The sequence below is a fragment of the Dreissena polymorpha genome, chromosome 16, assembly GCF_020536995.1.
Source record: "Dreissena polymorpha isolate Duluth1 chromosome 16, UMN_Dpol_1.0, whole genome shotgun sequence".
In the NCBI taxonomy this organism is placed as follows: Eukaryota; Metazoa; Mollusca; class Bivalvia; order Myida; family Dreissenidae; genus Dreissena; species Dreissena polymorpha.
In genome coordinates this window covers 29,640,205-29,712,293 of record NC_068370.1, presented here as the reverse complement: position 1 = coordinate 29,712,293, position 72,089 = coordinate 29,640,205, and the positions used below count along the sequence as shown (strand labels likewise).

The 72,089-nt window shown below is 35.3% G+C and overlaps 1 protein-coding gene across 1 annotated transcript; it reads right to left on the bottom strand.

Annotated features, from left to right (window-relative positions):
* Positions 1–28,635: 28,635 nt before the first annotated feature.
* Positions 28,636–49,700, bottom strand: LOC127861741 (putative ferric-chelate reductase 1 homolog). The gene is made up of 11 exons (XM_052400423.1): positions 49,689–49,700; positions 49,271–49,375; positions 48,661–48,820; positions 45,986–46,108; positions 41,986–42,101; positions 36,371–36,457; positions 35,761–35,829; positions 35,280–35,379; positions 34,266–34,412; positions 31,696–31,766; positions 28,636–30,485 (listed from the first exon to the last, which is right to left on the bottom strand). Exons 1-11 carry the CDS (start codon positions 49,698–49,700, stop codon positions 30,393–30,395), a joined length of 1,083 nt encoding a protein of 360 aa, XP_052256383.1. The 3' UTR covers positions 28,636–30,392.
* Positions 49,701–72,089: the final 22,389 nt, after the last annotated feature.

Genomic DNA, 72,089 nt, shown 5'->3' with positions numbered 1-72,089 from the left:
CATGCCAAATTGGAATCAGGTATTTTGTTTTCACAAGTAGCAGCACATATCTCATTAAGTTGGAATTAGCATAGGTAAGTGTGGGCTTGTACAATTGGATGTAGCTCTTCCATTTAATGCATCCAATTAGTCCTGCTATTCAGAATGCTGATGACGGCTTTATGCCTCATGATTGCTATTTGAAAACAGTAGTAAATAAATTATGAAAAAGCTGAGGGTGATGCAGGCACACGCCATGCTAAAGCATTAAAAATGTTACTGTTAAATACGTATCTAAGTGGTAAATGGTTAAATACGTATCTAAGTGATAAACGGCTAACGTATCTAAGTGGTAAAAAGTTAAATATGTATCTAAGTGGTAAAAGGTTAAATACATATCTACGTGGTGAAGGGTTAAATACATATCTAAGTGGTAAAAGGTTAAATACATATCTAAGTGGTAAAAGGTTTAATACGTTCTAAGTGGTAAAAGGTTAATACCTATCTAAGTGGTAAAGGGTTAATATGTATCTAAATGGTTAAAGGTTAAATACGTATCTAAGTGGTAAAAAGGTTGAATATGTATCTAAGTGGTAAAAGGTTAAAAACCTATATAAGTGGTAAAGGGTTAAATACATATCTAAGTGGTAAAAGGTTTAAGTGGTAAAGGTTAAATACCTATCAAAGTGGTAAAAGGTTAAATACCTATCTAAATGGTAAAGGGTTAAATACGTATCTAAGTGGTAAAGGGTTAAATACGTATCTAATCTAAGTGTTAAGGTAAATATCTAAGTGTTAAAAGGTTCCATACATATCTAAGTGGTAAAAGGTTAAATACTTATCTAAGTGGTTAAGGGTTAGATACGTTTTTAAGTGGTTAGGGTTAAAAATTATCATCTAAGTGGTTAAAGGTTAAACACGTATCTAAGTGGTAAAGGGTTAAATATGTATCTAAGTGTTAAAGGTTAAATACGTATCTAAGTTGTATAGGGTTAAATACCTATCTTAGTGGTAAAAGGTTAAATACATATCTAAGTCGTAGTGGATTAAATAAGTATCTAAGTGGTAAAGGGTTAAATCATTATTATTCCTCGGATATTAATTGTTGTTGATTTCATGTGTTGACTGATCCAATTATTGAACAAAACGCATTGGAAAATGACCAATGCAAATTCATGTTTTTTTACAAGGTTGGAATCCACAAAACTTGAGATGGATTTTTTTTCAATATAAGTGGCATGCCTATGAATAAAAACAGGGCTGTTGTTAAACATGCATGCCCCCCTATGGGCTGTCAGTTGTAGTGGCAGCCATTGTGTGAATACGTTTTGTGTCACTGTGACCCTTGACATTTGACCTAGTGACCTGAAAATCAATAGGGGTCATTGAGTTATGATCAATGTCCCTATGAAGTTTCAGATCCTAGGCCTAATTATTATTGAGTTATCATCAAGGAAACCCTTTTACTGTTCGAGTCACTGTGCACTTGACCTTTGACCTAGTTACCTGAAAATGAATAGGGGTCATCTGCCAGTCATGATCAATGAACCTATGAAGTTTCATGATCCTAAGGCGTAAGCATTCTTGAGTTTTCATCCGGAAACCATTTTACTATTTCGAGTCACTGTGACATTGAACTTTGACCAAGTGACCTGAAAATCAATAGGGGTCATCTGCCAGTCATTATCAATGTACCTATCAAGTTTCATGATCCTAGGCATGAGCATTCTTGAATTATCATCCGGAAACCATTTTAACTGTTTCGAGTAACTGTGACCTTGGACCTTTGACTTAGTGACCCTGACAATCAATAGGGGTCATCTGCCAGTCATGATCACATGTTCCTATGAAGTTTCATGATCCTAGGCTTAAGCATGAGTTATCATCCAGAAACCACTTTACTGTTCAAGTCACTGTGACCTTGACCTTTGACCTAGTGACCTGAAAAATTAAAAGAGGGGGTCATCTGCAAGTCATGATCAATGTACCTATGAAGTTTCATGATCCTATGCCTAAGCGTTCTTGAGCTATCATCCGGAAACCATCTGGTGGACGGACCGACCAACATGTGCAAAACAATATACCACCCCCTCTTCTTCGAAAAGGATATTACAGTATTTTTACCATGTCAGTCTGTTAAATTAACAACAAAGAATTACTTCAAAATAATTTAATTTAGCTTGATTGCATAGACATCTAAGGTTAATTTGAAAACACTCTCAAGTCCATTTCCTGGGACAACAACCAGTCCTTAGTGTCTCCGGGGTAGACCTAAAGAACACTCCCACAGTCGGGTTTAAACCCGTGACATCCTGGTTGCCATGGCGACCTTAAGAATTAAGTGCTCAAGCCTCCGTTTGGTCACTGCCCTTATGTCTGCATCAACAATCCACTTAAATAATCTCATCTGATAAAGATTCGAGTGAATCTGCCTCAATGGGACCAGTTTGTTTGCAGTCTGAAGATTTATATTGAAAAAAGGGTGTTTGTTGAATTTTGGGTGCCAAGAAAACATGTGGTTTTCAATAAATATTCTTTCTTCCATCAAATTTTTATGAAAGTTTTTTATCCAAGGGTTTGTTGCTATGCCTACATTACATACATCCCCTGCGAAATGTTGTTCTGCAGTTCACGAATAAATCGTGAACAGTTCATGAACTGTTCGTGAACTGAGTTCATGAATTGTTCACGAATAGTTCGTGAACAGAAAATGAGCCACGTCTGCGAAAAGTTCTTGAAATTTTAGTTCATAAACTGTTCATGAACACTAATGGCATGAAGTGTTCATGAAATATTCTTGAAACCTAATGGCATGAAGTGTTCATGAACTATTCTTGAACCCTTATGACATGAAGTGTTCATGAACTATTATTGAACCTGTGTGGCATGAAGTGTTCATGAACTATTCTTGAACCATTATAGCATGAAATGTTCATGAACTATTCATGAACATCAATGGCATGAAGTGTTCTTGAACAGTTCATAAACAACACAATTCTTGAAAAATTCTTCAGGGTTTTGCTGTTCACGAACAGTTCATGAACATTTTCCTTCTATTTTTCAATGGCTCATTTTCTGTTCACGAACTGTAAGTGAATAGTTCATGAACCATAGTTCTTCAAGAGTTCATGAACTGAGGTGGCATGAAGTGTTCATGAACTATTCATGAACAAGAATTTGTCAATTTAGGCAAAGGTTATCATAAGTGTTACTAAAGCTCAACAAACAGGTCAGGGTAAGAAGAAACAAGTTTTGTATTAGCACTTAACATATTGATAGCAACATATAACAATAATTTAAATATAACACTAATAACTGAGATACAAGTGGTTTGATAATACTCTTTAAATTTCATAATACAACTTTGCACTATATGTTCATGAATAATTCATGTATTGAAAAGATTATGAATAGTCTCATTTTCAGTTCAAGAATCATTTACGTATCAATGGTTTCCCTGAAATGGTTACACTTACAGTGCCAAAGAACTTGAAATGGAACCAATGGCTGATCAGTTCAGCCGGTAATTTATTAAAGACTTACATTTTCAAATATAACATAAACCATGTGCCTTCCGTTTCAACTTCCTGTGCACACAATATTCTTTCTTTGTAAAAACAGCAATGCAATGTACATTGAGTTCTTGATATCATCTTAAACTGTTCTTGAAATAAGATGTCCTTAAAACGTTCTTAAACTTGTCTTTTAAGTCTTCCAAGAACAATGACAGTTATTGAAGTGTTCCTGAAGGCAGTTCTTGAACAGTTCTTGTACAAATGTTCTTAAAATTCTCTAGAACAGGTCAAGAACTCTAACTTACAGTGGTGAAAGTACTATGCATATTCATACTAACTTCACAGGTTTCACAAATCTACAAGATTTGTATGCTAGACATTTCAATATTACTTTCAAAAATATGTATGAAACATCTAGCACAAAGGAATTCATGAATTATTCATGATGGATCCTTAAAGTCTGTCTCAGAAAAGTCATTAGAAATACTTGTGCATGAAATGTTCATCACTAAGTATTTATGGTTAGATGAAGAACTGTTCATGAACTTTGAAATGTTCAACAATAATTCATAAACTGTTCATGAACATGTCTTAAGAACAGTTCATGTCCAAAAGTTCATGAACCAAGCTCAGGAACTTTTTCAGAACCATTCATGAACAGTTCTTGATTGGCTTGAAGTGTTCATGAAATCATGAACAACATTTCGCCGGGGATTTCACAATCCAGTAAAACAAAATGTTGTGATTATTCAGTGCTCCATGAGACAAAAATATGCTTCATTTTAAGAAACATATTCCCATAAATTTAATTAATTTATGTGTAATTCTATTATTTTACACTTTAAACAATAAAAAACATAATCACCTTATTACAAATTTTTACAGAGAAGGATGTCTTCAAACTCAATACAAAAGCATAAAAATTACGAAAATGTCACTCAGACTAGAAGACCATTAATCCTTTCGAAGGCATTGATAAATATCTTTCCCAATGATCTATGAGGCCATTATATTCAGTTATTATTATATAAGCTTTCCCATGATCCCAAGAAGTGATGGTATCACTGCAGACAGGCTACTGTCTCATCTTCTAGGAGTTCATTATATCTTACAGTCTCATTTGTCACACAATCTTCAGGGGGGGGGGGGACATTGTGCAGACAAAACAAATGTGCTGAAAAACCAGTTTTCATATGTCCAAGCCTTTCAAGCTCATTAGTAAATAATCTCTGAAAAGCTTGTGTTTCCATTTCTAAGCCACTCACATCATACCTCAAGCTTTAGGAGTCTTAAATTCTGGAAAGCACTGACAGTTGAGTAAACAGTGACAACACTTTTCATGGCCATCACACCAGTGTCCGGCATTCTGAGTTCTGCAGCTTATCAGCATCCCCATCATGACCATGTCCATATATGGCATCACAAGATGACTGCCAACACCCCATAGCCATCAACCACAACCCCTCTGCATTTTGAAGTCTTCAGCACAATGGCATTTATACACAACATCACTGCAACCATGCAGTCTATTCTGTGCTAGTTTTAAAGTGATATTATGGGCATTTTTCACTTACTGAAAAGAATTAACAGGTAAAGAGTTAGTTAAAATATGGTTACCGACCAATATCTGCAACTCATCTTGCTTCCAGTTGTTTATAAAAATAAATATTATATTCGATATTTTACGTGATTGGTGAGTCCTCTAAGCCGAAATGATCCATAAAACAAAATAGTGTCGTTGTGTCGTATGAAGGAATCTGCACTAAAACTAAATTTAGGTTCACATCGTACATGCCTGATCAGTTGTCAAACGAAAGAACGGTTGATATTCAAATGCATTTTTTTTCTCTCTTCGGGATATTGTTTTAGTATGTTGGCGCTGCATTAACAAATATAAGTGAATATGAAGTGAAAACACCAAAAATAAACAACGGTTGCCATAGACACCTATAAACTGTTAGATGCCCATAATATCACTTTAACATTGAAATAATACCTGTATTCATCACAATTTTAACTTTGAAGCAATCTATTCAGAATTAAATTTAAATATTTAAATGTACAGCTTAAATATGGATTCTTTTTAAAATGGTAGCATAAAATCAGAAAAGCCATATGACAAGTAGGGCTGTCACGATTCACCGGTATATCGGTATATCACGGTGCATGTCGTGAAAAAAATCGCACCGCGGTACGGCGTTGCCGCACCGGTTTTTAAAATATTATTATATTAGCACAGATATAAATACATTACATAATTATTTTGATATAGATATTGTTTTGAAAATGTAGAAGCGATTTAAAAGGGCTAAATAAATAATCCGTTAATATCCAGGTCAAGCAAGCGCTTCCACTTGTAGATGTTTAACTTTCACGTTTAAAATACGGCGATGTATGGGTCCGTACCATTTTTGGAATTAGGGACAGATTTCCTTTGCAAATAAGTTCATAATTATCCAAAAGATGTTTATTCTATTTCTTATTTTCTTTCTTTAGTATATCGATCGTTCAAAGCATGGCACTTCCGAATCATGTTATCTTAAGATTCTGAATAAGTCGAGGAAGAGTCAGAACGCTACGGATTTTCAATACTGGGCCCGCTGACTCCGCATTTTGAACATGCCCTTGAAGCGTTCGATTTACACAGATCGTAGTCACAGCTATTGTAAACAACATGGCGGACATTTTAGAAAAAGACCCGAACAATAACAATGACTACTTCTATCAAGTTTATTACAGTTTCTTTTACAGTTTCTAGTCATACTATGATACCAGTGTTTTCTGATTATTGAGTTTAATAAAGTTTGTAAAACTTGTTATTCTGCTGTTTTCTTCACAGATACATATTCTGTAAAATATCGCGGTACGTACCGCGATACAGTGTTGCCGTACCACGATATACCGCGGTACGCTCAAGGCGTATCGTGACAGCCCTAATGACAAGTAAAATATGCCAGTTTAGTTTACTTTACACTGGTGGTATTTTACCTGTAGAATATGAATTCTGAACAGAGTTAATAAAACACTAAAATAGTAACTTAAAAGATACATGTAACCAAAGTGATCAGAATGGTGAAGGCAGTATGGTCAACAAACTGGGCCAGCTGCATAGTACATAATTATTTTTGCTGTTCCTAATAATCCGTTGCATCTGAAACCATAGCAACCTCAGTGTAATTCTATGGTGTTCAAACCAAGAAACAGTTATCTGAGCATTTACTCTGAACATGTTCAAAAGTCACAGAAAGCCTAATTGGTGATTTTCTGCATTTTCACCTTGTAAAGTCCATGGTTAGTTTACCTTTCCCTGTGTTTTTTTCTGCAGAAACAATGTTATGACTCCATCCCTGGGTTATGGGTGACTGTTCATTAGGGATACTTCATAGTCTGACCATCTCATTTGTCTCAGAGCTGGAGGGGAGCAGTGGTGCTGCATCATTCCATTCATAGATATATTCAGCATCATGACACCAAGACAAGTGAAAATGTGAATTTTTTCCTCCCTATACAACAATAACAACCATACAGATTCATATAATTCAGGTCTTGTTTTCAGTGGTTGGCCCATCTGACAAATACATATTGCTTGTTATTCCCAGAAAAATCCCATTATTTTCCAATTTTTTCTCTAAGCAGGAAGATCACTTCACACTTTCCTGCTGAGATACCATGTTGATGCATTATTTTTTGTATTGTTTAATTTCTTAGAAAATGAAAAATTAATTAAAGACCTTGCTTACTATAGTCAAAATGTTAAAGGCTTCATTTCTAAACCTAATATAATGATTAAAGTGGCAAAATTATTCGAATATTCGATTGAATGGTCAGTATTCGAATAACAGAATTGATATTTGCATATTCGCATTTTTTTTTCCAAACGTAATTGCCTTAATATGTTATGACCTGCGAGCCGCTTACAAATTGGCTTCCGAAATCACTTGGGATTAACATGTCTGATGTGACGTTCTCCGTGTCAAACCAGGTATGTGTATTAGTACGTTAATACACATACCTGGTCAAACTGATAACGCGGCCCGTATCAGCGTTGATTGCGCAATGCAATATACACACTCTAAGAAAGGCCCCGAACTGTTGTTTGTCAATGGGGTGCCAATTAACGGCTTCATTTGAATTTACTCATTAAAATGAGTGAATTACTCAATTTGCGCATAATTTATATTCATATACAGCTGATCTGTCGATCAGATCTCCGACTTTCATTCATAAAATACCGGATTATTACGCTGGTGGAAAATGTATCTGCATGTTTTGGTTTTGTTTAGTTACAGCGCGTGCTTTCAGTGTATAAGCTCTGCCCATAATTATTCCAGAATAACCCATTGACGATTTTCTTCTCTGTTTATATGAAATTTGGCACGTGCCGTGCTAAATCGAGGCTCGCTTTACGTAACCTACGACGGGCTTCTTGATTTCTAACCGGCATCGGTCGGCTAGGCAACGACATATGACATTATTCTCGTTTGGAAAAATACGACTTTGTGTTAGTATTGTGCTTGTTGATTTTGCAAAGAAAGTGCATCAATGGTTCAGCGCAAAAAGTGTGTCGTTTTGGCATTAAAGTACGTTATAAAGCAAAATAAAATTCTATGACATGATGTTTTCTTTATATTTGCTCTTGAATATTTGGTGTACTTTGCATGCCTTATGATATGTTTCTTTATAAAAATGTACACGCAATCGTTACTTTAAAATTTCAAATAAAAATAAAATGATATAACATGAAATTTTCTCTTCTATTTGTGCCTGATTACAGTATCGGTCATAGTATTAGCCGACAGCGATACAATTATTTGATAGCAACGTTAACAAACAGCCTCGTATTCAGCAAACAGATATAACTTACAAAGCAATGGAAGTTAACACAGAACAAGTTTCACTCTTTTCTGATATATTTCGCTTAAATAGGCTTTACCAAAGTTTGTTTTTACAATTAAGCTACATTTTCTTTCTATTTCTCAACACAACAATTGTATATCCAATTGTATTTCTGTGTCAATTTATATTAAATATCCTAACTGGATACTAAACTGAGTAAAAGATGTTATATCCAACCAGCCGTTTTATGCGAATATTCGATTGAGTGGATTTGCGAATATTCGAATACCGCTATAGGTATTCAATGCCATCCCTAATAATGATGAAAATTCCAACATTTATGTTCTTAATTTTGCCTGGATAAAAAATACCTTCCAAAAATATTATTTCAGTACAAAAATTGTCAAGCATCTTTTTGCTTTAAGACAGCTATGATGCATGGGATGACATCATAGTAAAGCCAATTACTACTATCAATAAATCTATTCCCCATCTGTGTGTCAAATATAGAGTGACAAACCCCAATTTCTTCTCATGCAATGTTTCTTTAAGTGCATAGTATTACACAACTCTAGCATGTGGAAGCTGAACTTGTTATGCTCCCAGTAGGGTGGCATATAGCAGTTGAACTGTCAGTCCGTTTGTTTGTCTGTGTGTCTGTCCGAAAACTTTAACATTGGCCATAACTTTTGCAATATTGAAGATAGCAACTTGATACTTGACATGCATGTGTATCTCATGAAGCTGCACATTTTGAGTGGTGAAAGGTCAAGGTCATCCTTCGAGGTCAAAATTCAAGAAGTACAATCCAAGGGAAGTAATAAGCTTTAAAGGGGAGATAATTTTTAAACCTGCCAAATGATATATTGAAATTTTATTCCAAAGCAGCACTATGATGATAGAGGGCATTGTGTTTCTGACAAATACATCTCCTGTTAGAATTATTTCCAAGAAAATTGTAATGACAATATTCATATACAAAATTCCTAGAAGAATTTAAGGTGTTCATTACATTTGCACAAAGAACAACATATCCTTATTATCTGATTCAAGACATTCACTGGAGAATCCAAAAACAATCAAAATACTGTGCCGTAAATATTAATCGAAAATGCAATAACCAGGCTTTTGACTAGTCTCAAAGTTTAATTTCAGAATTTCATTCAAAAGTCAGTGAATTTTTAAGTATTTTTGAATTACCCTTACTGATAACATCAGAAAATTACATTTTAAGCCAAGAATTGGTTTATTTTTTCTTGACATAACAATCACAAGGCAACAGATCCATAATTTCTTATTGACAGTTTCCTTAAAAAGACATTAACTTATCATCTAATCCACAGGGCAAAATCTGTTTGTTAAGCGCACAATTGTGAATAATGGAAACAAAATATTGTATACAACAAACTCCTTTGATTTTCTTTTATTACCACCTTGAATGGTGAACAATGGGTTATAGTGGCAAAAATCCTCTTCCTCACATAAAATGATTTAAATACTTAACTTACATAAATCTTCTGTGTAAATGTATTTATGACATGTATATTGTCTAAATTTAATGAGTCTCATTTGTGTTTTTTAAAGTAAATACAAATTAAATTAATGTCAACAACAAACAATGTAATACATGTCAACAGTTTTCACAGTTTAAGCAAAAGCAAATGATGTTTTTATTTAACTGTAAACTATTAAGTTAGTAAAACATGCAAGTAATTTAATGTGCAAATTTGTTTAATGCAACTGAAATTTATTCTTTAGTATGCATTTTGTATGAATTTAGTATACTCACTTGAGAGTTATCAAAAACTATTGTTAGCAGAAAAAATACAATTTAATAATACCAAACTGTTATTAAATTACTCACAAGAATGCAGTATTTTCTATGATTTTGGTCAATCAGTGTCTATTAGAAAAAACACACAGTTTTTTCCCCATATTGTACAGTATTTAACTTTTCCAACAAGCATCATATAAAAGGAATGGACAGACAGCATTTTACTTCTTCCCATTCATAACTCTGGAGTGTTTGCATTTCACAAACATCCCAATCCATCCCTAGAAAAGGGCATGCTGGGAGTTAATGACATTGTACAGAGTCTTTGTTTAATATATCACTGTCTGTCAGTGAGTCTCAGCTCCATAAATGTACCATGTTGTCTTTTGAAACACATCTTTTATCATCAGGCAGAACAACCCCACAATAAAGAGAATCAGTTTTGACTCAAGAGGCTGACTGGCTTTGCCTTTCAGGATTCTTAGAACATATTTGGACTTTTATGCCATGTGTCCCTTATGATTTTTATGCCGTACCATTTGGGTCAAAAGTACAAATACGCCAACAGCTTAAATATATTTTTTTCCCTGCTGTAACAATTTTGTCATGCTGTTATATCTTTTTTGTCACTGCGGTAACAATTTTGTCACAGCGGTGACAAATTATAACTGTTGGTATATTTTTATGTCTGCTGTTACATTTATTTATTTGTGTCAGTTTTCAACCAATCATTTCCCCGTAACAGACCGAGATTTTTTCAAGAAAATAATTAAATATTTAACAATTGTTTAAAATGAAATCAATATGATATGTCCACCTACCGATGCTTTAGATTTTAAAAGTTCCATTTCCGTTATTATCAACGTTGTCGAATATAAACTTAGGTGAAGCTTGAAGTGACGCTACCTTTCTTTGTATTATCGGTTTATTTACTCGCCGATTTGCCACTTTGCAAGACATTATTTCATTTGTCAGTTTGATTTATCTCTTTTCTAATAAACTCTTTGGGTCAGACAAAGCATCACCGTAGTTACAAATATATCACCGCAGTGATAACATTTATTACCGCAGTGACAACATTTTGTCACCGCGGTGATATACGTATCTATTTTTAGCTGTTAGCGTATATGTACTTTTGACCTCAAGGGTACGTCATAGTTTTGAGGAAGAAAGGCCTGAGTCATAATTGAAGATGTTTTTCATGCCTAGAATTTCAAAAGGCAACAAGTAATTCATCAAAGGCTATGGAGATACTGCTTGCAGAGTTTCAAATGATCTCAGGTGGTTTTATTATATGTTGCATATAATGAACATTATTGCAGTGAATTGTTCAAAAGAATAAGAATAAGAAGAAACTCTGAAACTAAAGGTGACAATGAAATATATACACCAATGTCACCATTTCATGAGCAGCTCTGTTAAAATTGTGCCTAATGCATATACGTAAAGTGTTGTCCCAGATTAGCCAGTGCAGTTAGCATATGGTTATTCAAGGACCGCACTTTTTGACTTGAATGTAATTTTTGCTGGAAAGGGAAACCTTTAAACAAATCTTTTTTTAAAGCAGAAAGTGTCTTCCCTGATTAGCCCATGCAGACTGTATTAAGCTCCGTTTTACCGTAGTGAGGCTCATTTGGTTTATGTCTTCCTAAACTTAGTAAACACGGGTCAAAACTATCGACAAGGAAAACATACAGTGGCTCTCAGTCATGCCGCAGCAATTTCAGAGCAGAAGATTATAATTTAAGTACTTGTGTCTAGAAGTTCCATTTGATTTGATAGTGAAATTGTGTATGCTTGTTATGTTTGTGTGATTTTTTATGGTTTGTTTTCAAAGTGAGTCAGTCATATTATAGATCATTTAATCAACTCACAGTTTTTGTGGTCAAGATGGTTTACTTGATCCGAAAAACAAGCGCTTCGGCTACATTGATTTTGAAGTCCACACACGGACCGCTGTGCTAAAACCACCTGGGGAAATGCAAGTCATATCTATTTTCGTTTTTGCTGTGTTTAAACTATTTACAGATAATAGATTAACTATAGGTTCAGTCTAGTTTACATTCCAACAGCGGAGTGTGTGCATGAAGACAGCTTTGATGCATGGGATGCCACCAGGGTTGAACCAATTACTGCAAACAATAAATATTTACCCCTATCTGCGTACAAAATACATTGAGAATGTAAAACCCCAAATTCTTCTCATGCAATGTTATCTAAAGTGCATACGCAAATCTTGCATTTGATAGTGAACTTTTAAATTTTAAAATGATTTCCAGAAAATTTTATAAATATATTAAGACAAAAAATTCCTAGAAGAATTCAAGGTATTCATTACATGTGCACAAAAGAATAAAAGATTCTGAATATCTGATTCAAGACATGCACAAGAGAATACAAAATCGATCCAAAAACTTTGCATTATTATATTACTAGAAAAAGCAATATCGAGGCTTTTTCTAGTCTGAGATTTTTTTCAGAATTTCATTCAAAAGACAGCAACTTTAAATAATCTTTTTGAATCATTCTTTCTAATAACATCAGAACATTATATTTTAAGACAAGAATTGGTTGATTTTATCTTGACCTAACCATTACAGTGACAACAATTTCTAATTGAAAGTTTTCTAACAAAATTAAGACATTAAAGGTGCCTTTTCATTTTTGGGCAAATTGACAAAATAAAAAAAAATTATTTCAGATTCTCAAATTTTTGTTTTATATATAATATTTGCGAGGAAACAGTAATACTAAACATTTACCATGCACTAAAATAGCCATTATATGCCTCTTTTGACGATTTTAAAACCTTAAAATTATAAAAGCATTGCAACTCAAAACGATTGAATAATTTGGAGAGTTCTGTTGTTGTCGTTATATTTTGTGAAACTACAAGGATTGCTTATATTAAGTATAAAATACATCCATCATTGTATGAGCACGAATGACCGCGTGGTCTAAAGGGTAGAATTTTACTCCAAGACTCCAGGCGTCAGTGGTTCGAGCCCTGTTTAGGGTTACTTTTTTTTTCTTTTTTAAATTTTATTCTTGATTTTTTACTGGAGCTTTTTAGATGCGATGTTTACATTTATCAATATTAAGATTTAATGAAAAACTTCAAACATGCCAAAATCAGTGAAAAGGCCCCTTTTATGCAAATGAAATATAAAATTTAGTTTACATTTTGTGCCAATTTAGTAAACTTACTTGAGAGCTACTAAGAACAAACTATTGTTTGCAGAAAAAATATAATTTGTAAATACTAAAAAGTTATTAAATAACTCCTAAAAATGCAGTATTTGTATAATTTTTGTCAATCTGTGTCCATAAGAAACAAGATCTGCAAAGTTTTTTTCATTTTTTACAGTATTTGTATTTAACTTTTACAACCAGCATCTTGTAGAGGTAATGGAAACAGCATTTTACATCTTTCTAATACATAACTCATTGTGTTTGCATTCAACAAACATCATTATAAATCCTGCCCTTGGAACGGACAGGCTGGGATTTAATGAAAGTCTAAAGAGTCTTTGTTTAATGAATCACTTTCTGTCAGCAACTTTCAGTTCCATAAATGTACCAGGTTTTCTTTTGGAACACTTCTTTAATCATCCACACAATGAAGATGATCAATTGTGACTGGAGGAGAGATTGCTTTGCTTTTGGTTTCTTTACAAGTTGCCTTTGGTTTCTGAACAAGCATTTTCTGGCTTTTATGCCAAGTGTCTCATATGGTTTAAGGATGAAAGGCCAGTCATAATGGAGTATGTCGTTCATCCATGGAATTTAAAACAAGTACAAGTGATGCATCAAAGGTTATTAAAAACAAGGCTTGGATAGTTTCAAATGATCTCAGGTGGTTTTCTTACATGTTGCATATAATGATTTTTTTACAGATGTAGTGTTCAAAAGAATAAATTAATTGATGATCTCTTGTATTCAGTTATTCTGCAAGTTTCCTGGGTTAAATCTGAACTAAAGAACTTGACTTGCTTTTTTGTTCAGAAGTGACAACCTTTAAACAAAAAGAGTTCTCCAGGTTGGAGACAGATGCACCCCCCAAACAGGGTATCACACAATCCTTTGAATTCATATTGAAACAAAATCGATGAAGCAAATGTTGCAGTGACCTTGACCTTTGACCTAGTGACCCCAATTGAAATTGGGTTCATCTTCTGTCCAAGGCAAAGCAAGTGGGAAGAATTAAATCAATCAGTCAATTTGTTGACGAGTTATTGATCAGAAACATTTTCACACTTATTGTGACAGTGACCTTGACCATTGACCTAGTGACCCCCAATTTGAATAGGGATCATCTACTGTCCAAGGCCAATGCAAATGTGAAGTATCAAGCCAATCAGTCAATTTCTTGACAAGTTGTTGATGGGAAACAATTTTCACACTTATTGTGATAGTGACCATGACCTTTGACCTAGTTTTCCCAATTACAACAAGAGTCATCTACTATCCAAGGCAAATTAACATGTCAAGTATCAAGCCTTTCGGTCAATTAGTTGACGATTTATTGATGCCAGATGGGAAACGATTTTCACACTTAATGTGACAGTGACCTTGACCTTTGACCTAGTGACCTCCAATTCAATATGGGTAATTTACAGTCATGCCAATGTACATTTTAAATATGAAGCTAATTGGTCAATTTGTTGACAAGTTATTGATTGAAAACAATTTTCACACTTAGCATGACACTGACCTTGACCTTTGACCTAGTGACCCCAATTGCAATAGGGGTAATCTTCCATCTATGGCCTATTCATATTGTTAGTATGCAGCCAATTGGTCAATTAGTTGATGAGTTTTTGATCGGAAACTATTTTCACACTCATTGTGACAGTAACCTTGACCTTTGACCTAGTGACCCCAATGTCAATAAGGTTCATCTTCTTCCAAGGCCAATGCACAGGGGAAATAGAAAGCCAATTGATCGGAAACTATTTTCACACTTATTGAGACAGTAACTTTGACCTTTGACCTAGTGATGTCAATTGCAATAGGGGTTATCTATTGTCTGTGGTCAATTCAAATGTGAAGTATTAAGCCTATCGGTCATTTTGTTGGCGAGTTATTGATCAGAAAGGATATTCACACTTATTGTGACAGTGCTCTTGACCTTTGACTTAGTGACCCCAATTTAAATAGGGGTCATCTACTGTCCAAGGCAAATGCACAAGTGCAGTATCAAGCCAAGCAGTCAATTCACTGAAATGTTATGGATCAGAAACAAACTGGTCTACTGACAGACCGACCGATCAACAGACCCACCAACATCCAGCAAAGCACTATATACTTGCATTTACAAGTTTTTTTTCTGGAGGTTTTAATTAGTGCAAGCAAGCTAATAGTTGTTGAGCAAATATAAAATTATTTTAAATGCTGCATTTGAATATGCAGTTATCAACTGTACTCATTTTTGTCCACATAAACTCAAACTGCATAAAATGCACTGCTGCAAGATAATAGTTTATTCCATAAAAAATTATGTTTCATTCTTACTTCAAATGATAGTGTGTTAAAATGGACAATTCATGGTCTTCCTGGAGACAGCAATCGGAGAAAGCCATCAGGAATTCCTGGGGGTCAGTAAAAGATCAAAAGGCACATGGCATTGGGATATTAACTGGCACTCCATCCAGCCTGATCAATTATGTTTGATTCATGACATGCATTCTGATTGAGGCCATATTGTCTTATGTGGAATAATAATTAGATAAAAAGACTGCTATCTCCCCTGAAACTTGAGCCTTTAATGGCAGGAATAGGATTGTTGCAGGAACTATTTTGCCAATGAGTTTCCAGATAGTAATCTTCCTGCATGCGTAAATATATTCATCCGTAAATCTGCATTTATTGTTTTAATAAAAGCATGCACAATTATAAACCTATTTTCTTCCATTTATGGAGACTGTATGGCAATGGAATCAATTGCATTAAGTGTGCTGTAACACTTATCTATATTGAAACACATTTAAAAGGCAAACCTATATCATTATTATCATGCAAAATGCATCATAGTGACTTGTTATTTCATGTTGCATGTAAATTTATACTGAGTGGTTGTCACATATTGTTATGAAAATAAAAGTCTTAAATGTTACAGAAAGTGTTATTTAATATTGTACAGCACAATATAATTGTTTTCAACAACTTTAATCAATCAAATTTGATATTTTAAAAGCAACAAGGTTATAAGAAGTTTTTTGGCTCACATGAGAAATTCGTAGAGTACAATCATACTCACACTTGAGTTTACAGTGGAGTGAGCAATTAAATTGTTCTCATAATTGGATGTTGAAAAGATTTATTTCAGTATAATTATTAATATTTGATGCTATGCCAAATAATAAAAATGTGAATATACATGATGATAACAAGTTGAATCATATATTAGACTATGTGATAATGACGTACATTTTTGAAGTTTGATACCATAAATACTCTTATTATTACTGCACTTTAAAAAATATTTAGATAAACTTACAAATCACAGATGTCTGAACTTAAAGAAACACAATAACAAACAAATTGAGGTGATATGTTCACTGCATAATGTAATTAGGCAGATGAGGTTGATTAATGATAGAGCTAGCTTGTTGTCCCCTAACGGTGAAACCGGAGGGGACTTATGGTTTGCGCTCTGTGAGTCACTCAGTCTGTCAGTCTGTCTTTCACACTTTTCTGGATCCTTCGATAACTTTAAAAGTTATTCATATTTTTTCATGAAACTTGAAACATGCATAGATGGCAATATGGAGATTATGCATGTCATTTCATTTTGTTCATACGTCAAAAATTTATGGTTGCTATGGCAACAAATATATAAACAAGAGATGTGTTTGTCAGAAACACAACGCCCCCTATTGCGCCGGTTTCAAGCAATATATTTGACCTTTGACCTTGAAGGATGACCTTGACCTTTCACCACTCAAAATGTGCAGCTCCATGAGATACAAATGCATAACAAATTATCAAGTTGCAGCTATCTTCAATATTACAAACGTTATTGCAAAATTTTAACCTAAATGTTTATCAAGGTTAAGGTTTTGGGACAGAATGACAGACAGACAGAATGACAGACAGACAAGCCAAAAAATATATACACCCAATCACTTGATCCGCGGGAATAAGAAAAAAAAACATTAAAAAAAAAGAGAGCTGTGTTTGTGAAACACAATTTATTATGCCCCCTACTGTGCCCCTTCGAAGCCATATATTTTACCTTTGACCTTGAAGGAAAACATTGACCTGTCACCACTCAAAATGTGCAGTTTTATGAGATACACATGCATGCCAAATATCAAGTTGCTATCTTCAATATTGCAAAAAGTATGACCAAGTTTAAAGTTTTGGGACAGAATGACAGAGTGACAGAATGACAGACAGACAGGCCAAACACAATGTACCCCCAATCATTCGATCCGGGAGCAAACAAATTCTGACAATGGTGGAGTTTCACCGGTAGGAGACCATATTGCTTGACAATAGTCTTGTTAAATATCACACCCACAAAGAAATGAGTTAATTTAAAAGATGTTTGAAATGATGTATGGTGACCAGTTTTTAAATGCATGTTACCCAAATTTGAACCGGGCCTTGACATTGTCAGGATAATGATGACCTAACAATGTTTCCTCAAGATTGAGTCTACATGGTGCTTCCAGAGAGGTTACAATCTAAGATTTGACCTGGTGACCCAGTTTTTGACCAACACTGATCAAGTTTCATCAAAACTGGACCATAACAGATGCTTGGCAGACATGAATTCGGCTTAGATCTTGTCAAGAAAACATTCTGAACAATTTTTTATCAATAATGGTAACTAGGTTTTTCTTAACATTCTTCTAATGACCTAGTTTTAAAGTGCTTGTGACCAAAATTCAAATTCTGTCTTGATAATATCAAGATAAACGTTCTGACCAAGTTTCATTGATATTGAGTCATAAATGTTGCCTATAGGGTAATAAAAAGGTTTTCATAGGATTTTACCTTGTGACCTAGTTTTGGACACACATGACCCACATTCTAAACTGACTTAAGTATTGTCAACATAAACATTCTGGCCAAGTTCCAATACTTAGTTCAGTCATAAAAGTGGCTTCATTATATAAAGAGTAGTTACAAGATTTTTATAACATTGGACCTGGCAACCTATTTTGGTATGCATGTGATCAAGATCTGACCTATTTTCTAAAAACTGTCAAGACTAACAAACATCCTGATAGTTTGATCATGATTGGATAAAAAAATGTGGGAATGGGCTAATAAATGTACAACAGACAAAGCACGCCAGGCAACAAACAGACAAAGCATGATCACTATAGATCAACATGAGTATTTAAATTTGTGCTCAGGTGAGCTAATAAGAAGTGACTACAAATCAAAAACTTGTATATAATGTGACTCACACTAGCAGTAATCAACAAACAATTTCATAACAATTAATGCATATCAATAGTTATATGGATATTTAATTAAACAGTGTTATTTCTTACCACTTCTAAACACCACTGCTACATAAATGTCAATGTGCGTCAATAAACAAAGGCAATCATTCACAGAGTTCTCTGACAGTTAATGACCATTTATGGGTTAACAACCACCAGGTCCAGTGATCACAGATTCATGGTGGATGTTTTCCTAAGGATACCAGTTCCCAGACTGTGTAAACCATGATTAAACATTCATGGAACAGTGCGAAATAAGCAATGCATGGACTGTAAAATGCGGTAAATTGTGACGATCAATACTGATTGGATATAGGCAGCCATGAAACAGGCAATTAATTTTTATTAATACAAGATCAGTATCTCTGTTAAAAACCTGTTCATTAAAAGATGTTTCCCTATTGTACCATGAAATCAATTCAGTGGAAAAACAATACGCATTCTTATACAGAGAAACTGACAATTTTTATTTTGAGCATATCCGTATGTTATTTCATCTGCTAATGTTTTGTTGTTTTAAATCTTTCTTTGACATAATGACAAAAAGTTAATAAGAATAGGATTATGATTGTTATATGTTCTGAGTTGAACATAAGAAAATGTGTAGCAGTAACATAAGCAAACTTATGAGATTCTCCAATTCAGGGACAATGTTTTTTAGCTTTTCAGGGACAATGTTTTTTAGCTTTAGGCGGAAAGTGTCGTCCCTTCTGACCTGTGAACTGCACAGGCTAATCTGTTGTAATGATTTATGCACATCAATAAAACCCTGTTTTCCGAGTGTAAGGCTGATTTCTTTGGTTGATTTTGTTGTCAACATTTCAACCAGCTGTTAACAGTTTATTTCACAATAAGTATGGCACATTACATTAAAAATACAAAATGCCCAATCCCAATATTTAGTTTTGAAGCCATCCGAGGGCATCTGAACTCACAATTATTCTCTTCTTAAATATTTTGCTTACTGAATATGGGTGTAACTGTTTAGTGTCATGTCTGTACCAGGCTATTTGTTTTGCATACAACTATTCTAACTGATAGCAAACCACTTAGAGGACATTTGGTAACTGCGTCATTTGCCTTAAAACATTTACACTATCTTATTTAGATAGTGCACAATTATTTTCTTAATGCATAAATAATCAAAGACCATTACTTCATTAATGACTCACATTTAGTGACATACACCTTTAAAAAACACATTAAACCAATAAATGCTGCGTAATTTAGATCGAGTCTGTTTGTTAATTGTTGACAAGCATGTCTCTATGCATGTACAAATAAATGAACTTTAAGATAACCTTTATTACATAATCTCAACTGGCATATATTATATATATATAAAACAGGTGTTTTTTCCTCTAAGACATTTTGGGAAAAGGAGTCTCACCTGTCATATTGTAATTTTTTTACGATAAAATTGCAAATAAGGGAATTTTTTTATCAATGAAATGGACCGAATTGGGATTTTTTATCAACAGATATTGACACAAAAGGCTTTTTCCTGGCCATTTTGGGAAAATATTGCCTTTGTATGAAAAGTTCACTAATTTAATATAACTCTTTACAATAATTCAAATAGGAGAACAAAATCATAAAGCTATATACTTTGTTAGATGTTTATGAAATAAAATCAAGTTATAATAATCATTAGACACTCTTTTTTTATGGGTGGGGGAGGGGAGGATTGGGAAATAAAAATACAATTTGCGTTTGGGATAGTCTAATTGCTTTGGGAATGGGTCTGTTTTACGGCCTTTTTAAATAGCAGGAAAACCCCTGTTCCACTACCAAAACCTAAAGCATTTTCTAAGAACTTTGGCCAAGTGTATCCCATTGAATCTGTTTCAGCAAGCTAAACCACAATAGGAAGTATATATGACCAACACTTTGAGTCATGTCAAATGCAATAAGGCCTCCGATTGTGTTTGTTTAATCAGGGGAAGTTAATGCCTTCCAGCTCAGAACGTCTGTGGTAATTGCAACATTCACAGAGTTCAGGGGATTGGGACCAGATCAGATTTCTGGATTAGGTTTACTAATGCACAAGTAATGCACAAAATGAAAGTTCCGCAAATCCAGATGAATCAGATTGCTTCCTTTACTGAACATCATAAAATTGTTGAAATCATATGCTAACATAAACTATTTTTGATTAATTAAAGTCCCTATAAAGGTGACACATCCAATTATTATGCATATAAACTGGTCTAATTTTTACTCGATTTCAGTTACTCTAGCATAAAAAATGCTAATAACACAGCTTAGGTGCAACGCTGTCAAGAATTACAGAGGATATACCTGTTTCATAATTGGAAGAAATGTTTAAAACTTTGCAACTAACATGAGGTGTAGCCTAAAAGCGATGAAGTATGCTAAAATTAGCCGAAATACAATTCAATTGTAATTCTATTTTAAACAACTTTTTACCAGCAGAAAGTAACTTATTAGATCACTACAAAAGTTTTACCATTTAAAAGAGACCTACTTTGTGAGTGATACCGGAAAACGTTGAAAATCAACGATATATTTTTGGTGACCTGAGTCACGTTTACTTGTACTTTCCCGAGAAAACAGCGATGTAAATAAACTGAGTGTTTGTAAACACAATTGACTTGGAGGACACTGTATTTTGAGCTCAAAACAAGTTATATTGCTCATTTTTTATGGTAATGTCCAATAGCATGTATATATTGTTTTTTGATAACCTTTATAAATAAAATATGAAAAAAAAGTAAAAATCGGTTAAAAATTACGGATCGTCACCTTTATAGGGCCTTTAAAGATGTATACATGATATATAAAAAATTTGCAATGATTTGTATACATTGAACAGCAATAACAAAACTAGTCATGCGTGGGGATTATTAATTCAATGTTAGTTTATATAACAACTAGAACTCAATACAGTATAACTAAAATCTATGTTTCTACTCATGACTCTATTTGCCTATTTAGCATGTTTTTCTTATTGATTATTGTTTTTCTTCTGACCCAAAACAAAACGAAATGTATTCTTTTGTTATTTTATTTGTTGTTTTTTTTTAATAATTATTAAGTGGGTTTAAATCGAATACTATATTAATTTCATAATTTATTAAATGCACAGTGTATAGATCTTAGGCAATATATTGCTTAAGACTTTGAAATAAATTTGCATTTATTTATGTCTACTCATAAAACAAATAAGGGCTTGTACTTCACTTTGTATACTAGGCCAAAAATAAAAATAGGTCCGTTTCGGGTCTCCCGACCATATCACCAAAATTGGCGCCGACCCTCAACTTTTTATTGGGGTCGCCAAAAAAATATAATTCTTTCATTTTTGTTCATATAAGATGTAATATCAAGCAAACAAAGCATATATATATACATGTATTTTTTATATTAGCTTTCCATTCTAGTACCCTAAAGACAAAAAAAATTCCCTACCTACTGACCCTGTTTTTTTTCCCAAGGAGACCCCAAACGAACCTTTTTTTTTTTGGCCCTACGACTATATACCAAGATGATATCAGTGTAATTTTTCACCAAGTTGGGAATTGGGCTTGGTCCTTTTGGATGGGGGAAAATTGTATTTTGACTAAATTAGTGAAAATAGTCTTGTTATAATTGTTTTGCTAATAAATGCATGTCTATCCTTAAACTAAGACTTTTAGTTTTAAAAAGCAGGGAATGCATAATAAGATTGGGAATTCAGCATTATACTTTGACTTTTCACATATGACAACTGCAAGTGTATCACGTGTATGAATACTACAGGACTAAGTGTATAAAGATTTATATGGATATGGCACCTAGATGAGTATGCTTACACTATAGTCATAATATGACTGGTGATCTGGAAAAACAGGGCTTAATTCAACTAGATTTTTGCCAAAAATTGATTTATTTAAACTTAAAATTCCATAAATGCGGAAAGTGTCATACCTGATAAGCCTGTGCAGACTGCACAGGTTAATCTGGGATGACACTTTATGCACAGGTAATAAGCCCATTTTTTCCAGAAAGCCAGTCATTTATAAAAGGAAGACTACCAGCATATAATGTGTATGCATTCAAATAGTCCAAACAAAAAGATGTAAGCTACCGATTGATATTGACCATAATTTTTTCAGCAGTAAGATTCAACATTACAATGGGACAAGACCTACACTAAGTGTATGTCTATGAATACATTGAAAATAAATACAATACTGCATGTATAATAAGACTATGTGTATAACAAGACTTACATATATATGAAAAGCAGACAAAATGTTTTCTTACCTTGAAAGAAGGCCACCACTGGCGCATGTTTTCTCTTTTTGCAATTTATCAAGGTGCAATGAGCTACTAAACATATAATAAACACTTGCAGAAATCTAGTGTTTACTCTACCCATATTAATTTTTCCAATCGCCATTTTCACTTCCGTGTTACATGTTGACACATCTGAAATTGGTCGGGTACTTATTAATATAAAATTAATTATGTATAATTCGCTTAAGAAGGTAACTTCAATCCTTTGGTTCACACAGACTCACGCCATAAATCAAACACGATTGACAGATGAGCGAATTTGTACTGTTGTGTCACCGTGTGTTTGTATACACAAAACAGGTAGTGTATAGAGCAGACGATAATCTATCAGTTGCAACGCTGTACGATGCGACATTCGCTGCATGTATGAAAAGAAACCCTTATTGGATCTCCGATTGAAGTCGCCGCTCCACGTGTGCTGTACAGAAATTGGAATACTCAGTGGGCTCTTTTTCCGATAGAAAATAAATGTGTGTGATACGCGAGACGATGCCATAAAGATTCAGCAATATTATGTTATAAGAGAAGTTACTCAATATATCCGTTTAGATAAATATATGTCATGTCGAGCAATATCTACGACAAAATATACATGTTTTGTTTAAACACATGTAAGTAATGTAAGAAAGTATCTCAAGCATTCAATAAGAACTATGTAAAAAATTACAACTTGTTTTGTTATGCAATTGACAGATTTTCTTAAAGTGCATTTTATGAAATGCGATTTCCGGATAAGGTACTAAACAAAACATCTGAAATTGTGCACTGTATTATGTATTTGTTTCACGTTATTCTGTCTTGCCCAATAACGAAAACACGACGTTAAGCATGGTTTTGAAATTGAACGGCTGTTAGTTTGTTCATGGATTATTAGCAGCTTAATCAAATATTTTATATGCCTTTTTTTTAAATAAAATGTAACAATATTTTAAGAGCAACGTGAGCAAGAGTTTCGTTTTTCCATTAATTTACCTTTTTAGAACAAACACATGCACATAGTAACAAATTTAAAAAGCCAAACAAAGGGCCGATACTATGAGACAATTGTACATGAAACAGATTGCTTCAGGGAGCTAAGTCTAGCCAGTATTTTGTCATAACATTGTCGATTTTAATGTAGTTTTCGTTGTTATGCCCAAACATACATATTAAACAATATACTGACATTTAACACAAGCGTGTTTTTGTATTAGCTCACTTCCAAAATTCGTAAATGTATTCATTAAGAGGGCCGATACTACGGATAAACATGCTAAGATAAAATTATACGTTATTGATTGTGTGACGTGTTTGTTTTACATATTTTAATGACATGTATGCTATACCCATATATAGTTAATGTTTCATAATCTATTTTGCATATACTTCATGCATTTTTCATATTTAACTAAATATCAGGTGAACTATTTGGAAAAAAATGTATGCATTAAACAAGATAACTAAATGTTTTCTATCAATAACGATGCTATAAATCAAACGAGTCACATATTCCGATTGGAAAGCTTTTAAATACAAAAAAAACTACTGAAGGGAACGATCAACAACAAAATATTAGACTTTATCATAATGATGTACAATAGTGCAAATTTATAGTGCTTTATTTGCAAACAAGTTCTTTTGAGGTATCAAATCACTTTGCACTGTTCAGCTGTTTGTTGAAAAATGCAAAGAACACAAAGTGCAAGATCAGCTCCATCCTCTAGTCTAGGCTCGGTTTTATTAAGCTCAAACAACTCTAGCAGTTTTGTTTTGAATAATAACCTCCCTTGTGGCTCAGTTTTGTTAAGCTCAATCACTAGCAGTTTTGTTTTGAATAATAACCTCCCTTGTGGCTCAGTTTTGTTAAGCTCAAACAACTTTAGCAGTTTTGTTTTGGATTATAACCTCCATTGTGCTTTTGTAGCAGTTTTGTTTTGAATAATAACCTCCCTTGTGGCTAAGTTTTGTTAATCTCAAACAACTCTAGCAGTTTTGTTTTGAACAATAACCTCCCTTGAGACTCAGTTTTGTTAAGCTCAAACACTCTAGCAGTTTTGTTTATAATAATAACCTCCCTTGTGGCTCAGTTTTGTCAAGCTCAAACAACTCTAGCAGTTTTGTTTTGAATAATAACCTCCCTTGTGGCTAAGTTTTGTTAAGCTCAAACACTAGCAGTTTTGTTTTGAATAATGACCCCCTTGTGGCTTAGTTTTGTTAAGTTCAAACCACTCTAGCAGTTTTGTTTTGAATAATAACATCCCTTAAGGCTCAGTTTTGTTAAGCTCAAACAACTCTAGCAGTTGTTTTGAATAATAACCTCTCTTGAGGCTCCGTTTTGTTAAGCTCAAAGAACTCTTAGCAGTTTTGTTTTGAATAATAACCTCCCTTGATAACACAATTTATTAAACTCACAGTTTAGATGAACTTCAAATTCTTATTTTCGATACAAATTATACTACCAAAAATGAAATGAAATGACAACCACCAGATAACCATACATGCAATGAAATAATTTTGAAGTGGTTTAGTGGATATGTTGTCAGTCTTGTGATTGGGAGATCAAATGTTGGATCCTCAGTGTGGGAGCGTTCTTAAGATTTCCCCCATAGACACCAAGAGCTGGTTCTAGTTCCAGGAAATGGACTCGAAAGCAGCCTTAGGCTTTCTATGCAATCGAGCTAAAAAATAAATAGGTTTAAACTAAATGAAATGATAACCACTGAATACAAATATTAATTCATATGAAGAGAAAGATTTGTGTTGGATATACCTCCAGTTATACAAAAAAACAGATAATTATACCCCAATTACCAATGGTAATGGGGGCTATAAAGAAGTCACTTTGTCGGTCGGTCGATCTGTCCCGAAAGCTTGTCCGGGCCATAACTAAGTTGTTCATTGTGAGATTTTAAAATCATTCGGCACAATTGTTCACCATCATTGGATGGTGTGTCGCGCAAATAAAAATTACGTCAATATCTCAAAAGTCAAGGTCACACTTTGAGTTTAAAGGTCAAAAATTGCCATAATTGAGCTTGTCCAAGCCATTACTTTGTCATTTATTGTGAGATTTTAAAATCATTTGGCAGATTTGCTCACCATCATTGGACAGTGTGTAACGCAAAAAAATAGCGTCGATATCTCCAAGGTCAAGGTCACACTTTGAGTTCAAAGGTCAAAAATGGCCATACATGAGCTTGTCCAGGCAATAGCTATGTCCTTTATTGTGAGATTTTAAAATCATTTGGCACATTTGTTCACCATCATTGGACGGTTTGTCGCGCGAAAGAATGAGGTCGATATCTCCAAGGTCAAGGTGACACTCTGAGCTCAAAGGTAAAAAATGGCCATAAATGAGCTAATGTCTGGGCCATAACTATGTCGTTCATTGTGAGATTTTTGAAATCATTTGGCACATTTGTTCACCATCATTGGATGGTATGTCACACGAAAGAATTACGTTGATATCTACAAGGTCAAGGTCAGACTTTGAGTTCAAAGGTCAAAAAAGGCCATAAATGTGCTTGTCTGGGCCATATCTATGTTGTTCATTGTGAGATTTTAAAATCATTTGTTCACCATCATTGGACGGTATGTTGCACGAAACAATTATGTCGACATCTCCAAGGTCAAAGTCACACTTTGAGTTCAAAGGTCAAAAATGGCCATAAATGATAATGGCATAATAATTCTTAAAAATCGCCATAAATAAGCTTCTCTTGTTTTGTGAAGACAGCATGCAAATAAGTCTGTGTCAATGCGGCACGTGGGGGTATAGGTCACGTCTGTGACAAAGCTCTAGTTAATACAGATTTAAATTACTTTTTCTAATACCCCATAACCTTTGTATGTTTATGAAATAAATATAAGAAACAAATACACGCCGCAAAGAATACCAAAATACATTTATTTCATGATATATTTCTACATCATGAGGTTATTTGTATTAATAAATACAGTCACAGCAGATGATGTAAGCATATACACAATGGCTTGCACTAAAATAGAAACAAACTTGTACAACATTTAAAAGAAAATTCCCATGGTAACAGTTATTTCTATTCATAACAATAACAATAAAATATTTAAACACTAAAATAGGTGACTTAAGGATAAACACAATAATTAACATCAAATATAAGTGTAAATATTTGTTTATCAAAAATATTTAATTAATCGAAACATTATTTCAGTTTCTTCTTTTCTACCAAAAAGAATTGCATAGTTTTATTTGTTGATCAAGTTTAATTCAAATATAAATATACATTTGTGTTGCTTCAACCACTACTAAATATGAAAGATAATCATGTTTAAAAATAAACTGATATACACTACTATTTCTTATATTTAATAAGAAATAATCTAATTTGCGCATTTAACAAAAATAATCTCATTTGTGGTTGGTGTAAAAAAACTCTCAAGATAAAATAGACTATTGAGAACCATTCTGCGAATATGAACTATTTCAAGATGCATGATTTAAAATTGGCATTAGCCTTATGTACACAGATGCAATGCAAATGTAATTATTCGCACAGTGCAATAAACACATAAGTAAATATGTTTATTGTGACATTATGATAATTATCTTCATAATTATTGATTTGGGTGTGCTTCTTGACACAAACGCATGTGAACATATTATTTCTTTGGTTAACAATGTTCATTTGTTATAAACCTTAACATTATCTACAGCAGTATGCAGAGGATAATATAATTATTTATGTTAGGTACCTGCTCTGTTGTTTATAATCCATTTACACTGTGGAAATTAAAATATGCTGTAAGAAATAAGCAATAAGCTTCATTTAATTTTACTTATAAAAAATACTGCATTACATTCATATCAGTATTATAAACTTTAGTCAACACATGTAAAGTAATAGTCACCTTAACATACTAACATTTTATCTTTGTTTCACTTGAAATATGAAACATCTTACAAGAATCAAAAATTAAAATTACAGAAAAAAATTCGAGCTTATCGCAATAAATATCTTAAAATGAAATTCTACATCAATTAAATCATCATCTAAATATTTACAAACACAAATAAAACACGAGATTTAACAAACAATATAGCAATGGGAAGCGCTATGTTTAATATCTAATAAAAAGCAAATAAACATTTATAAATCTCATGACAGTTTTTAAAGCATGAATTTGATGACCATGCATGCAAAATATTAACGTATGAATTCAACACCAGGTAAACACTGAGCTAAGTTGCAATCAGCTGTAGCGCTTTATGGATCTTTCAACATATACACAAAAGATTGTTAAAAACTTAGAAATTATTTGTTATCATTAACCATTTAAAAGTATTGTTAAACTCTAAAATTTATATGAAACAAGTTTCAGAATGCCAATATGTTCTGCTTAGAGCTTACTACGAAAGTTTTTTTATATGTGTGACCGTGCTTAAAAAATAGTTGATTAGACACTGGTTGATACACGGGATGAAAATGTTCAGTGCAATGCAAGAAATGCAAACCTCACTTCAGGCCCAATTGTAAAATAGAGACCAGCCCGAAAGCCCCAAACTGTATATAGAACTCAGCCTTTGGCTTAAGTCCAAATGAAATTTGGGTCTGTCTGTCATGGGACACTCAAAGAGGTTTTCTATTTATTAAATATTAAAATCTCATCTCAAAATTAAAGTCTACAGAAGAGATACAAACAATTTCACAATTAAACTATACAATTTTATGTATTATAACTTCAAAAAACATGATCAGCAATTTAACCTTCATGCTAGATAATTAATATAGGGTACACATTAATTAAATGACAGTTTTATTATCAGAAAACATGACATCTATTTTGTTTGCATTTTAAAAACGCAATATGGCATCATGAATAAAGCATACATGATAAAGCAACAAACATAATTTTCAATATGGGTATCTATACAGGGATAACAAATATTTATTTTATACAAAATCTAATATAATACGGTTTACCTTTTTTTTCATATACTTTAATATAAAGATGAACAATTTTTAAAGCCAAGTCCTTTTAAGATATGAAAATCTTTCAGTTGGAAATTTCTAAGAAGAATCCAACCTTAAACATTCTAAAATAACAATTTCCCAAATAAATAGCCTACTAAAGAGAATCCAGGGTTTAAAATTCTGACAGAATATTTCCTAATGAATACTTAAGGAGAAAATTTTACAGCAATATTTAACAATATTAATAACAAAATACAACTTTTGTTAAAACAAGCTTTCAAGGAAAAAAGACATGTATTCTGAATCAAATAACTTCTGACATACCACTGAATGTACAATTTAGTAAACAGCAATGTAAGGTATTGGTGCAAACATGCGAGATAAAATAGAAACAATTAACAACATATGCATAATATAGATAGAATTAGCACCATAAGACGCCCAAATTTGCCAAAACACACATGCAATAAACCAGTCTTTTGACAATAACTGGCATATCCCAAATTTCCTTCTAAACATTTTGCAATCACTGTTTTAGATGATCTCACAATTTTATCCAGGCAGTTGAATGAAGCCATAGCCAGCATAGTGTTGTTGCATACTATTCCCATGTTTTGCAAAGCCACTTTTTCACAGCATTACACAGATTAAATACAATTTGCAGGATTTAGAGGAATTATGAATTCTGTTCAGGTTCATTACAAGACATACCGAAACAATAAGCATAATACTAAGCATTACAATACAGTACATTAATGGTATTTAACGTCACATATAATGAGTAATCAATCCATTCTACTTCAACTTGAACTTTTGTTCAGCCCAATTAGCAGCCTAATTTTCAACCTATTTACTACAAAAACATCTAATTCACCATCCAAGTAAATACTGTAGGGAAACCAGTGCATTGTTGTAACTGAATATTGCTTTTGGTTTTAAACTGCTTGTACAAGATATCACTTAACCCTTTAAAACTCAGATACTCATTTTGACAAACTTTGTTGTCCCTTTAAACAAACTTTAAATTAAACATACCTTTTTTTCTTTCTCAATTGAAGGCTTAAAGGCTTCAGTTCAAACCCTAAGATACTGATGAGCAGCAAAGAGCATAAAACCTGAACAGACTGCGAATGACTCACAGGCTGCTCTGGTTTTATGCTAGTTGTTCTTAGGCATTTTCAGTCTGCTTCTCAGGGGGAAAGGTTTAGTCTATAACATGTAGTCATGTCAGTCTCAATACATTGAGATCAAAAGTATTTAACAATAGTAACTCTCTTGAATCTGTTAACAATTCTGATTTGGCCATTTTCACACACAATGAAGCTTTATTTAAAATGCGATTTTGATTAAAATCAACCAATAAACTGTCCATGTTTTTTTAACAAAACGTAAGGCTTTATGATGGACTTTCAACTACTTTTTCTTTGCATGTATAGCCTACATATTTCAAAAAAAAATATTGTGGTGTGATAAAACATTATGTTGACATATTTTTAACTAATATTTAATTGCTATGGTAACATGTAATCTCAGACTGGTTCAGTTATTTGCGTCTCTATGTATTCCGCAGACTGGTTGCTCACGCAGGCAGTTAAGACACGGCCACTGTGATAACGGCTATTATCACCACTATCAGGCACACGATGAAGTGCGTATACAGCACATTCCTCTTGAAGATGCGCCCCTGAAAATGTACACAGACATTTTGATTGTTTCATAATGAGTGTCTGTCTATTGTCATGTTTTGCTTTTTTCACAATGAACGCCAATCTATGATTATATTTGGATTATCTTACAATAAACACCTATATATGTTCTTATTTCGATTATTTCACAAGTATCACCTATCTGTGGTATTATTATGCCTCGGGATCGAATGATCGGGGGATTATTGTTTTTGGCCTGTCTGTCTGTCATTGAATGTGTGTGTCCGTCATTGTATGTGTGTGTCCCAAAACTTTAATCTTGGTCATTACTTTTGCAATATTGAAGATAGCAACTCGATATTTGGCATGCATGTGTATCTCATGGAGCTGTACATTTTGAGTGGTAAAATGTCAAGGTCAAGGTCATCCTTTAAGGTCAAAGGTCAAATATATGGCTTCAAAGTGGCGCAGTAGGGACATTGTGTTTCACAAACACAGCTCTTGTTTTGATTATTTCACAGTGAATTCACTATCTAAAGGCTTGTTTTCATTATTTCACTATGAATCTCCAGTGGAAGGCTATTTTGATTATTTTACTATGAATGTTGCGTGGAAGGATTCTTTTGATTATTTCTCAATGAACATCTATCAGAGGGCCTTTTTTTATTATTTCAAAATAAATGTCTGCCCAAAAGCTATCCAAAACATATAATGTTGAGGATGAAAGTATTTTATAAGAGAGCCAATATGCATCAATATATGAGGTTTCAGAATAGGAGTTTAATGAGTTTTAAAACAAATAAATTTTGATACCCAAAATATCATGTTTATTTTAATTTGTTGATGATGTAAACCACAGTAAGATTTTGAATGCAACAAAACCACACAGGCTCCATCTGAACAATAAACAGAATGTTTTTCATTCTGTATAAAAGTTGACTTATTGGTATTCTAAATTTTATCAATTATTTAATCTATTAAATATGCATTTATCCATTATAAAAATGAAGTTGGTGTTTCAAGGCACTATTAAATCTCTATGTACAACTGACATGCCATGGTTTCTAAGTGTACTTACAGCAGTCCATATGTCAACATGTACAACTGACATGACATGGTTTCTAATTGTACTGACAGCAGTCCATATGTCGCCATGTACAACTGATATGACATGGTTTCGAAGTGATCTTACGGCGAACCATATGCAACCATGTAAACTGACATGACATGGTTACTTAGTGTACTTACGGCAGGCCAGGGTTCAGGAATGTGTACATTAGGATTTTCTTTCTTCTGCAGCTCCCACTTCTTCCTATTCTCTGTAAGATACACAAGCATCATGTCATCTACCATTTAAAAAAATGAGTAAAACATCTAAATATGTAAATAGTATCACCAATAATAACCAACACAAATTTGCAAAATAATAAATAGTTACTGACACACATTTGAATTGATAATTGTGCATACACCCTGAAATATCCTCAACTGTTGATTAATAGTCAACAACAACTACAACATGTAACACAGTATATCCTCAAGACTGAATACCTTTGTTCCCCATTTTAATGACTGCAATATGTAAAGTTATTGCATTTATATATGGAAATGTATCAAGTTAAATACTGCAAAACAGGAACACATAGAACTTGGAACAGAATAAATGACACTGAATATCATTAAATGTAACAAGTATTAAAATATCTTGTCAATCTAAGTTGAACAAGAGTGCCAAACTGTCACAAGATACGCCTGTTTGAAGGTTTTGGACAACTTGATAACTTCACCATGACCCATATTTGAACTTGACCTACATATCATCTAGACACAACTTCTGACCAAAGTTGGTAAAAATCGGATGAAAACTACTTCAATTAGAGAGCAGACACCATGCTAAATCCTTAAAATGCACTAAGTGACCTTGTGACCTAGTTTTTGACCCCGAATGACCCATATTTGAACTTTACCTAGTTTTCATTCAGACACAACTTCTTACCAAATGAGTTGAAGATCAGATGAAAACTACTTCAATTGGAGAGTGGACACCATGCTTAATCCTTGAAATGCACTAAGTGTCCCTGTGACCTAGTTTTTGACCCAGCATGATCCATATTCGAACTTGACCTTGATATTGTCTAGATTCAACTTCTTACCAAGGTTGGTGAAGATCGGATGAAAACTACTTCAATTAGAGAGCGGACACCATGATAAATCCTTGAAATGCACTAAGTGACCCCTTGACCTAGTTTTTGACCCGGCATGACCCATATTCAAACTTGACCTAGATGTTGTCTAGATACAACTTCTGACCAACTTTGGTGAAGATCCGATGAAAACTACTTCAATAAGAGAGCGGACACCATGCTAAATCCTTGAAATGCTGTAAGTGACCCCGTGGCTTAGTCTTTGACCCGGCATGACCCATTTTCGGACTTTACCTAGATATTGTCTAGATACAACTTCTGGCCAAGTTTGGTGAAGATCGGATGAAAGCTACTTCAATCAGGGAGCGGACACCATGCTAAATCCTTGAAATGCACTAAGTGACCCCTGTGACCTAGTTTTTGACCCAGCATGACCCATATTCAAACTTTACCTAGATGTTGTCTAGATACAACTTCTGACAAAGTTTGACGAAGATCGGATGAAAACTACTTCAATAAAAGAGCGGACAACATGCTAAATCCTTGAAGTGACCCCGTGGCATAGTTTTTGACCCTGCATGACCCATATTCGAACTTGACCTAGATATTGACTAGATACAACTTCTGACCAACTTTGGTGAAGATCGGATAAAAACTATTCGAATTATAGAGTGGACACTGCTGTGGACGCCCCCGCCTGCCACCCGCCAAGGGTGAAACTATAATATGTCCCGTTTTTAAAAACGGGCGTATAAAAAGGGGTGTAACTCTTGGAATATTTCATGCAAGCTGATTAAAATAATACATGCACGATTTCAAATCATAAGGAAAAATGCATACAATTTTTAATGTTGTATGTTAAAAAGTGTATAGTACTTTGTGTAATGAAAGAGAGACATCCAAGGTGATCTGGTATATTGCTCTTTACTTTGTAGCAGTGGTAATAATAACTTTTGTTGAAGTCTTGACTCATACATTACTTACTCTTGTTAGTCATGCAGATATTGATTGGTTCACCGCAAGGCTAACCTCACAATTACGTTTGTTACATCCACTGTTATCATTGAGATTTAGATTATACCTAAATGTTATTAGTTAAACATTCTACATTAGACATATGACTTGCTTTGTTCAACTTGTGGTTACATACCTTTTTTTCTTGTGAGTGCAGACATGAAATAACAGTTTTGTTCTGCTTGAGAGTGTGGACAAATGATTTATGTACCTTTGTTATATTTTAGACAGTAGACACATGTTTCATACCCACCTTTGTTCTTCTTTTGTGAGTGCAAATGCATAGCTTATGTTCCTTTGTTCTTCTAGAGAGAGCAGACAAAAGAGTTATATACCTTTGTTCTTTTTGTGGAAGCAGACACAAATGAGTCACAAACCTTTGTCCTTCTTGAAAGTACAGAAACGTTAGTTATATACGTTAGCTTACACATGTGCTACCAACTTTTGTTAATCTTGTAAACAGTACAGACCACTCAGCATACACTAGATTTACCCACATTTGTCCTTCTTGTAGATGCAGAAACATACTACCTTCGATCTTCCTGGGGTAAGAGACAAATGAGTAACTCTTCTTTCTCCTTAGTGCAGACACATGAGTTATCAAACTTTCTTTGTCTTGTAAACAGTACAGATAACTTAGCTTATACAAGAGTTACGCACCTTTGTTTTTCTTGTGGGTGCAGCATTGGTGCACCTCCAGGATGATTTCACAGACAAAGTTGAAGAGGAAGAAGATGCAGATGATCCATGTCAGCCACCAGGGAACCATCGCCTTGCCAAACTCCATGCCAATAAATAGATTCACCACTAAAATCAAGAATAATGGATGTAAAGCCTTTTTGCAGGTGCAGGAAAAATCTAAGTGTTTGGGTGGGAAAACCAGGCTTATTGGTCTATGCTTTAAATTCAATGCCAGATCAGTCAAAACATTATTTGACTGAGAAAAAACTGTCCTTTTTTTAAAGAATTTTTTAATTTTAAGAAAATGTGTCCTTTATATAAAGCCACTGTCATCAAAATGAATATGTATTATCTATTTATTTCTTTTTACATGTTTCTCTACACATTTTTATTTCTGACAAATACAAATAATGTCAGCACTCGTTATAATATATTGAGGGCAATTTTTTCTATGTTGCTTGCTAGAAATATAACAAGAGGGCAAAATGCCCTCAGGCGCTCACCTGAAATCCACAGAAACTGACCTGATCTGTTGTCACGATATTTGTGCAATAAATAACTTCTTCGAGTTTCTTTATCCCTTATGACACAAACTTTATATTGGCCGAGACACAATTGGAACAAATGTTCTGACCCAGTTTGAAAATAAGGAATAGAAGACGGCTCCAAGTTGGCCATTTTTAAATATCAAATAAAAAATTTATACACATTTTTTATCATGTCACATCAGGAAAATGGCATCACATCTAGGCAGCCAGCAATTTAAATAAACATTTTCAAACTCTTCAAAGAAATAATTATCATAAGAACAAAAGTCCTAAGCAAGTTTCATGAAGATTTGACTAAAAATGAGACTTCTAGAGTTTTCACAAGGTTTCACTATAGCCATAGAAGGACACTTCCCAGCCCCCCTGGCAGCCATGTTTATCAATCGAACAGAACCGTTCTCATACTAAGGGCAAAAACATTGTTGGCCTATGATTTTGTACCCACCAGCCAGACAGAAGGCAATAGTCCAGAAGAGCCAGTAAAACCAGTTTCCGATTGGCCGACAGGTGTGGTCTTCAAGACACCTGATCAGGAACAGTATAGGCTAAAAAACAGGAAATTTGCGTGACTCAATTGATTACATTACAGACAAGTGGTATGTTTTTAATAGAAATAATAAAACAGAATTGCAGGTCAATGTTCAATTTTATGACGTGACATTTTTAGCATAAAGAAAAAGAAGATAAAATATTATTACAAGTCATAATTATAAATATCTTAACTGATAAATACTTGATAAATAATAACAAAATTTTCAAATTAACAGAAGATCCATGCCTAAAGCTATGTAAGTAACAAAAAGTGCATAATGATAGTGTTTGACTAAATACATTCCTCCCTTTAATACTCAATTACAATGATGCAGATCCTCCCTTTAAAACTCACTATAACAATTTTGCAGATATTATCTCCCTTCAATACTCACTATGACAATGATGCAGATGAAGACGATAATGCCCAGAATAGGATGTGCTTTCTGCGGTAACTTGTGAAACTGTAAGGAAAGAAACAGTTACCCCGTTATATTGTTAAATTTGATGACACTAATAAAGAACTTTTTATTTCCTCAAAATATTGGTAAACCTTTATTGATACGCCAGCACATGTATGAGTGAAAATTATGTTTTTTTATTAGCAATATATTATTAAATCTATTTCAGTCTGTTTGAATCTTTTGAATACTGAATATCAGCAGCTTATGCTGATATTGTTTCATTATAAAGATAACAAAAATACTTTCTATTCTTTCAAAACATTTCTTTCATGTAATCACATTCAGTTACTTGCTAGGACACAGTATTCAAATATTTACAATTGTTGATGGAAAACTATGGTATTTAACAGAATGCATACCCATTATTTTTCTAAAATCAGACTTAAAAATAAAGGTTAAATAACTGGAACAGTTGCATTTAATGAAGCAAAGCTCAACATATAAGCCATAGTTCCATGATTAACTCTTTTGATGGTATTATGCAATTGCCAATTCTGTAAAAACCACACAATTGAGGATTCAAGTCACATTGGTAACTTACATAGCTCCAGCCTCCAGCCTCGATAAAGATCAGGATCACACTGATTATCACCAGGATCACCACCCACACCCTGCAGTTGAAATGGGTCTGAAATACAGCACAGGTAATTAGATATGCAGAGGATAGAAGTTTATAAATACTGGGGAGATAATTAGAAATCTAGAGGAAAGAAGTTTTAAATACTGGGCAGAAAATTTGAATGCTAGAGACTAAAAGTTTTAAATACTGGGGAGATAATTAGAAATCTAGAGGATAGAAGTTTTAAATACTGGGCAGATAATTAGAAATCTAGAGGATAGAAGTTTTAAATACTGGGGAGATAATTAGAAATCTAAAGGAAAGAAGTTTTAAATACTGGGGAGATAATTAGAAATCTAGAGGAATTTTTTTTTTTAATACTGGGCAGATAATTTGAAAGCTAGTGGATAGAAGTTTTAAATACTGGGCAGATAATTTGAAAGCTAGAGGATAGAAGTTTTAAATACTGGGCAGATAATTAGAAATCTAAAGGATACAAACAAGAGGGCCATGATGGCCCTGAATCGCTCACCTGACTAACCTTGCTACATCAACTTAAATTTTATCAGACCCATATGCAATCCCAAGCCAGATTTCATTAATTAATACATTCTGACAAAATTTCATTAAGATGTGATGAAAACTGTGACCTCTTTCATCTACACAAGGTTTTACTAGAATTGGCCCGGTGACCTAATTTTTGACCCCAGATGACCCATATACGATCCAAAATCAGATTTATCAAGATAAACATTCTGACCATATTTCATTTAGATCAGATGAAAACTATGACATCTGTTGTCTACACAAGGTTTATCTATGATTTGACCTAGTGACCTAGTTTTTTACCCCAGATGACCCAAATACAATCCCAACCCAGATTTCATCAAGATTAACATTCTGGCCAAACATCATAAAGATTGGATGAAAACTGTGACCTCTCCTGCCTACAAAAGTTTTTTTAAACTTTGACCTAGTGACCTAGTTTTTGACCCTAGATGACCCAAATTCAATCCCAACCCAGATTTTAACAAGACAAACATTCTGACCATATTTCATTACCATCAGATGAAAACTCTGACCTCTATTGTCTACACAAGATTTTTTCTATTATTTGACCTAGTGACCTAGTTTTTGACCCCAGATGAACCAAATACTATCCCAACCCAGATTTTATCAAGATAAACATTCTGACCAAATTTCATAACGATTGTATGAAAACTGTGACCTCTATTGTCTACACAAGGTTTTTCTATTATTTGACCTAGTGACCTAGTTTTTGAACCCAGATGACCCAAATACAATCCCAACCCAAATTTCATCCAGATAAACATTCTGACTAAATTTCATAAAGATTGGATGAAATCTGTGACCTCTATTGTCTACACAAGGTTTTTTTCCATTATTTGACCTAATGACCTAGTTTTTCACCCCAGATGACCCAAATACAATCCCAACTCGAATTTCATGACGATAAACTTTCTGACCAAATTTTATAAAGATTGGATCAAAACGGTGACCTCTATTGTCTACACAAGGTTTTTCTATTATTTGACCTAGTTTTTGACCCCAGATGACCGAAATACAATCCCAACCCAGATTTCATCAAGATAAACATTCAGACCAAATTTCATAAAGATTGGATGAAAACTGTGACCTCTATTGTCTACACAAGGATTTTCTATTATTTGACCTAGTGACCTAGTTTTTGACCCCAGATGACCCAAATACATTCCCAACCCAGATTTCATCAAGATAAACATTTTGACCAAATTTCATTAAGATTGGATGAAAACTGTGACCTCTTCTGTCTACACAAACAAATTGTTGATGGACACATGCACGCACGCACAATGGACGCCGGACATCACACGGTCACATAAGCTCCCCATGTCAATCCGTGACAGGTGAGCTAAAAACTGGAGAGATAATTAGAAATCTAGAGGATAGAAGTTTAACAAGAGCACCGCATAATGGGTGCCACGCTCGGCTACGGGTGCAGTTTTGAATAAATGAAAGCTTGACAATTTTTTTTTTTAAAGGTCACAGTGACCTTTGACCTAGTGACCCAAAAATGGGTGTGGAGTGTAGAACTCATCAAGGTGCATCTACATATGAAGTTTCAAAGTTGTAGGTTGAAGCAATATGATTTTAGAGCCCATGTTCAAAACCTTAAAAAAATGTTAAGGTTTTAGCATGACGCCGACGGCAGACGTGGGACGACATGACGAGCTGGCTATAACAATACATCGGGTTTTCTCCGAAAACGCTGAGCTAAAAAACTGGGGAGATAATTAGAAATCTAGAGGATAGAAGTTTTAAATGCTGGGAAGATAATTAGATATCTAGAGGATAGAAGTTTTAAATACAGGCTAGGTGGTTAGAAATCAAGATGATAGAAGTTTTAAATACAGGCTAGGTGGTTAGAAATCCAGATGACAGAAATTTTATGTACAGGGGAGGTAAATAAAAGCAGATATTTATTTTAAAATTAAGAACTTTACAATACATAGGCGAGACAATGTGGAAAAAATGATGAAAACTTTGAAATGCAAGAACTTAAAAAAAAGAAAACTTAGAAAAAATGCGGAAAGGGCTCTGAAATACAAAGTAAATGGAAGTTTGAAATACACAGGGGAAGTACATTGAAATACAAAGACAAGAGGGCCATGGGCCCTAAGGCACTCACCTGAGACCCAATGGAACTAGCTAAAAATGTGACTTCTAGAGTCTATCTTTTTTTACTATATAAATATAAGGAAAAAGACCCCCCTCCTGGCGGCCATGTTTTTTTACCGATCCGAACCATTTTCGAACTCAACTATTGTATCCAGGAAACAAATGTTCTAACCAAATTTCACAAAGATTGGGCAAAAAATGTGTCTTCTAGACTATTCACATGTTTTAACTATGAACATATAAAGAAAACTGCCCCACCCCCTGGCGGCCATGTTTTTCCAATGATCACGACCATTTTTAAACTCGTCCAAGATATCCACAAAACCAATATTTTGACCAAATTTCAAGATGATTACCGGTAGGCAAAAAATGTGACTTCTAGAGTGTTCACAAGCTTTTTTTACTGTATAAATATAAGGAAAATGACCCCCCCCCCTGGTGGCCATGTTTTTTTACCGATCCAAACCATTTTCGAAATCAACTGTCGTATCCAGACAACAAATATTCTGAACAAATTTCATGAAGATTGGACTAACAAGAGCACCGCCTTGCGGGTGCAGACCGCTCATCTACTTTCTTTTTAAAGGTGAAGGGACTCTCAATTTCAATCACAAAGGAGTAAGGGGTGGAGTGAAGAGGGGTGTATAGTGTGGGGTGTGGACATATTACATTATTTTCCAAAAATGCGTTTTTTTTTTTATAAAATTCGGGGGGAGGGGGGGGGGGTACGATGGTGTGACGGTATTTCAAATATAAAATAATAAAAATAAATATTTGTGTTTTTTAACCGTTTCAAAAAAAAAATTAAAAAAAATTATTAGGGGGGGTGGGGGGGGGTATAGTGTGAGGGTGTGGTGGTCATTTGTGAAATGATCTTAAAAAAAAAAAATATTAGGGGGGGATTCGGGTGGGGGGAGGGGGGGTGGGGAGATTCTTGGGTGTGACGGTTGGACGGTATTTCAAACATAAAATAATAAAAAAATATTGTTTTTTTTTAACCTTTTAAAAAAGAAATTAGGGGGGGGGGGTGGGGGGGGGTATAGTGTGAGGGTGTGGTGGTCATTTGTGAGATGATAAAAAAAAATAGGGGGGGGGGGGGGAATTCGGGGGGGGGGGGGGAGGGGGAGGGGGGAAGGGCATGGGGGATGGTTTGGGTGGAGTCTATTGTGGTATGTCAGGTAAGAGTAGTTTTGTCAAAGTATCAATCAAGTCTAATCATAAATAAAAAAGTTATGGCAATTTTAGCAAAATTTAATAATTTGACCTCGAGAGTCAAGGTCATTCAAACGTCAAGGTAAAATTCAACTTGCCAGGTACAGTAACCTCATGATAGCATGAAAGTATTTGAAGTTTGAAAGCAATAGCCTTGATACTTCAGAAGTAAAGTGGATCGAAACACAAAATTTAACCATATATTCAAAGTTACTAAGTAAAAAAAGGGCCATAATTCCGTAAAAATGACAACCAGAGTTATGCAACTTGTCCTTTTACTGTACCCTTATGATAGTTTGCGAGTGTTCCAAGTATGAAAGCAATATCTTTGATACTTTAGGGGTAAAGTGGACCAAAACACAAAACTTAACCAAATTTTCAATTTTCTAAGTATAAAGGGCCCATAATTCCGTTCAAATGCCAGTCAGAGTTACATAACTTTGCCTGCACAGTCCCCTTATGAAAGTTAATAAGTGTTGCAAGTATGAAAGCAATAGCTTTGATACTGTAGGAATAAAGTGGACCTCAACACAAAACTTTAACAAATTTTCAATTTTCCAAGTATAAAAAGGGCACATAATTCTGTCAAAATGCCAGTCAGAGTTACATTACTTTGCCTGCACAGTCCCCTTATGATAGTTAGTAAGTGTTGCAAGTATGAAAGCAATAGCTTTGATACTTAAGGAATAAAATGGACCTAAACATAAAACTTAACCAAAATTTTCAATTTTCTAAGTATAAAAAGGGCACATAATTTTGTCAAAATGCACGCCAGAGTTATCTAACTTTGCCTGCCCAGTCCCCTCATGATAGAAAGTAAGTGTACCAAGTTTGAATGCAACAGCATTGATACTTTCTGAGAAAAGTGGACCTAAACGCAAAACTTAACCGGACGCCAACGCCGACACCGACGCCAAGGTGATGACAATAGCTCATAATTTTTTTTCAAAAAAATGATGAGCTAAAAATGTGACTTCTAGAGTGTTCACATGTTTTCACTATATACATATAGAGAAAACTGCCTCGCCCTCTAGCAGCCATGTTTTTTCACCGATCTTGACCATTTTCAAACTCATCAGAGATATCAATGTAACCAATGTTTCATGAAGATTGTGCAAAATTTGTGACTTCTTGAGTGTTCACAAGGTTTCTCTATAGCCATATAAGGAATATTGCTCCGCCCCCTGGTGGCCATGTTTTTCAACGGACCGGAACCATTTTTTAACTCAACCAACATATCATTAAGACAAACATTTTGACAAAGTTACATGAAGATTGGGCATGAAATGTGACTTCTACAGTGTTTACAAGTTTTTCCTTTTTTTTGACCTAGTTTTTGACCCGGCACGACTCAATTTCGAACTTGACCGATATTTCATTGGGACAAAGCTTCTGACCAAGTTTCATGAAGATCGGACAATAAATGTGGCCTCTAGAGTGTTTACGAACAAATGTTAACGGACGGACGGACGGATGTACGTACGACAGACAAAGACCGGTCACAAAAGCTCACCTGAGCAATCAGGTGAGCTAAAAAAGAGGGGCAAGAAGTTTGAACTAAAGGAGAAGTAACTTTAAAATACAGTGGATAAAACTCTGAAATATAGAGGAGGGAACTTTGAAATACTGATGTGTGAACTCTAAAATACAGAGGAAAGAGCTTTGAAATACAGGACAGGAATGTTTTATCTAAGTTACTTTCTTACCACAAGCCAGTACTTTTGTCCCAGGAAGCGGCTGTTAGGCCACATGGTGGTGTAGTACTTCATCCAGATAAGGCCAATGGGAGCAAAGAAGATCCACGCTAGTAGCATCAGGCAAGCTGCAAGAGGAGCAGGTAGCACTATAAATTGTTTCATGGTATTTTATATATATATATCTAAAAGCCTGTCAATTTAAGAAATTTAATATATACAGACTTGAATTTGAAATTAGGGTCTTATTCTGGAAATTTAAAAAATATATTAATTTGTTTATTGTACATGTGTCTTATAGATAAAATAACATCTGAAATGTTCACTTTTAAAATTTAAATACAATTTAAATCTTTCATCAATAAAGATTTTTTTCACCTAATGCAAATTCATTCTTTACATTTATCCTTAATTGAAATGGTTCAACAATGAAAAACAAATTCCAAGTTAAATGTTGAGAGTTTATTGGGATATATAATAGAATGCAATTATTTTAACTTAAACTAAACAACCCTCACTAAAGTGCTACCTCCCTGACCCAAATTAAAACAAGAGGGCCTGAAAGGCCCAAAGTCGCTCATCTGAGATTCAAAGGAACTGACCTGTTCTGTGCATCCCAAGATGCCATTAGAACAATATGTTGTTACCAACTTTCATTACTAGTGAACACCCTGGCAGCCACGTTTTTCAACAGACCAGAACCATTTTCATACACATCCAAGATATCATTGAAACAAGGGCTGTTTGTAAAACATGCATGCCCCCCTATATGGGCTATAAGTTGTAGTAGCAGCCATTGTGTGAATACGTTTTTTGTCACTGTGAACAACGGTGGTGGTGGTGGTGGTGGTGGTGGTGGTGGCAGCGGCGGCGGTGGTGGTGGTGGTTATTGGTACAATGCATTACAAAAATGCAGTTAGCCTTACATTTGGTAAAATTTAAATATATTACAAGGGAGGCTAATGCTGTAACAAAAAGAACATGCATAAACGGTAGTTGTTTCCCTTGTTTGAACCATGCTAAATCCTTAAAATGCCTATTTCCAATAACTGTGACCTTCACCTGTGACCTTGACCTTTGACCTAGTGACCTCAAAATCAATAGGGGTCATCTGCAAGTCATGATCAATTTACCTATGAAGTTTCATGATCCTAGGCCCAAGCGTTCTTGAGTTATCATCTGACAACCACCTGGTGGACGGACCGACAGACAGACCGACAGACAGACCGACCGACAGACCAAAGCAATATACCCCCTCGTCTTCGAAGGGGGGCATAACAAATATACTGACAGAGTTTCATGAAGATTCATAAGTCCATATAAGGAAAAATGCCCCGCCCACTGGTGGCCATGTTTTTCAAGCAACTGGAACCACTTTCGAACTTGTCCAAAATATCATTGGGACAAATCTTCTGACAAAGTTTCATGATGATCGTACAATAAATATGGCTTCTAGAGTGTTAACAAGGTTTAACTATAGCTATATAAGAAAAAATGCCACGCCCCCTTGGCGGCCATGTTTTTCCACTAATGGAACCATTTTCTTACTCATCTAAGATATCATTGGGACAAATCATTTGACCAAGTTTCATGATGATCGGACAATAAATGTGGCCTCTAGAGTGTTAACAAGGTTTTACTAAAGCATGATATATAGCCATATTAGGAACAAGGGACAAAATTGTCACAAAACCAGGTTTTCATTGTGAAAAAAAAATCTGATAAAGGGAGAAAACTCAAACTGAACTTTTGAAATGAACAAAAAAAATTAACCCCCTTTGTAAGTTTTTTTTTTTTTTAAATCTATTTTTAGTCGTGGCGACCTTGACATTGGAGATATTGACGTGATTCTTTCGTGGGACACACCGTCCCATGATGGTGAACAAATGTGCCAAATGATTTTAAAATCTCACAATGAATGACATAGTTATGGCCAGGACAAGCTCATTTATGGCCATTTTTGACCTTTGAACTCAAAGTGTGACCCAGGGGTGTCAATTGGCCTAAATCTTAAATCCTGAAAATCACCCTAGAATTTGGGGGACAGAGTCAAAAGAGTTTTAATTATTAATAAAATTATCTTTCCTTTGTAAACAAAATGCCAAAGGTCAATAATTTGTGTTGAAGATGACATTTTGTGACAAGAATGCTTAAAATAACCAAAACAATCCTCTGTTTTATATCAATATCAAAAAATTTCCTTGAGGGCTTAAATCCTGAATTCAGGAATAATCCTGAAAATTGACACCTCTGGTGTGACCTTGACCTTGGAGATATCGACGTAATTATTTCGCGCGACACACCGTCCAATGATGGTGAACAAATGTGCCAAATGATTTTAAAATCTGACGATGAACGACATAGTTATGGCTCGGACAAGCTCATTTATGGCTATTTTTGACCTTTGAACTCAAAGTGTGACCTTGACCTTGGAGATATCGACGTAATTATTTCGCGCGACACACCGTCCAATGATGGTGAACAAATGTGCCAAATGATTTTAAAATCTGACAATGAACGACATAGTTATGGCCCGGACAAGCTTGTTCCGCCAGCCCGCCAGCCAGCCAGCCAGCCAGCCCGCCAGCCAGCCCGCCCGCATTCGCCAATCTAATAACCAGTTTTTTCCTTCGGAAAACCTGGTTAAAAATGCCCCGCCCCCTGGTGGCCATGTTTTTTAAGCAACCGAAACCATTTTCAATCTCATCCAAGATATCATTAGGACAAATCTTCTGACCAAGTTTCATGAAGATCGGAAAATAAATGTGGCCTCTAGAGTGTTAACAAGGTTTTAATATAGCCATATAATGAAAAATGCCCCGCCCCCTGGCAGCCATGTTTTTCAACCAACCAGCATCATTTTTGAACTTGTCCATGATATTATTGGGGTGAATCTTCTGACCAAGTTTCATGAAGATCAGACAATAAATGTGGCCTCTAAAGTGTTAACTAGATTTTACTATAGCCAAATATAGCCATATAAGGAAAAATGCCCCGCCTCTTGGCAGCCATGTTTTTCAAGCAAACGTAACCATTTTCAAACTCATCCAAGATATCATTGAGACCAATCTTCCAACCAAATTTCATGAAGATTGGACAATAAATGTGGCCTCTAGAGTGTTAAAAAGGTTTTACTATAGCCATATAAGGAAAACTGCCCCGCCCCATGGCGGCCATGTTTTTTCACCGATCTGGACCATTTTTTAACTCGTTCGAGATATCAATGAAACCAATGTTTTGACCAAATTTCATGATGATTGGGCAAAAATTGTGACTTCTAGAGTGTTCACAAGGTTTCTCAAAAGCCATTTAAGGAATACTGCCCCGCCCCCTGGCGGCCATGTTTTTCAACGGACCGGAGCCACTTTTGAACTCAACCAACATATCATTTAGACAAACATTTTGACAAAGTTACATGAAGATTGGGCATCAAATGTGACTTCTACAGTGTTCCCAAGGTTTTCTTTTTTTTGACCTATTGACCTAGTTTTTGACCCAACATGTACCAGTTTCGAACTCAGTTGAGGTATTAATGGGTCAAATGTTCTGACCAAATTTCATGAAGATCAGACAATAAATGTGGCCTCTAGAGTGTTCACAAGGCAAAATGGACGAAGGACGACGCACGACGGACGAAGGACAAAAAGCGATCGCAAAAAAATGTAAATGTAAATGTAAAAATGCAAGGCCTCTAGGTGAGAATTATAAGAGAATATATATCTATATGAGCCTTGCTTGCTAGCTAAATGCATGAGTATAAAGTGTGGTCCTAAATTAGCCTGTACAGTCCACACACGCTATCCAGGGACAACCATTTCTTCTCTTATGGAATACTTAGGTTTTTAAAAAGACTCTTCTAAACCAAAAATCTGGTCAAGGCCGAAAGTGTTGTCCCTGATAAGCCTGTGCAGACAATTTGTGCTAACTCATTAAGCCCCTTTTTCCCAGAGCCAGGCTCATATCGTAAAATGAAGATTTTCATAAAACCGAAACAAGCATAAGTAGAGCTTACCGTGCGCCTTCACAAGATGGTACCTGGCGCGCCCTGTGATGTCAGCCCCAACGTCCAGTGACACTTCCTCAGGGGAGGCAAGCGGCAGGTTACCGACGACGATATCATGTGGCAGAATGTTCCCTGAAGATCAGTAAAGGTGGCGATGGAAAAATGATGACTTGATTCCACACAAGGAAACTTATTATGTTATGTGCCCAAAGTTTTAAACAAGGGCTGTTTGTAAAACATGCATGCCCCCCATATGGGCTGTCAGTTGTAGTGGCAGCCATTGTGTGAATACGGTTTTTGTCACTGTGACCTTAACCTTTGACCTTGTGACCTGAAAATCAATAGGGGTCATCTGCCAGTGATGATCAATGTACCTATGAAGTTTCATGATCCTAAGACTAATTATTCTTGAGTTATCATCAGGAAACCATTTTACTGTTTTGAGTAACTGTGACCTTGACCTTTGACCTAGTGACCTGAAAATCAATAGGGGTCATCTGCCAGTCATTATCAATGTACCTATGAAGTTTCATGATCCTAGGCGTAAGCATTCTTGAGTTATCATCCGGAAACCATTTTACTGTTTCAAGTCACTGTGACCTTGACCTTTGACCTAGTGACCTGAAAATCAATAGGGGTCATCTGCCAGTCATGATCAATGCTCCTATTAAGTTTCATTATCCTAGGAGTAAGCATTCTTGAGTTATCATCCGCAAACCATTTTACTGTTTCGAGTCACTGTGACCTTGACCTTTGACCTAGTGACCTGAAAATCAATAGGGGTCATCTGCCAGTCATGATCAATGTACCTATGAAGTTTCATGATCCTAGGCGTAAGCATTCTTGAGTTATCATCCGGAAACCATTATACTGTTTCGAGTCACTGTGACCTTGATCTTTGACCTAGTAACCTGAAAATCAATAGGGGTCATCTGCCAGTCATGATCCATGTACCTATGAAGTTTCATGATTCTAGGCGTAAGCATTTTTGAGTTATCATCCGCAAACCATTTTACTATTTTGAGTCACTGTGACCTTGACCTTTGACCTAGTGACCTGAAAATCAATAGGGGTCATCTGCCAGTCATGATCAATGTACTTATGAAGTTTCATGATCCTAGGCCTACGCGTTCTTTAGTTATCATTTGGAAACCACTTTACTATTTCAAGTCACTGTGACCTTGACCTTTGACCTAGTGAACTGAAAATCAATAGGGGTCATCTGCCAGTCATGATCAATGTACCTATGAAGTTTCATAATCCTAGGCCTAAGCGTTCTTGAGTTATCATCCAGAAACCATCTGGTGGACGGACCGACCGACCGACGGACCGACATGAGCAAAACAATATACCCCGTCTCCTTCGAAGGGGGACATAATTATTGCAAATGTTATAAAAAATACTACACAACACAATTGTGTAACAATTATAGCCTTATTATTATATTTCATAGAAATATAATGTTCCACATCAAGAAAAGCAAGTTCAATATTTTTACAACTATCTTTCGTCTCATGGGTGAGAGACTATGTTACTTTTACTTTCCACAACAAAACAACTGGTTATCCTTTAAGCATGTGTCATTCATGAACAGCAAATTTTTTTTCTATTTGTTATAGGGTGGTGCGGTGGTCGAGTGTTAACACTCTGGTCTACCATTCCAGAGGTCCCCGGTTCAATTCCCGGCCGGGGCACTGGAAATTTCAGAAATGCTTCAAGTGTTTCCCACCCAACTAGAGATGTTCTGGTATGAAACCCAGGTAATTCTCACATGTATCGGTGCTATACACTCGGCACGTTAAAGAACCAAGGGATCTATTCGCAAAGAGCTAGGGTATCGCACCCGGATTCCTTGTATCCCAATTCTGTCTCTTCTGCTTGCTGTCTCTTCAGCAAAACCAAAGGACCCCATTGGAAATAAGTGCTTGCACTTTGATGGGTCATCCTTGACTGGAAGGCCAAAAGAAATACATACTTCCCAATTCTGTGCACACAATTCATCATAGCAGCATTTTTTAAATAAACAACACGCTTTTTCTATGGGATTCTCCTTCCCAATTTACTTTAATTGAGCCTTGCTCTGGGAAAATGGGTCTTAAAGCATGCACGCAATGTGAAACTTTTTGCATAAACTATACTTTTCCTAAGAAGAGACTCCTGAAACAAACAAGAGATGTGTTTGTCAGAAACACAATGCCCCCTACTGCGCTGCTTTGATTTAAATATTTTTGTTTTTTATTATATCCCTTTAAAAAATATTACTTCCCATGAAAAAATAACCTGTACCTGCCAAATGATAAATAGAAATTATCTCCCTTTAAAGCTTGTTACTTTCCTTGGATTTGTTTTTACCTTTGACCTTGAAAGATGACCTTTACCTTGACCTTTTACCACTCAAAATGTGCAGCTTCATAAGATACACATGCATGCCAAATATCAAGTTGCTATCATCAATATTGCATAGGTTATGGCCAATGTAAAAGTTTTCGGATGGACGGACTGACAGACGGACAGTGCGACTGCTATATGCCACCCTACCAGGGGCATAAAAATACAATACAATTAGAAAGTGTTATCCCTGATTACCCTGGGGAAACTCCAGTGGCGAATCTAGGACAACACTTAATGCAAATAATTTAAGTCCTGTTTTTCAAGAGCACTGCTCAACTGCATGCCATGGTTACCTTTGTGTGATGGACCGCGAGCCATAAGAAGCCTCCATGGACGAGAAATCAGTCCATAGTTGGTCAGCTCCTCATTGTTCACCCTGTTATCACGTCTGAAGCGACATCGCAGTCGTCCATTGTTGTACGAACCTTCCTCAGACAGCAGTCCATCTTTCGGCTGAACAATGGTATTATATCGTCATTTTGAATAATTCATGAGTACTCTATTCGATTTAAGAGTAATATTAAAACCAACTCTATAATTTTGGTTTGTTTTAAAATTTATTTTATTACTTTATTTTATTTTAAATTATGAACAAGTACCCCCAGTTATGACATCATTTATATGCCATCATTATAGTTGGGGTTTTTGTGGGGGTTTTCAACTTCAATCATGAATATTGATGGATGCTACCATCACAAGATGTGTTTTATACCCTACAATCATAATCACTCATTTATGACACAAAAGTCGACAGTGAGGTCAAGGGTGTCATCCCCACTACGGGGGGATTCTTAAGATCTCCCACCAAATACATCAAGTCCTAGTTATACCCAGGGAATGGACTTTAAATGCAAATGACCTAAAATAAATGAGTTTACACTAAATAAAACTATGACAGTATACCTTAATAAGGCGTTTGTAAGTGTTGTCCTTGTAGTTGATGGACTGGAATACCTCCACACGCCCGCTGGTGTGGTTGTGTACACACTCAAACACAAGATCATCGCCCTGCAAAACAAATAATCCTTGTTCCGGAAAATCTGGGCTTAATTCATTTGAGTAAAGTGTCGTCCTAGATTAGCCTTTGCAGTCTGAACAGGCTTGTCAGGGTAAACACTTTGTCTGAAATGAATTTTAGCTAAGAACAACTTAAAAAGAAAAATTGCATAAAAGCAGAAAGTGTCTTTCCTGATTTACCTGTGCGGACTGCACAGGCTGATCTAGAACGACACATTATGATCATGCATTTTGTCCAATTTTCTCAAAGCAAAACTTAAATAAATCACAAAGATTTAAGGTAATTTTAGACTTCTATATTTGCCAACATTGACATTTATATTTCACAGACCTCTGTGCAAAACAATTATGTCACATCTGGAAATACCTTCCTTAAGAACAAAGTATGGGTTGTTTGTATTTCTGATTGGATATTGAAGACTTTCTTTGCATAAAAAAACATGACAATGTCAGGCAGTTATCTCCTCTGTTAAATGAGATATTGGTTATTGAAGAGGCAGATCACATTGTTTTTGTCACATTTCACCTAAAAAAACAACAGTGCGTCTGAAACTAAATGACCTAACAAGAGCACGGCATAACGGGTGCCACAATAGTGTGCGAAAGCCTGTCAGAATTTTTCTTTTCTTTTTAGGTCACAGTGACCTTGACTTTTGACCTAGAGACCCAAAAAATGGGTGTGGCATGGAGAACTCATCAAGATGCAGCTACATGTGAAGTTTCAAAGTTGTGGGTTGAAGCACTTTGATTTTAGAGCCAATGTTCAAAACCTTAACAAAATGTTAAGGTTTTAGCACTACGCGGACGACACGACGACGGACACGGCAGGGCCGTCAATCCATTTTAGGGGAAGCGGGTCGCTACCCATAGCAGGGAGAATTTTCGCAGCGTTTCCCTTTTTGGGGGATTTTTAACTTACTCTCTAATAATTACGTTTGTACATGTTTGCACGATATTCATTGCTTATTTCATAATTTAGTATGTTTGACAAGATTAAATTAAAATAGAATTGAGATATAGTTATCATGAGACATCTATCTATAAAAAAATATATATTATTTTTATTTTTTTAGGGGGAATTTTTCCCCCAAAAAGGGGAAAAAGTATACTTTTCAGGGGGGGGAATGCGGCCGAATTTTCGCCGTGGATTTGACAGATTGAGGGCCCTGCACGGACACGACGAGCTGGCTATGACAATACCTCAGGTTTTCTCCGAAAACAGCCAAGCTAAAAATCATTCGAAGATCATTGAAAAAAAGTTCATTGCATTTTTTCATTAAATTTCTAAATGAGAAGGTGAAATCCTATATTTATGTTTTTACAATATAAATGTGTAAAAATATTACTTATATCTGTCCTGAAGATAAATTACAGTATAAGAAAAGAACATGCCGTTTGCATCAAATGTCAGTACATGTACTTTAGTTGCAATAAAGTATCAGTTGCAATGTTGGGGTCGCAAAAAATGTCATAAATATAGCTTAGGTCTAGAACATTGAGTGAAGTTTCATGATCCTAGGGGTAAGCATTCTTGAGTTATCATCCGGAAACCATTTTTCTGTTTCGAGTCACTGTGACCTTGACCTTTGACCTAGTGACCTGAAAAGCAATAGGGGTCATCTGCCAGTCATTATTAATGTACCGATGAAGTTTCATGATCCTAGACATAAACATTATTGAGTTATCATCTGGAAACCATTTTACTGTTTTGAGTCACTCTGACCTTGACCTTTGACCTAGTGATCTGAAAATCAATAGGGGTCATTTGCCAGTCATGATCAATGTACCTATGAAGTTTCATGATCTTAGTTAGGCGTAAGCATTCTTGAGTAATCATCCGGAAACCATTTTACTATTTCGAGTCACTGTGACCTTGACCCCAGTTCTCCAGATAACATGCGTATATGCGTAAAAACGAATTGAATTTCTTAAATAACGATTTAGATTTAAAATCTTTGCGTAAAGTTAAGCATTGAAAAAATAAAACATGAATTCGAAATTTTCGAACGTGCGTAAAACTTCCAGTAGCAAATTATATACGGTAAATATTTCATCCCGGTTCTGACTCGTCTAGGCGCTCAATTAAAACTACAACTTTAAGTCAACGTCACTCAAGCGTTCGCTGTGAGGAGGAGCCTTACCTAAGAAAGGTCGAAAGACCAAACGGTCTCTATTCTGTTCTCCTAGTATTGCAGGTGAGTCATTACTGTTTATTGTACCTTTTTAATTACACTTATTGTAATTTTTATACACAAGTAATAAACTGTATACCTATTCAATATGTCATGAAAATTAAATGTTCTATATAGTTTTTGCTATGACTTTAACGGCGACCAAAAGGCCATTATGACCTAAGCCGAAGTGTCAGTAACCGTTTTACATAAAAAATCAAAATGGCCGACCGAAGCGGTGTATCGAAGCGTGGAAGGCAAAAAAAAGCCATTTCAGTCCACGCTGCATGCATTCTTTCAATTAGATTCAAATGCCCAAAGCATGGTTTCGTCAATAATTGATCAACTTATAAGCTCTTGCGTAAATGACTGTGAATCTAAAGCACTCAAAAAACATTCAGGTTAAGACCAGAAAAAGCTGTCCGATTATGGGAAAGCAAGAAACGGAGAAGGAAAGCCAGGCTTTTCCAAGACTATAAACCAAAATGTTGAATTGTTGAGGTGTCAAAAACAAAGAATAAAAAAATATTTGTTAAGAATTAATTTTATAAATAGGGGGTAAAATAAGAATTAATTTTTAAAATAGGGAGTAAATAAGAATTTGACCAAAATTTTATCTGGAGCTCTGCCTTGACCTTTAACCTAGTGACCTGAAAATCAATAGGGTCATCTGCCAGTCATTAGTGTTTTTCCCAAGCCATTTTAGCGTGGCGAAAAACCACGCCGCCCTCACGGATAGCCACTCTGCCCTTTTCAAAGGCAAATTTATGTTAATTTCATGTTACATAACTCTTGAATACTCTTCATTAAGAAAGCAGAATTGTGACGTCGTCATGACGTCATGATGTCATAACGTCATCCTCTCGCTAAGCAACGTCTTTGGTGTTGAAGTGACATTGTAATGTTTCATTAGGGATAATTAAAGTGTAAACTATCATTTGGCGTTGGTGTTTATCTGGTGTTAGGTGTTAACAAGTGGTAGCAGAGGCGTAAAAAGAAATCCTCGGTGGAAAATTAGTGTGGCATAGTGTAATTCTGGCGTGGTGTAGTGTAAGATTTGAGTGACAACAGAGGATAAACAGCAAATTCAGCATGGCAACCAGGATCAATCCTCCAATTTTAGGAAATGGAAAGAACTATGAAAGATATAAGCAAGAGCTATTGGCGTGGAGAGAAATTACTGACATCAGTAAAGAAAAACAAGGAATTGCGGTTGCATTAACACTCCCTGAAAATGACGAATCACAAATTCATGAAAAAGTTTTTGATCAACTAGGTTTGGATGAACTTAAAAACTATGATGGTTTGAAGGTCCTTATTCAGTTCTTAGATCAACATCTTGCTAAGGATGACCTTACTGACAGCCTGGAGAAATTTGAAGACTTCGAAGATTTTAAACGGTTACATGGACAATCAATTTCTGAGTTTGTGGCTATGTTTGACTCTAAATATAGAAAGATAGAAAAGAAGAGCATGACACTTCCTCCTGAGATACTGGCTTTCATTAAGAACATTAACCCAACAGGACAAGACGGTAAACCATTGACATGTAAATCATGTGGATCTTTTCGACACTTGTTGCCTGCATGTCCTGACAGCTGGGAAAACATGAAGAGGGTAAATGCTGTTGAAGTGGAACATGCAGTTTTGTTCACCGGGCACGACACCAATGAGATCAGACGACTAGGGGCTGATGCAAGGAACTGTGCAGTTCTAGACAGTGCATGCAGCAGTACAGTGTGTGGAAGTAGTTGGTTAAAGACATATATGGAATCTTTGGACCAGACTGACAGACAAAAGGTGTGCCAATCAGAGGGTCAGAGAGTTTTCAAATTTGGAGGGGGGACCTGCCTGAAATCAAAAGGTGAGTTCATCATACCTGCTGTAGTTGCCGGAAAAACAGTCACCATAAAGACTGATGTCGTAGAATCAGATATCCCTTTACTGCTTTCCCGTACAGCAATGAAGAGAGCAGCCATGAAACTGGATCTTGAAAATGATACAGCAACAATAATGGGACAGGAGGTAGCGCTGAGTTTGACAACATCAGGTCATTACTGCATTCCAATAGATAAAAATGTGGAAGTTACAGTAGAAAATGTGTGTGCAGTAAAACTTGAGGATTTGAGCAAACAAGAGAGGCATAAAACACTTCTGAAACTGCATCGGCAATTTGCGCATCCTCCAAAGAACAGGTTAGTAGCACTTTTGACAGATGCTGGCATATGGAAAGATGATTACGAAGAAGATCTGGATATGATTGAAACTGCATGTGAACTTTGTAAGGTATATGCAAAGACTCCTTCAAGACCAGTTGTTGGTATGCCAATGGCCTCCAAATTCAATGAAAAAGTTGCAATGGACCTAAAACAATGGAATGGGCGTTGGATTTTACATATCATAGATATGTGGTCAAGATATACTTTGTCGGTTTTTGTGGACAGAAAAAGGACATGCAATATCACAGATGTTTTAATGAAGGAATGGGTTGGGAGATTTGGTGTTATGGGATCTTTGATGACAGACAATGGAGGGGAGTTCAATTCAGATGAGGTAAGGGAAATTACATTCATACTGAACATTCGATTATGTACTACATCAGCAGAAAGTCCATTTCAAAATGGATTATGTGAAAGAGTTCATGCAATTACAGACATGATGTTGACCAAGCTCCATGCAGATAACACAAACATCAACTTACAAACACTCTTATCATGGGCGAATATGGCGAGGAATTCATTGCAAATGTGGAACGGCTACAGCAGCCACCAGCTTGTGTTTGGCCAGAACCCCAATATCCCAAACCTCATAAGTGAGAATTTGCCAGCTTTACAAGGATCAACTAGCAGTGAGGAGTTTGCCAAGCATTTGAATGCACTTCATGCAACTCGAAGGGCGTTTATACAGTCTGAAGCTGATGAAAGAATAAGACAAGCACTAAGAAATAAAGTAAGAGCAGCAGAACAGGTGTTTGAACATGGTGACTGTGTCTTCTACAAAAGAGAAGGAAAAGAGCGCTGGCTTGGACCAGGGAAAGTGGTTTTCCAAGATGGTAAAGTAGTGTTTGTACGCCATGGAGCAATTTTTGTGCGTGTATCTCCCAATAGATTACAAAAAGTGAACAATTTGTTTGATCAAAGAGAAGACATAAATGTGAAGGATAATCAAAGATTGGATGAGGAAAAGGCCAAAGTTCAGGAAGATATGATAAAGACAAGTGATCAACAAATTATTTTTGAAGAACTACCAGTAGAAAACTTGGAGGACAAGCCAGAAACCAGGTTAGATAGAGATACTCAGCAGCAAGATACCAGGCAAGTGAAGAAGATACTGAAAACCAATGATGACATTCAGTACAAAACATCAGAAACTGATGAGTGGATCCATGCAAAGGTTATTGGAAGGGCAGGAAAAGCAACCGGTCAGAACAGAAACTGGTATAACATCATTGAGGAAACAAGTAAAGAGAAAAAGAGCATCAATTTGGATAAAGTTGAATGGGAACCTCTGACAAAAGTGAATATGGTGATGGAGAACAACATCAATGATGATGTTCTACAGGCAAAGCTTGCAGAATTACAGAAACTGAAACAATTCAGCACGTACGCAGAAGAAAACGACTGTGGTCAAAATACTTTATCAACTAGGTGGGTCATTACTAAAAAGAATGATCAAACAAAAGCTCGACTTGTTGTAAGAGGCTTTGAAGAAGAAATCTCTATGCAAAGTGACAGTCCGACAGTTGGGAAAGGAACAATGAGAATGTTTCTTTCCTTAGCATCGATCAACAGCTGGATTGTCAAGACTACTGACATCAAGTCTGCATTTTTACAAGGCAAAGAGATTAAGAGGGATGTGTACATAAAGCCACCAATGGATTGTGATATTGCTGAAGGAGTTGTCTGGAAGCTACGCCACGGATTGTACGGACTAAAAGATGGGGCAAGACAGTTTTATCTGAGTGTCAAGGAAGAACTAATGAGGCTTGGGTGTCAAATTTCAAAAATGGACCCAGCAATGTTCTTTTTGCATACAAATGGAAAGTTGAGTGGCATTATATGTTGCCATGTTGATGATTTTCTACATGCAGGAAACGAATGTCTTGAGAGAATTATGGCAAGTTTACGCAAAAGATTTGTTGCCGGAAAAGTAGAAGAAGGCAATTTTAATTATATTGGCTTCAAAGTTATGCAACAGCCAACAGCCATAGTTTTAGATCAATCCAAGTATGTAGAAAACATAAAGAGTGAAAGTTTAGATACAGAAAGGGTGCAGCAGAAGGAAGATATGTTAACAGCAGAAGAGCAATCTCGATACAGACAAATCATTGGAAAAATCAACTGGGTCGTACAGGGAACCAGACCAGACTTGGCTTTTGAACTCATAGACCTGAGCACTAAACTGAAACAAGCAACTGTAGGTGATTTGACAAAAGCAGTTAAAGCAGTCAACAGAGTGAAAGATGTGAGATCAATGATATCATTTCCGAGACTCAGCAAAAATATCAGGGACTGGAGGATTGTTGTCTTCACCGATGCTTCTCTGTGCAATATTAACAGTGGCACAGGAAGTACTGCGGCCTATGTCGTGTGGTTAGCTGACAACCAAGGAAAATGTTGCCCACTTGCATGGCACACAAACAAAATTAAACGAGTTGTACGTTCAACAATTGCTGCAGAGGCGCTTAGTTTACAAGAAGGCCTTGAATGTGGCTACTATTACAGACAGATGCTGTACGACATCATGAAACTTGAAGAAAACACCATACCAATAATAGCCTACGTTGACAACAAGAGTGTCATCGAAGCTGTACATTCTACTAAGTTAGTGGATGACAAGCGTTTGCGTGTCGATATCGCAGCTATAAGTGAATCCCTGTCCAGGAACGAGGTGAAGGAGATCTGATGGTGTTCAGGAAAATACCACCTTGCTGACTGTATGACCAAACAAGGAGCTTCAGGATATAATCTACTGGAAGTGTTGCATGGAGGGCGATTCTCAAGAGAATGTATATAGACTGACTGTGACTGTGTTTATATTATTAATAATCTTTTGTTTGATTTTTTTTATTTTTAATAATTCAATCTAACTTATACAGACAGGACTGAAAAAGAGAAGAAAATATAATTAATGTTAATTTCATGTTACATAACTCTTGAATACTCTTCATTAAGAAAGCAGAATTGTGACGTCGTTATGATGTCATGATGTCATAACGTCATCCTCTCGCTAAGCAACGTCTTTGGTGTTGAAGTGACATTGTAATGTTTCATTAGGGATAATTAAAGTGTAAACTATCATTTGGCGTTGGTGTTTATCTGGTGTTAGGTGTTAACAATTTAGCCACGCTCCCTTATCGATAACATCTTTATAGCCTTATGACCTAACTTGGTCCGCAAAATCAGCGACCTTGATTGTCTGTGATGCTCTGACTGTGCTTTCTTTACTCGAGAGACGTCAACGTCTAATCGACTATATTAATTGAGCAGATTTAATCTATTACAGTGCTCGATTTATAGGTAGGTCTTACTGACTGCTCCAAAGCTGTGAATTAGTCATGCGTGAATAACCCAGTGTCAGGATCAATCGATAATGCCGGAGGCTATGTTATACCAAGCGCACTTTTCGGTCGGCAATGTGTACTCCCACACGATAAAATCATTACTTCGGAGACTTTTGATGAAAAACTCGATGTTATTCTCATAGCAATTGTGCATTGCATGCATTATTCAGTTATATTAAAAAAATATATTTTTACACATAATTACATTTAAAATCACAAACAAATTTATTCTTTATCGTTTTCGTCTTTAAGTTAATTAGATCTAATTATTGAAATAATTACTGAGACGTATACTTATTTAACAAAATGTGAATCGCGTATACGATTTAACGTTGCTATGCGCACCTGTCGCTTACATCATTGACATTTTATCAACATGGCGGACTTTACAGAATTGAATTGTGACTCGGTAAAAATGGCAAATAACGTTGTAAACGATTGAATAAACGATGGATATTATACATTAAGAAGGAATTAATGAAATTCTGTGATAATCAACGATGCATAAAAATGTTTTAGATAGCAACAACATTATTTATTTATTTGTAATCTACTTGGTGGATGTATGTCACGGAAACGAGTGTCTGCATATTGTTCAGCGTTTTTTTCCTTCTTAAACTAGTACCAGGGAACGGTACGTTTCTCAAAGCCTACCGGAGGCTTCCCAATTTTAGCACCGGACCTTTCCCAATCTCGATATCTACCGTTCCGAACGATTTTAGGTGCCGTTCCCAATAGCCAGTGCCTTTTATTTTCGTTGGAAATATCTTTTGATATTGTCGAGCCTTTCATTTTCGACCATTTATTTTCGCCGGACATTGTTGCGTAGAAAGTAAACAAAACTTTTCAAATGGGGCGCAACTCTAACCGCTGTGTAAAAATGTGAATGGATTACATAACCGCGACGAGTGATCGATATTTCCCGTGAAAGAATTCCATCGCTAAGACCAGTCTTCCTTACATCAATAAACTTTCTCAACACTAATTTTTCGTTGACATTAAAAAAAACGTAACCGTATTGAGTTAAATGCGCATATTACTTCTATGTATAGTTTTTTAAGTGTCAAATCCGGACAGTAACTATTCGGATACGGATATAAACAAATAAAAGTTTAACATAAAATTAAAAATAATGAGACATGGGTGTAAAATCCTATAGTTATTTACAACATATACATAAGCATTTAATGGCAGATGATCTTAATATCTTATTTGATGATTTGAAAAAAAATCAAAACAAAATATAAGACTTACCTTTGAAAATTATTGTTAAAGCATTCCACTCTAAAAACTCATTTTGGTTACGTGTGACTATTCTCACTGTCTATTGTTAAAAGATGTCAAACCAGTACAAGATCCATTGTTGTTGTTTTTGTTTAGTTTTTAAGTTTTTAATTTAACTCACATGAAACATTGCAGGGCTTGTAAGACTTTTAAGGGCTAAAACAAAATTATTAATATTATTTTTTATGCAACCTCAGTGCTTATGCCTATCACTGGAAGATATTTTTTTCCAATTGACGGGCACATTCTAACTGAAGTGGCAATAACACAATTTTCACATGACATGATACGATAGTCAAAATATCATCACCGTACTGTAGTTTTTCTGTCACAACCTAGAGTTTAAAATGCTTTGTGATGCAGAATATAGCCCCTAATGATAGATTACATGCATTTTAAAGGTTCCCAATTCATCAATTTTGCGACTCGAATTTTTCCCAATTCATTGATTTCGCAACTCGTTTTTTCCCCAATTTGAAGATTTCACGACTCGAAAAATTCCCAATTGTAGGGGTACAGGTACCTTTCCCCTTTGGGGAAAAAAAACGCTGTTGTTAGCCATCAATTTACTCGCAATGTTATTTTAAACATCTGTCAAGATTATTGTTAGAAAATGGGATAAGACAAACATGGTTTCATTTATATGTTAGTGGATCTGTGTATAATCAGATTCATATGCATATATTGCTTTATTATGTTTGTCGTGCTGTACAGTTTATTGAAACAGCATGGAACTTAAATGTACATTACAAGGTAAATATATTAATATAAATCATAGTAAGTTAAATACATCTATTACCATTAAATGTGCTTGTTTATATGTTATTTTTTCCACAACTGCTTCTGATGCGATTACATGTTTCCCCGTAATTCAAGTATTCAGGGAACGTTTTTGCCCTTTTTTGCCTAAACTGCGTGCTAAAATGCCCTTTTTGAAAGTAATGCGCCATGCCACTTTGCCTTCCTGGGAAAAACACTAGTCATGATCAATGTACCTATGAAGTTTCATGATCCTAGGCCTAAGCATTCTTGAGTTATCCGGAAACCATTTTACCATTTCGAGTCACTGTGACCTTGACCTTTGACCTAGTGACCTAAAAGGGATCATCCACCAGTCATGATCAATGTACCTATGAAGCTTCATGATCCTAGGCCTAAGCGTTCTTGAGTTATCATCCGGAAACCATCTGGTGGAAGGACCGACCGACCGACATGTGCAAAACATTATACCCCCTCTTCTTTGAAGGGGGGCATAAAAATGTAAGGCCTCCAGGAGAGAATTATATGAGAATATATATGAGTCTTGCTTGCTAGCTTAATGCATAAAGTGTTGTCCTAAATTAGCCTGTACAGTCCCCATAGTCTATCCAGGGAGAACCATTTCTGCTCTTATGGAATATTTAGGTTATTAATAAGACTCTTCTAAACCAAAAATCTGGTCAAGGCAGAAAGTGTCTTCCCTGATTAGCCTCTGCAGGCAATTTACACATATGCATTAAGCCATCTTTTCCCAGAGTGAGGCTCATATGGTAAAATAAAGATTAAGATAAAACCGCAACAAGCATAAGTAGAGCTTACCGTGCGCCTTCACGAGATGGTACCTGGCGCGCCCTGTGATGTCGGCACCAACGTCCAGTGACACTTCCTCAGGGGAGGCAAGCGGCAGGTGACCAACTACGATATCATGTGGCAGAATGTTCCCTGAAGATCAGTAAAGGTGGCGATGGAATAATGATGACTTCATTCTACACAAGGATATTTATTATGGTATGTGCTCAAAGTTTTCAATAATTGCAAATGTTTTTTAAAAAAACTACACAACACGAATGCAGGACAATTATAGCCTTGTTATTATATTTTATAGACATTTAATTTATCCATATCAGGGGACAAAAATTCCACTTGTCTGCTCGTATTGACGAGTGAAATCTTGAAAGGACGAGTGAATTTCCCTAAAGCTCTCGTCCTACAGGACGAGTGAAAAAAAACTGATGTTAAAATATGTATTTTCTGACCAGTAAGACTCTTTTTCATTAAATAAAATCATTTCTTAAAGCATATCTATTCCGAAAGTAGAACGCGAATGAACCGGAAATCGTAATTGTAAATTTCATACAGCAGGTGTGCGTTGTTATGCGAGACTGTGTCCCGAGTAAATATTGGCTTTTTGGTGTAAACTTTGCGCGTCCATGTTGACAGGGAACCATCTGACTTCATTCACTGTAAGTATTGATTTTTTTAAAGAATTATTTTACTGTGAAGTACGGTTTTAAACCAGCCTGAATTTCATCTGAAAAATGTCTCACGTACGAGCGTTCTTTAAAGGGGGCAGAAGCGATGTTCAACCATCCGAAATGGAAAGCACGCAAGCATTAGAAAAAGGAAAAAACAAATTTGTCTTCGTTTATTTATTTTGTGTTCCTCATAAATAAAGTAAGTTAACATTTCTTCTGTGATCAGCTGGCATGAATAACTAAGTAAGCAGCATTTTAGCAGTGATATAGGAAACATTGTTAGTCATATCAGTCCTTTGCAATCTTTCTTTCACACATATTTGAAGGACAAGTGCATGTGTTTGCAGGACGAGTGAAATTTTAATGCACTTGTCCTGCAATTTATAAATATTTTTGTCCCCTGCATATCAAGAAAAGCTAGTTCAATATGTTTACAACTATCTTTTGTATCTTAGGCTAAATACTTGTTTACATGTACTTTCCAAAACAAAACTGTCACTTATCTTTTAAGCATGTGTCATTCCTCAAAAAGCTAATTTGTTTTTTAGTTTTTCCCAATCCTGTGCACGGAATTCATTACAGCAGCATTTGTTTTTAATTAACAACACGTTTGTTCTATGGAATTCTGATTCTCAATTAACTTTCATTGAGCCTTGCTCTGGGAAAACAGGAAAGTGTCGTCCCTGATCAGCCTTTTGGGACTCCACAGGCTTATCTGGTACAGCACTTTATGAACATGATGCAAGTCCTGTTTTTGCGATTGATACCTTTGTGTGATGGACCGCGAGCCATAAGCAACCTCCATGGACGAAAAATCAATCCATAGTTGGTCAGCTCCTCATTGTTCACCCTGTTATCATGTCTGAAGCGACATCGCAGTCGTCCATTGTTGTACGAACCTTCCTTGGACAGCAGTCCATCTTTCGGCTAATCAATGGTATTATATCTTCATTTTAAATCATTCATGAGTACTCTTTTCGATTTAAGAGTAATATGAAAACCAACTCTATAATTTTGGTTTGTTTATTTTATTAATTAAATTTTTAAATTAAGAACAAGTACCCCCAGTTATGACATCCTTTATATGTCATCATTATAGTTGGGGTTTTTGTGGGGGTTTTCAACTTCAATTATGAACATTAATGCATGCTACCATCACAAGACGTTTTTTATATCCTACAATCATAATCACTCAGTTATGACAAAAAAGTCAACAGCGAGGTCAAGGGTTCCATCCCGACTGCGGGGGGATTCTTATGATCTCCCACCAAATACATCCAGTCCTAGTTATACCCAGAGAATGGACTCACAAGAGTTCCAATAATACTTTGGCTTTAAATGCAAATTATCTAAAATAAATGAGTTTACACTAAATTAAACTATGACAGTATACCTTTATAAGGCGTTTGTTACATTGTTTGTAGTGTTGTCCTTGTAGTTGATGGACTGGAATACCTCCACACGCCCGCCATGGTGTGGTTGTGAACACACTCAAACACAAGATCATCGCCCTGCAAAACAAATAATCCTTGCTCCGGAAAATCTGGGCTTATTCATTTGAGTAAAGTGTCCTCCTAGATTAGCCTGTGCAGTCCGAACAGGCTTGTCAGGGAAAACACTTTGTCTGAAATGAATTTTAGCTAAGAACAACTTCCTTTTTCATGAAAAATTGCATAAACGCAGAAAGTGTCTTTCCTGATTTACCGGTGCGGACTGCACAGGCTGATCTAGAACGACACATTATGATCATGCCAGGGTTCGCCAAAACCGTCGGTCCGCCGGTCCTGACGGGCAAATTTTTCTCAGGACCGACAAGTGATTTAAGATAATCGGTCCGACTGACCGACGCAATCGGATGAAACATGGTTGCAAAAAGATCACTCAAAGTGTATAATGTGCTATTGGATTAATAGAAGGTAAATGCGTTTTGTTCAACTTCTGTCAAAATCCTTTTTTGTTACCGTCATTTTGATGTTTTGATGTTTAAAGTTGGATTAGAATTGACTCTCACATGCGAGTTCAAAATCAACGGTCTTTGTTTAAAAAGCAACCGGGTGCGTCCGCCATTTTGTTTGTTCCATTTAATTTCTCCACAACAAAAACCGCATGAAAACTTGTTTCAACAGGCATTTGTGAGCATTTCTGTTAAATAGTTTCATTATTATATTGTTCTGGGAAGGATATATTTTAATTGACATACCAACAATTTCTGAAATCAAACGAAGTTTTTCCACCCAATGTACTATATTTCGGATAATTAAAAATTCGGACATGGGTAAATTTGTTGTTGATAGATTGTAGCATTATGTTTTGTGTTATTTCAGACAACAAGAATGGATGGTGGTAATTATCATGGGCCTTTATATCAAGTAATAGGTGTAAAAGGCATTAATTTAATTGAACCTGGAAATCAACCACCTCAGCTAAGAGAAAATATTTTAACAATAGGTGTTGTTTTAGAACTTGGGAAATTGGCTAATAAACAGAAATTGAAGTCATCCAAAGTAGTGTGAATGGGTGTGTGCAATTAAGTCAAACTTGATTGGATGTCACCTTAACTTTTCAATAACACGGATTTGTAGAGCTGTGGAGGCTAAAAACAGTTTGACATGCCTTTGGTTTATATGAGGTTTATTATTAATATAAAATTGTTTCATTTTATCGACTTTGGACATGTTTTTATTGTATTTTAATTTGATCAAAACCAATTAACACCCAAAAGGTACTCTCTTTTGTTGTGTTTTGCTGTTATAGTTTAGTCGGACAGTGGGACTGACAGAAACTTATTCGGACTGACAAAAATTTCAAGTCTGTCAGTCCAAATGACTGACAGATTTTTCAAGTTTTGGCGAACCTTGTCATGCATTTTGTCCAGTTTTCTCAAAGCAAAACCTAAATAAATTAACAAAGATTTCAGGTAATTTTATACTTCTATAATTTGCCAACATTGACATTTATATTTCACAGACCTCTGTGCAAAACAATTATGTCACATCTGGAAATACCTTCCTTAAGAACAAAGTATGGGTTGTTTGTATTTCTGATTGGATATTGAGGACTTATTCTTTGCATAAAAAAAACATGAAAATGTCAGGCAGTTATCTTCTCTGTTAAATGAGATATTTGTTATTGAAGAGGCAGATCACCTTGTTTTTGTCACATTTCACAAAAAAAAACAACAGTGCGTCTGAAACTAAATGACCTAACAAGAGCACCGCATAACGGATGATACGCTCGGCTGCGAAAGCTTGACCTTTGACCTAGAGACCCAAATAATGGGTGTGACATGAAGAACTCATCAAGATGCAGCTACATGTGAAGTTTCAAACTTGTAGGTTGAAGCACTTTGATTTTGGAGCCAATGTTCAAAACCTTAACAAAATGTTAAGGTTTTAGCACGACCCTGACGACACGACAACGGACACGACGAGCTGGCTATGACAATACCTCGGGTTTTCTCCGAAAACAGCCGAGCAAAAATCAGTTGAAGATCATTGAAAAACGTTCATTGCATTTTTTCATTAAATTTGTAAATGAGAAGGTGAAATCCTATATTTATGTTTTTACAATATAAATGTGTAAAAATATTACTTATATCTGTCGTGAAGATAAATTACAGTATAAGAAAAGAACATGCCATTTGCATCAAGTGTCAGTACATGTACTTTAGTTGCCATAAAGTATCAGTTGCAATGTTGGGGTCGCCAAAAATGTCATAAATATAGCTTAGGTCTGGAACATTGAGTCACATCAATTCAAAGACAATGAAATTTATTTCTGAATAACATTTACTTTAGTAATTTTTTATGTCATAAGGCAGGATTTCTAATGAGTTATCATCCTGAAACCATTTTACTGTTTCGAGTCACTGTGACCTTGACCTTTTACCTGAAAATCAAGAGAGCTCATCTGCCAGTCATGATACATGTAAATGTACCTATGAAGTTTCATGATCCTAGGCGTAAGCATTCTTGAGTTATCATCCGGAAACCATTTTCTGTTTTGAGTCACTCTGACCTTGACCTTTGACCTAGTGACCTGAAAATCAATAGGGGTCATTTACCAGTCATGATCAATGAACTTATAAAGTTTCATGATTCTACATGTAGGTGTAAGCATTCTTGAGTTATCATCTGGAAAACATTTTACTATTAAGTTACTATGAAGTTTCATGGTCCTAGGCCTAAGCGTTCTTGAGTATCATTCGGAAACCATCGGGTGGACAGACCGACTGACCGATCGACCGACATGTGCAAAACAATATACCCCCTCTTCTTTGAAGGGGGGGGGGGGCATAAAAAGTTATGATAGACTTTAACGAATGATTGGAAGCGGGCGTTAACGATAAGCGTCTAATAAATGAGATACTCCGCCCCGAGCCAATTATCGCTTAGTCTTAACAACTGATCTCGTTGACGCGGTATATTCCCCCGGGTCAAATGTGACGCATGACATAATTTTCTCAAGAGTCAAAAAGGGGTCTTCTGTAATTTTCAAGCGTCAAAACCCGGGAGCTGGGGTCAAAGGAAAGCCCTGGACCTATACAAATGTATTCTATAGGTCTTTAATATAAGTTATAGAGGACGAAAAATAATGTATCCGGAAATGACAGTGCGAAAAATGTGCATATTGTTTGATTGCAGAAAATGAAATTTGGTTAACATATTGCTTTACAAAAGCATATTTTGTGGGTAAAAAACAACTTTATTATCACCTTTTAATTTCAAACGATAATCGGCTGAAAGGTGTAACATCATCGACATAGAACTAATTATTTAATTATCATCCTTAAATTCAGATCAATAGTCGGGAGAAAGGTGTAGAGTGATCAGCTAAGAAACAATTTATTTATTGTTACGCTTCATTTCATTTGTTTATCATTAAATTCCATGTGTGCCATCGGCCGCTATATTGTTGGCGGAAGACAATATCATCTATCAGGGCTTAACACTAAGGCATGTCCGAACAACATTCACTGCCTGTACCTAGGTTCGGGCTAGCAAATGTCCCAGTAACATGCCCGACCAGTCGTGTGTATTTTGGGCGGGATTATGTGTTCTATATCAATAAACTGCATTTTAAATAAGCTTTTGAAAGATGCAAAAATCTTAATACAGTATGATCAAATGACAATTAAATCCCAGATTGAAGTCGGAGACTACAAACAGATCGTAACTCGAAATAGATTTGGAACCCCTTGATTGCAATCAAAAAGGCCAACTATTCAGAAAATCCCCAGCGGTTTTCCTGGTAAAACATGTCAGTACCTATTTTTAAACAGAATTCCGATAGATACGGTTTTGATTGGTTTCCTGGAACTGATGTGTTTTCTTGATAAAAATACGTTTAAAACTAAAAGCCGGGATCGCCCAGGATTGTCCGGGATCAATGAAGGTATAAAACTCGACATTAACACAAAGTTAATATTAAATTATTATTTATTTATCAATTTAAAATTATTTTAATTTGTTTGATAGATTAGAAGTGTTTTGACAATCTTTTTTACGCAATTCAATTAGCAAAACTAATATTAATGGTTGATCACGGCTTTTAGTAGAGTGTTAACCTTGTACAATTGTTACTACTACCGTAAAACGTTATTTGTTATTTTGCGACACCTAAGATTCACTTACCGTTTGTTGTAAGACGGCAACCGCTGCAATCTATGTAAAAAGGTTTTAACGTTCATGTCATTGTTTAAGTTTGGCTTTACGGGTGGGGATGGGAGTTCCTCGGATAAAAAAAGAAAAGGGAAGGAGGAAAGTAAGAAAAAGTATGACGAAAAAAAACAAGGAAATTTCTCCCGAAATGGCGTGAAGATTACAAAGAGATGTCTTAAGTAGATGAATATTGAATTCATTAGCATAAGTAAGGCAAGCTAATAAGAATGATTGAATCATAATTGCGCATCTCCACACACAAGAAAATACAAGTTAAATAATAAATATAAAGGTTTTGATAATACTTTGGTCATGGCACATAAAAGATTGGTCAGGGCTAGTAGGTTCTGCATTTACTAGCCCGAATGGGCTAGTTGAAAAAAGTAAGTGTTAAGCCTAGCTGAAATAATTCGCGTTCAGAATAGATCTGAACGCTGAAACTCCGGTCTGTAAAAACCATAACGAAAATTAAATACAATACTATTACATCAATATGCTTAAAATTGCAAAATAACATTACCAACTCATAAAGTTTTAGTTAAGAAGTCCATTTTTACCTCAAATAGCGTCGAATTGAAGTTAAAAGGCATAATTTGTTTCAGTTAAACTTCTGCTTGAATCACAATACAATCACTGACCTCTCGCCATGTTATGAAATATTTAAATATCAACCAATCAGAAGAAGGCATTACGGTGTAATAGGCTGCGTTATCGATTAAAATCTACCTGCGGTATACAGCGGGCACAGCGATTGGCATGGAAAATGTGAGTAGTGTGTTGATTTTAATTGGTCAGGCGTGCAAAAGTGAAAGAGTCATTACATAATTCTTACGGAACATTATTTAGAAATGAATCATCTACACAGGTATGTAAATATTATTGCAATCCGTTGATATTAACTGTCTGATATCGGGGCTTGAATGTTGCGCACCAATTTCCTTGCGCATCAATATAGACAAAGAAGGAAAACTCTCGCTATTAAAAAGATAGAGTGGACTATTGACGCCAAGAGTCTGCCAAAGCAAAAATCATCAAAAGACTCTAAGGCGGCAATTAATATTGACTAGTGTTAAGCCCTGTCTGTGTATTCCAAGTATATTGTGTCTGCGCAATAATGACCCAATATTATGTGTGAGCAAACTCGATGCTGATTGGCCAGCTACCATGTGCGCTTCAATAGCAATACAGTCAAGCAATGTTTTATGCTCTGGTGCCATACATGCCAGAATTTTTTAGGTCCAAAGCGGGACATTCCATAAAAAATTGTCGGGACATTTGACAAAAAAGCAGGACACCTAAAACGATCTATCATTCCACCTTAACTGTAGTCAGTATACATGTAGTACTAACAAAAACTCTTGATACTTTTATTCAAGACATAAAACATCTGATATGAAGCATGAAATCTAAAACATAACAATAACAGTTTTATTAAATAAGACAATAGCAAACAACGAAGATAATATTCATCTTTTTAGAGTACAAAATCTGGAACATTAAGACAACAATACTCATGTTACATCTTTTTAGAGTACAAAACTGGAACATTACGACATCATCTTTTTAGAGTACAAAATCTGGAACATTACGACAACAATGCTCATTATATTACTTTCAATGGCAAACATTAACGCAGGGGAGGCTATCCAGTACACTGAAAGTACGGGTTACAGTAAACTATCTACCGAACAGTTACTTTTACACTTTTACTGTTTGTTGCGATGTTTTTTTAAGCATGTATCCATGCGCAGTTTGTTACTTGTCAATTGTCGCGGCTTAATTGGAGTAGGGTCAAACTGTCATGCATAGCACCTCGTTGTTTTTAGCTTAATTGGAGTAGGGTCAAACTGTCATGCATAGCACCTCGTTGTTTTTATTACAATAACACCCAATTACACTAGACAGGATGGGTATCACTTATTGGACTGTTCGTTGTGATTTTGGTATATTGCACATTCGGATTATCCCGCTATTTTGGAACTAAACATTGAATGTGAAAGACTCATTAATGACGTAGAGTTAATTTTACAAAACAATTGTTTTGTAAACCGTTTCAAACAAAGACAAAACAAACACATTTTCAACATTTATTTCATTATAATACAACTATCGACAGCAATAAGCGACCACTATCTTGAAGACCACCATGGTGTGAATGCCTGATAAAATCAATAATATGCCGATAAATCGCTGATAAGGTGTCATAAACAACACTGGTACACACGAGTAGAATCGGATTGTTAATTGGGGGCAAAAAAGGGATTAGCGGTGGTAAGTGTAAGCGAAACAGAGCTTGAATAGCGCATTTTATTAGGAACCTATAGACCTTACATCGTTTTTTAACGAATGTCGGGACAAATCGTCTCATATCGGGACGCCGGGACAAAGGGCCCAAAAGCGGGACTGTCCCGCCGAGATCGGGACGTCTGGCATGTATGTCTGGTGCAGACCGGTTTTCATTTATTGTTCAAAATTGCGAACACTTTAATTGAAACAAAAAGAAAAATATAGAAAACCAGTCTATATTTAAATGGTCAATCAATACGAAGTGGTTCTTTAAATTTAGAGTTTCCAGAGGATCATCCAGCTTGGAAGAACTAGTGACACTCGCCAAAATCTTGTGTCCTCCGGTTCCCGGGACACAGTTAGTGTTGAGGCCTGTGAACAGTTACTGTTCTTGATCACTGTATTTTTCCTTAAACTCATTTACTAATTGTACAGTCAATACTTTAGTGTTCAAATTAAAATATTATTGTAAAATTAGATAAAGGGAGATAAAGACAATTGAAAAGCTAAAATATTTACATGAAATTAAATATAATTTAAATAATAAATAAATAAAATATAGAATAAAAAAATAAACTAGTTGCTATTTCTTGTCAATACAATGCAAAATATTATAAACCAGAACGATCGTATCACCGTACGTGTATCCGTCGTTATATTTTCGTTTATAAAAAACGTCGGAAATAAATTATGATCGACAACAAATCCTGTATCCGAAAACGACTGTCCGAAAAAAGGACGGGTTTGGCACATGTAATATTTGATGCATATCGTTTGACTGCCAAGAATGAAAACCAATTAATCGTCAAATACGTAATCAATTTATAATTTGGTTAACATATTGACCTTATCGCGATGACGTCACAAAAGGGGCAGTCCCTTGCTAAGGTGAAAACAATGCCCTACATGTAGATACGGTCGATTTACTACGCTGATTGAGCACCTCTGCTGATATTTCGTCAATTGCATTCCTATTGGGAAGTCGATAGGTAATTAAATGTCCTGTAATTGGTGTTTAAAATGTCTTTTGACTATTATGAAGGTTAGATTGCACTTCGAAAGCCCGATATGATCAGAAAATAAAACTAATTGGACTTAATGAATGTCCGTACAAATTGCAAGCTGGATGTCGAAAAAATGACCCGACCAAGTGGCCGATGATCGAGTACGACAACATTCATGATTAACTTTCTCACTGAGACACCGGGTAAATTCGTTTATTCTGTAATAATGGGAGTATCCTTGTAGATGTTGATGTAATGAGTATTGTCGTTCTTTTCAGGGTTCATTCATCTTCGAAAATTATAATTATATTTCTACTATGTCAATTTATCATGCTAATATGAAGCTGTAAAATACGTAGGGACATCTGGTACATGACTTACTGAAAGCCTTAGTTGTGTTCATTGTAATGAGTACGAGTGACAAATATTAAAATTAACACACATATATCTGTATAAATATTTGTTTTTCAAACATTATTTAACCCCGTTGCTGTCAAACGTAATTTCTTTTTTATGATGTTGATCTTTTTTTGTTGTAACATTAAATCTTAATACGGAATGACGTCTTTTTAATTAACACGCTAAATACGTTACTTGTTTTTTTACGTAAATTTTATAATTATTAAATACTTTAATAAATTAATCGAGCTAGTATCTTTACAGGGTAAATTTCTGATAATCTAAATTGGACATGACTTTTTATTTGACCGTATGTCACATATCTAATTTAAGCAACTGTTAAGTACATCGGCGTTAATTATTCATTCAAATGACTGCTTAATACTACCACAAAGAGGAGACATGGTGGCATCTATCGTGTTAAATGACACTGTCTGGACCACCCAGTGTGGTTTATGACACCTTTTTGTCAGTTAAGTTTGGACAATATTTGATCAAAACGAGATAATCGGATTATGCAAAACAAAGGGGCAATAAAACACCAGAATACAAAAGCTTACACGATTTTAAGACTGATGCAAACAATCAAATGAAAAATATTGCATTTAATTTAATTAAATGTTTATTAAAGGTGTCAACGTGTTTTATAAAGCAACTGTATATTCAATTATTTCGGCATTAAAAAATTGGCTTAAATGACTGCTCAGTATGACAAGAGATGACATAGAGGTATCATAAATTGTGTTTAATGACCACATGTGGTTTATGCAGAGCCCCAAGTATAGGTCCTCAGCTGACTTTATGACACCGTGTTTTCTTTGTCTGGACAGTATCTGATCATAACGAGATAATCGGTTTGTGATGAAGAAAGGGGCATTCAAATACCTAACATGCGGAAACAAAAAGTGTCGAAATTGGTTTGAATTCAATAAAAACAATAACATTTATCATGAGAATTTATCTAATACGTAACAAGGTAATGAGGTAACAAATATAGAGGTTCAAATCAGCTACTATAGTATATGTTGCATATATTTAAAATTTATTGGTTGTTTGTTTTCATCCTTATTTGTGTTCGTTCATTAAATTAAATTTATTATGAAAGAATTTCTATTTCTGGGTATTTTTATTCTAAAAAATGGTCGCAGAGATGTGCCTTAACTTAAGAAAATTGCGAGCAGTGTTTAATATTTCAATGCAAATAAAATGGTGACAGCGCTTTTGTTTTCACCGTCGTCAAGGGGCATGTAACTCTAACTGACGCAAGTTCCCGGATGTTGCGATAAGTTCAATTGATGTACAATATGCTATTGCACTGCTTAACTTTGCTATAAATCGATCACTTAAAAAATTCAAAATGGCGATTTTCGAAATCTAGCAAAGACATTTCGTCAGTTGCAGTTCATGTCCGTGCCATCTGCTAACAAATCGGAAATAAGTAAATAAAATACCGGGGATAATTGGTATCGAGCGATATTATTATGAAAATAAAGTAGCGAAAACGATGAGTACGAAATCAGGGTACGAAACATTCTTGACTAAAACATTTATTTATACGGGTTACTTAGAAATTTCTATATGAACAAAGTCATAACGAGATCATATTTTAACAAGACAAATGTTAAATTACTTACACCGTGAGGAGGATACGGGTCTACACTTTTTTTTCGTAATAGCGGGAAAAAGGCCAAGGCTTCAAGTACGTATACTTTCCAAACGAATAATGAACCTAAAGAAACTAACGAAAAGAAAAAACGGTTACAACACACCTTCAATAGATTATGTTCAATTTTGTGACCCCTGGGGAGTGGTCAAATATAATCCCAAGGGCTTAATTTGAACAAACTTGGTAGATGACAATTAGATCTCACTACATACCAAATTTGGTAGATTTTTGCCATACGGTTATGGACAAGAAGACATTTAAAGTTTTCGCAAAAAAGTCCACATATAAGCATATGTCCAATTTTGTGACCCCTGGGGCAGGGTCAAATTTGACCCAAGGGGCATAATTTGAAAAATTTGGTAGAGGACTATTAAATGTCTCTACATACCAAATTTGATAGCCCTTGGCCCAATGGTTATGGACGATAAGATTTTGAAA

Excerpts from the sequence above, each read along its gene's own strand:
- LOC127861741 (XM_052400423.1), bottom strand. Across the intron at positions 48,821-49,270 it reads CTTACAAACGCCTTATTAAG|CCGAAAGATGGACTGCTGTC; the intron begins GTATACTGTCAT and ends ACCATTGTTCAG. Across the intron at positions 36,458-41,985 it reads GACAAAAGTACTGGCTTGTG|ACCCATTTCAACTGCAGGGT; the intron begins GTAAGAAAGTAA and ends GCTGTATTTCAG.